This window comes from Magnolia sinica, chromosome 8 (assembly GCF_029962835.1).
Source record: "Magnolia sinica isolate HGM2019 chromosome 8, MsV1, whole genome shotgun sequence".
Taxonomy (NCBI): domain Eukaryota; kingdom Viridiplantae; phylum Streptophyta; class Magnoliopsida; order Magnoliales; family Magnoliaceae; genus Magnolia; species Magnolia sinica.
In genome coordinates this window covers 18,572,657-18,644,745 of record NC_080580.1, presented here as the reverse complement: position 1 = coordinate 18,644,745, position 72,089 = coordinate 18,572,657, and the positions used below count along the sequence as shown (strand labels likewise).

Sequence of the window (72,089 nt, the reverse complement as noted above, 5' to 3'; positions counted from 1 at the left end):
CGTCAGAGAGCTTATATTTAACAGCCACGAAGGAAGCCCATAGACTGGAAAGTTAGTGAAATTTTAACACCCAAGCCATTTTAGTGTGAAAGGCTTACATCACGTCTGCTAGTTTCCTGATACCGAGCCCACCTTCGTCTTTGGGCGTTGAGATTGTTTTCCAACTCTTCTAGTGTAGTTTTCTTTTACCTTCACTCCATCCCCAAAAGAAAGAAGCAATTCTTCTTTCAAGGTCAGCCAAAACTTGCTTTGGAATATAGGAGGCAGCCATCGAGTAAATAGGGATACTATTCAGCACGTGCTTGATGAGAACCATTCTCCCTGCTTGGGACAAAATTCTGGCTATCCAACCCTTAATACAACCCCCAACTTTGTCCAATAGAGGCTGAAAATCAGAAGATTTCAGCCTACCCACTGAAAGAGGAACTCCAAGGTAATGAAAAGTGTCTGTGGACCTGGTAATTCCAAGAAGAGAACTGATATGGTGAATCCTTAATGTTGGGATCTTCTCAGAATAGAAAAAGGAACTCTTCTCTTTGTTAATAAGTTGGCCCGATGCTGATTGGTACTCTTCTAATACAGCCGCAATTTGCCTCATAGAGGCCCTGCCGCCGTTAAGAAAGAGAAGGGTGTCATCTACGTAAAGTAGATGAGAGACACACAGGCAGCCTCTCCCTAATGAGAAAGGAAGGCAACTACCCTTTGCCATTAAGTGGTGGAGGCATGGCTCAAGACATCTGCTCCCAAAATGAAAAGGCTTGGCGAAAGTGGATCGCCCTGCCCCAAACCGCGAGATGATTTAAAAAAAACCTGACGAATCCCCATTAATGAGAACTAAGAACCAGCAAGAAGCCCAACAATTTTCAACTAGCCGCACCCACTTGTCACAGAAACCGAAACAAAGAAGAACTTGTTTAAGATAGCACCAATCGACTCTATTGTACGCTTTTTCCATATCAAGTTTAAGCACCACATTACCGCCTCTATTCTTCCTATTTACTTCCGTGAATAATTCCTGGGCAAGAGCAATATTTTTTGAGATTGCTCTTCCTTTGATGAAGGCACCCTGTTCTGGGGAAATTAGAGTGGGGAGGATACCACTGAGACGAACTGCTATAATCTTTGAGAAGATTTTATAAAGACAGTTGCAAAGGCTTATAGGCCTGAAGTTAATCCATTTGTTCAGTGCATCTCGTTTGGAGATCAAGCAGATGAGCGTGGAATTAACCACCCGAGGAATTCTACCACCTTGGAAGAAATAGACAATGGCATTGTGTACGTCACGGCCAATGATGTCCCAACATGTGGAGTAGAAGATACCTGAGAAACCGTCTAGCCCAGGTGCACTATCAGACGGGATTGATTGGATGGTTGCTTGGACCTCTTGGATAGAAGGCGGAGCTGTGAGAGAGCTGTTCATTTCTTGTGTCACAAGCTGAGGCACCAAGTCCATTAACTCTGCATTAACCTGATTGGATCTACCCTTGAAAAGTTCTTCAAAGTAGAGATTAGCTTCTCTTTTGATGTCTTCGTGATCTGTCACAACCTCCCCTGATTGCAGTTGAATGCTAGCGATCCTGGCTCTTTGATGATGTTCTGTGGCAGCTACATGAAAGTATTTTGTGTTACGGTCTCCCACACTTAGCCAGCTGGATCTGGATTTCTATTTCCAGAAAAATTCGTGTTTAGTCTCCCACTGGTCGAGCTGATTTGAAGCCTCCTGAAATTTGTGATGCAAGGATGCTAATTCACTCTGGGGAAGGTCAAGTTGCTGTAATTGATGGTCAAGGACAGCCACCTCGATTTCAGCCTTCTTCATCTTCTGAAAAATATCCCCGAAATGGTCCTTGTTCCAGATCTTGAGTTGTATTTTCACCTTTTTCAACTTGGCTAGGACATTGAAAACTGGATGATAGGATTCAACACTATTCCAGGCCTCCTTAACCACTTGCAAAAAGGAATTGTCCAATGTCCACATCTTCTAAAATTTAAAAGGCTTAGGCGCCGACGGCGGTGAAGGAGGAAAGGAAAGAAGAAGAGGGTTATGGTCAGAGGTAGATCTTAGAAGATGATCAACCTGGAAAGTCAAAAAAGTGGAAACCCATGTTGAATTGATGATCATTCTATCCAGCCTAGCCCAACTCTCGGAAGTACCAGATTGATTGTTGCACCAAGTGAAGCGCGGCCCATTGAAACCTGCATCTGAAAGGCTAATGTTATCAATTGCCTCACTGAAGTCCCTAGCACTCGCTCTATCGAAAGATCCTCTGCTACGTCTCTTAGAAGCTTCCGTGATTATGTTGAAGTCCCCATAGACTCCCTAAGGGCCTTGCAGCACGACGAAAAGATCGGCTAGATCCTCCCAGAGAAAGTGCCTGGTGAGCCTAGAGCAGCAGGCGTACACACAGGTGAGGTTAATAAAAATCTGCAAGATCAGAAAGACCATATTAACAGATAACAGCTGATTAGTAGCTTTTATGACTGTACAAGAAGCAGAACTATTGAAGAAAAACCAAATCTTCCCTCCCTCTGCAACATTTGAGAAAGAGAGGTGAAAGCCCAAAGTGAGACCAGTTATCACTCGACGAGTATCGCTGATCATCGGTTCGAGGATGACCACAATCCCTGGTCTATGAGTTGAAATCAATTGTTTCACTGATCTGATTGTCCTACAATTTTCGACCCCAAGGGCGTTCCACACAAGAACTTTATCCATCCATGATACATCCTGAATTCACTGCCTGGCGTTTGATGCGTCCTAAACGGGACTCCCAGTTCCCTTTGCTATAAAGAATCCGCTGTCTTCTTCTTAGGGCTTTGATTCGAATGGATGATAGTCTTCCTTGCTAGTTCCCTGACTGTAGAACAAGATTGTCTTGTGAATAATTTTGTTGCTGATATGTTACTGCATTAATACGTTGGTCCCCCTGCATGCACTTTATCTTCCCTGATAAGTCCTGATTGGTATTGCTCCTGTCACTCTCTTAAGGATTCAGATGGATGAAGAAGGGAGATAAATCAACCTCCAAATGCTGATGAAGCAATAAATTCCTACTCTTAGGGGATTTGCTGATGTTAGGAAATGGGGAAACTCCTTTTGGAAGAGGAGGGTGCGAAGGGCCCTGACTTCCAATCAGTCCCTGCTCAGATTCATTTTCAGAGTCTGCAAGTGTGGTGAGATGAAAGTCCTCCTTAAAAGAGGGTTGTTCCCCAAACCTGAGCGGAGAAGTACCCTCCAATCTCGATCGACGGCAATTTGAATGATGAACGTTGACGCTGCTAGTTATTTGACCCCAGTTGTTGCATTGATGATCTCCCAGGGGAGAGGCTTCAGAAGTAGAGGGGTCCAGAGAAAAAGGCTCTCTGGGAATGTCCATTCTGTGGTGTTGTGATGAGGATTGGTGCAGCGGACCAAGAAGCTGACATTGAAGAAGTAAGGGGCTGGGGCAAATGATATCTACGATATCTGTTGATCTGCTCTTAGGACATGGATGCTGTAGAGGGATGGCATTCTTGGGCGAGGAGAGAGCAAAATTAGTAGGAGTTCCCAAAGGAGAGGTTACAGTGGGGTAAGTCTTATGTGCAGGTCTACATTCAGGGAGGAAGGATGGTGGACTGATTCGCGGTTCAGATGGAGAGGATGACCTGACCACCTGAATTTGAGGGATATTGGATCCATGGTCTTGCTGAAGTTCTAGAATAAGACAGACCCATGTCCCTTCTTGGCCATGGGCTGGTTCAATCGAGCTGGCAACCGCATGTCGCTGGGAGGAATGGGAGTTTAGCGCTGTATCCATCACTTGAGCTGATCTGTTAACATCAACCATAGTTACTCCATCCGGGTGTAGATAGGAATTCTCATTATCTGTTGCCTCTTCTACTTGGCATTGATCAGGAGTAGGATGAGCAGCATCCATATGCAATCTGTTAGCTCCTGCCTTGGCCTTGATGTACTCACTCTGATGAATTTTATACATGGTTAGGGAGGGGAGTTGCTAAGGATCTGTAAGAGTTCTGAATTGTCTGGTGCCACTCAAGTTCGGGTCAGTGGCTTCCTACTCTGCGTCAATTACACAAACATTTGGTGGGCACGATTTAGTGGCAATAGCAGCTAAGGTAAACCTCCTTTCCACCCATTGTTTTATGCTGTCCTTGATTATAGGAGCAACCAGAGAGGGATTGGGTCTAACCATGGGTTCCTTCTCTACTGAGATCGGGAAATGTTTCCCCAGGACCAAAAGGGATAAAACCTTCTGCAGATTGGTACCTGGATACATGATCACTTTGATTCGAGCAAAACTCTGGAAAACCCCGTACACGCTTATCGGATCAATGTGGGTGACCCTACCTAGCCGATGACCCAAATCGAGGAGGATTGATTTGAATCACGCGTGTGCCGGAATGCTGTATAATCGCACCCAAACGCCTTCCTCGCCAGGCAACATCTTAGGGGACCATTTCGCTACGTTCGTAATGTTGGAGGAGAGATGGAGCACCCTATCTGACAGGAACTTGTCTTAAGCCAACTTAGATTTCCACACTAAGAGGAACTTGGTTTGGGAGACTCGAGTGAGTTCCCTGACAGAAGGGCCAAAAATAGAGTTGCGGATAGCACTTTGGATTTGTAGAATCGAAATTTCTGGACCTAATATGGTGATAATCACTCCCCACTTCAGAGACTCTAAATGAGTCTCAACTGATCTACGGTCGGCAATGGTAGCTTTTGTATCTTCCTGACAGCGAATGGGAGGGCAAGGGTCTAGATTAACTGCCTTCACGTAGGTAAATGACGGATAAAGGGGTGCATTCTCGAGTCCCTTAGGTGGGTTAGGTTGGGTTCGATAGATCGAAGAGTGGATGGCAGACCTCTTATCCCACCGGATTTCGACAAGCCTGCCATCAATTCTTTTCCCGTTCAGCACATCCATGCATTTTTCACATCTTGCTCGTACTGGAACAGCACAAAAGCAAATCCCCTAGGCTTAAGAGAAGTAGGAAACCTCAGGATGTATGTATCTAAGACCATACTGAATCTGCCGAAGATGCGGAAAAGGTCCTCCATCATTGTGTCGAAGGAGATATTCCTGATGAAGAGGCTGAAACCGTTGTTATTGGATCGGATGAATCTACTGCTTGGGGGTGGGGGGGATGTTGCCGGCGTGCCATGGGCTGTATTTCTATCAGATCTGTGGCCTCGCCTACCTCTGACTAAACGTCATGAAGTAGGAGGCCCGACCCAGAGGACCCAGCCATTAGTGGACAAAAAACATGGGAAGAGGAGGTTACGATGACCAAACAGGATGGGGATGCAGAACTTGAAGGGGACGATTAGCTCTCGCCCACCTGCGAGATGGTCGGTGAGACCGAAGCAGCGGGGAATCCGCCGGTGAGATAGAGGCGGCCGGCCAAGAGGTAGGATTTCAAATTTCAAAAATTTGGGTCCCTCCTTTGACTATCACTTCAATCCATAAACCTATAACCTAAACCTAAACCAATTCTCAAATCCCAAAACCTATACTTATAACCTAAACCTAAACCTTAACCTATAACCTAAACCTATACTTATAACATTAACCTAAACTTATAACCTTAACCTAAACCTATTCTTAAATCCCAAAACCTATACTTATAACCTAAACCTAAACCTTAACCTAAATCTATAACCTATACTTATAACGTTAACCTAAACTTATAACCTTAACCTAAACCTATTCTCAAAATCCCAAAACCTATACTTATAACATAAACCTAAACCTTAACCTATAACCTAAACCTATACTTATAACCTTAACCTAAACTTATAACCTTAACCGAAACCTATTCTAAATTCCCAAAACCTATACTTATAACCTAAACTTAAACCTTAACCTATAGCCCAAACCTTAACCTATAACCTATAACCTAAAACTAAACCCAAACCTAAACCCGAACCCGAACCCGATTTCCTAAACCTAAACCTTAACCTATTCTCAATTCCCTAAACCTAAACCTATAACCTAAACCTAAACCAAAAACCTACATGTATTCTCAAATCCCTAAACCTAAACCATTTCTCAAATCCCAAAACCTATACTTATAACCTAAACCTAAACCTTAACCTAGAACCTAAACCTATACTTATAACCTTAACCTAAACTTATAACCTTAACCTAAATCTATTCTCAAATCCCAAAACCTATACTTATAATCTAAACCTAAACCTACCTGTACTTACAACCTTAACCTCAACTTATAACCTTAACCTAAACTTATTTTCAAATCCCAAAACCTATACTTATAACCTAAACCTAAACCTTAACCCATAACCTAAACCTATACTTATAACCTTAACTTAAACTTATAACCTTAACCTAAACCTATTCTCAAATCCCAAAACCTATACTTATAACCTAAACCTAAACCTTAACCTATAACCTAAACATATACTTATAATATTAACCTAAACTTATAACCTTACCCAAAACCTATTCTCAATTCCCAAAACCTATACTTATAACCTTAACCTAAACCTAAACCTATATTTATAACCTATAACCTATAACTTAAACCTAAACCTAAACCTTAACCTATAACCCAAACCTTAACCTATAACCTAAACTTATAACTTATAACCTAAAACCTAAACCCAATCCCGAACCCAAACCCGATTTCCTAAACCTAAACCTTAACCTATTCTCAATTCCCTAAAGCTATAACCTATAACCTAAACCTATAACCTTAACCAAAACCTAAACCAAAAACCTAAATGTATTCTCAAATCCCTAAACCTTAACCTAAACCTAAATCTATTCTCAAATCCCAAAACTTATACTTATAACCTAAACTTAAACCTTAACTTATAACCTAAACCTATACTTATAACCTTAACCTAAACCTATTCTCAAATCCCAAAACCTATACTTATAACATAAACCTAAACCTTAACATAAACCTATAACCTATACTTACAACTTTAATCTAAACTTATAACCTTAACCTAAACATATTCTCAAATCCCAAAACCTATACTTATAACCTTAACCCATAACCAAAACCTATACTTATAACCTTAACCTAAACTTATAACCTTAACATAAACCTATTCTCAAAACCCAAGACCTATACTTATAACCTAAACCTATACTTATAACCTTAACCTAAACTTATAACCTTAACCTAAGCTTATTCACAGTTTCCAAAACCTATACTTATAACCTAAACCTACACCTTAACCTAAACCTAAACCTATACTTATAACCTATAACCTATAACCTAAACCTAAACCTAAACCTTAACCTATAACCCAAACCTTAACCTATAACGTAAAACCTATAACCTAAACCCAAACCTAAACCCGATCCCGAACCCAAACCCGATTTCCTAAACCTAAACCTAAACCTTAACCTATAACCCAAACCTTAACCTATAACGTAAAACCTATAACCTAAACCCAAACCTAAACCCGATCCCGAACCCAAACCCGATTTTTTAAACCTAAACCTTAACCTATTCTCAATTCCCTAAAGGTATAACCTATAACCTAAACCTAAACCTATAACCTTAACTTAAACCTATAACCTAAAACCTAAATGTATTCTCAAATCTCTAAACCTATAACATAAACCTAAGCCTATTCTCAAATCCCAAAACCTATACTTATAACCTAAACCTATAACCTAAGCCTATACTTATAACCTTAACCGATTATAAATTGCTAATTATGATTTTTATCTCCATTATAATAAATAAATAAAAAATCTGATCAAGGGTCTACTTCCAATGGCTATAATGATTACAGGGCCCTCAAAACAGGCCAAAGTGTGAGACCCGACTCGAGTTTGCTTGTGTGCATGTGTGTAACTATGCATTCCGTCCATCTTGGTCCCGCGGTCCTACCGATCGAATCCCGGTGAACCGTGACCCTTGGATAGTGTTTGCGGTCATCCGTGAGTCTAGTCTTGAAGACTAACTCAGATCGAGTTGAGACCTATGCCATTACAACCGCATCGTCGCCACGGTTCCAACGCCACGTCTTGTGCGTCCATCCAACGTGTAGATTGTAAGTTGGGTGCATTTTATTTTCTAAGCCCTTGATCATGATCATGTGACCCACCTAAGGGTGGTGTGCATGGATTTCTAAGTAGGTCCCATCTCTTCGAACTATTTCCAATGCACACTACATATACACACTACCTAGGCCCTATCCCTACACCACCCATCTTTAAAACACCACCCACTAACCTACAACATTGTTTCTAACTCTGTATTACAATGATTACTCTTCTCTATCCAAGGCAAGAGAGAGATGATTGCTTGCCTTAAAAATCTTTTTCTCTCATTTTCCCTCTCTCTCTCTCTCTCTCTCTCTCTCTCTCTCTCTCTCTCTCTTCTCTTTTTCTTCAGCAACTTTCCTCTATTTTTCCATCTCACTTTCACTCGTATAATCCCCCATCTAACCATTGGAATAAGATCTCAACCTTAAATCCATGTACCTTGGAGCTTGAAGACTATCTTGGAGGTGTTTACATGAAGACCTTGTAGGTGGGTGTGCATGTACTTAGAATCTTATGATCTACATTCCTTCTTCTTATTTAATTTCTTCACCTCATGTTTGAAGCATGTGGGGCTCACCAAGTGATGGTGGAGGCCCCATGTCTTCTTGGATGTGGCCATTTGCCCATCCTTTTGTGCATGCATAACTCATGGGTGGGGCCATTCTCCATAGACCTCACCATGGTATTTTTCCTAGTTATAAGGATTCTTAGGTCATCTAGACCCTTGATCCTTGGTGGAGATGGCATCTCCACCATTGAATTTTGAATTGAAGATGCATGCATGAGTAGATCTTGTAATACCATCAATATAGTGAGATATATGGTTTGTGATGAAGGGAAGGGCCTCAATGAGGTAGAGCCCCTTCCCTTGTGGCTGATTCTCTCTCTTCTCTTTATAATATCTTATTTTTCTGAGGTGTGTGGCCCACCATTCGGCTTAGAAATATCAGACCGTCCAAGGAGAGTGGACGCCCATGGCAGTCCACTCTATGGATGGTGATGATTTGTTTGCCCTTTTAGGTGCATATGCAATGAAATTTTATGTGAGGAATAGGTCTAGATGTTTTTGGGGCCCACTGAGGTGGACCACAACTCAGGTTTCATGGGGTGTTTTTCCCTTAATTTGAATTATATACTCAGTTTATTTCATATGCATGTTACTGTCCAGAAAATTTCTGGACAGTTTCTGGTTGTTTTTTGGTTAAATTTTTGGATGTTTGGGGAACTATTTATACCCCTTTAAATATACTTTTCTTGAAAGTGTGGACCCCACCTAGATGTACCCCAAGTTTCAGCCCCATCTGACCTTCTTTGGGGTCCCAAAGGTGTGGTCCAAGTGAGGTGGACAGTCTGGATTTTCTGCACTGTTCTAGCAACATTCTACCCTGGACAGGTTGAAATTCTGAAATTTATTAAAATAACTTTGGGTGTCTAAAAATTTTAAAAATTTACAGAGAGGTGGATCACTCATGTTAAGACCCACCTTCAAACTTTTAGGTCCAAGGGACGCCTGTACACACCATGGTGGTGGCTGGACCGGCCCACTATAATATGGTGTCCAGATCAGTCCAATTTTCAGGATAGATTGATTTCTTTAAATAAATTAAAATATTTTTAGATGTCAAAAAATTTAAAAATTTTGTGGAGGTGTGGCCCACCTATGAAAGTATCACTCTATAAAATTTCAACTCCAACTGATCCCATTTGGGCATCCAAAAGAATGGACTAAGATGCTTGGACTGCCAGATTTTTCTGTTGTGCAGTCCAGCAATATGCCTTGATAAAAACCATAATTCAAAAATATTTCCTCTGATGGTGGGCCACCTTTTTGGGTTGCTTCTTATTTTATGCATGATGAGGGACCTTGGCCCTCAATTTTTAAAATTTTAGAGGCCCTGGACCCACTCCAATGGGGTGCCCAAATTTAGGACAGCAACATGCATTGCAAAAATTTCCTGTACATTGTTGTCTTCTTTGTTATTTCAGAACTTTTGGGCTCCAGCCCATTGAGCTTTGTGTATGATTATTTGGGGACCCATCCCAGATGTTCTAGGGCCCATTGGGGCCATAATTATGAGGCCCATTAAACTAGACCAGAGGTCCATACAAGACGTCCAGCCTAGGGTTGGCCGTCCCAGCATGCAGGCCCACCATGATGGTGTGTTTCATCCATGCCGTCCTCCATCCTTGGGTGGTCCACGTGGAAGCGCCCACCCTTTGTGGACGTCCGCTGTGAGGCCCACCGTAGTTTATGTGGGGCTCACCATATTAAGAAATTTGGGTATTTATTGCTCCCTTATATTTTAGAATATTCTTGGGCTTAATTAATACTTTTTTTTTGGGTCTCCATTGATGCTCATTTGTGGGACCCAAATATAAACCAGATTTTAAGGACTTCCTCATGGACCTGGATTGGGCTCAAACGTCCCAGCTTGGCCTAGCCATATGTTGGGCTAACTTCCACCATTTTAATGGACTATGGGCTGAGATAAGGGTGATATTCGGCCATTGGTTGCCCACTTAGATTGCTAGTTATTGGGCTGATGTAGTGGGGCCCATTTTACCCAACTTAAACTTATTTTTAAGTCGTGTTTTTGTGCTCATGGGCTGCCCATTAAATTCAACTAAATGTATGAGTCCTATGGCCATTGGGACTTGGGTCTTGGGCCTTAATTCCTCTCCTTAGGCCCATGTTGTTGAAGGTAGTATTGGACCCTTTTTCTCATGCCTTTATGTGGGGCTTATGTATGCGGTTTGGATGTGGGCCTTGGGCCTTATAGCTATATGGATTATGATTGGCTATGCCTTGGGGAAATGGTGGTTGAATGTCCTCATTATAGACCCCTTTAAGTGTGGTTGAATGCCCACCTTAACCTCTTACTAGGCCCATCTCTATATTATTTAGGCCCGTAGCTTATATGCTTGGTCTCGTGGGCTGCCCCAAGTGAATGGCCCCCCAACTAGAGATTGTATTTCTTATGAGGAATTAGTTAAGTACCTAAACCTTTCTTCATTAGGTAGACAGTTCATCTTGACCTCATTAGCACCCCTATTCATCTTCATGACCCACTCCTATACGCATCATGTGCATACTTAGTTGAGGCATGATTGGCCATGGTTGTGCCATTGTGTAAGACATGTTGGTATCTTCCTAAGAGATGGAGTTTTCTCCTCTGGAGCACGATGGATGCTTGGGATTGATGCATGGGTGATTGTGTGATTCATGCATCTGGCATTGCATGGCATGTGGATATCCAACCTTACTTCATCAGGGCCTTGCCTCCACAGGAATATTCGTGGATGGCCGTATGTGTGGACACTAGAAATATTACTTGAGCATACCAGGTGCTAGGATTGCCATGGGTGAAATTCTCAAAACTTCCATGGTACCAAGGATCTGCTCCAACGCCGTGACCGGGTGAAATACATGAGCGTACGAGGGCCTTATACCATTAGGCCACGACTCCCACTGTCGTGTAGTCAATTGGATAGGGGTGTGGCCTTACCTGCCTGGTGTGTAGGAGGCATTGCTAGGCTGAGTCTGACCAGCTAGTAAATGGGTCCGCTACTGTCAGGCCTTGCTGGATTGGATGTCCACAGGCAGGTAGTGAGGTCTCTTATGCTCGTTTGACAGTGCCAAGTCTGTAGAGCGGCAGTCATTCAGCAGTGTAATGGACCCTAGTGATTTCCTTATGATTGGAAATGTACTTGACTTGTGGTTTGGATATGAGCACTAAAATTACCTGCATCGCATTAGCATTGGTTGTACAAGCCCCTTCATGCATTGCCTTGGTATAGCATCCAATACTCATCGCATCGTATTCATGATAAGCCTTGGTAAGGCTAGTGATATTCCCATTGAGCATGTTTCCCTTCTTACATCTCCAAGTATTCTTCTGTGCACCATTGTTACACACTTTCACCACCCTCTAAGCTTCTATAGCTTATGCACAATTGATGCATGAAGGAGACTCTCGGCAGGTGTCGTAGCTGTAGAGCGCAGAGTTGAGTTAAGCTTGAGGACCCCATGTTGCTAATCTTCCTTCTCTTCTCCTATCATCTTATGTATGTCCTTTTGGACCTTCTGAAAGTTGTAAATGTTCAAATTTATAGTGGATTTTGTGATATGTGCCTTTGTTATTCTCAGATGTACTTACTGTGATCTTCAGTATGCTCATATTGGTAATAATTATACTATTATGAAAATCCTCCTTGTAGGATCCCAGGATCGGAACCGGTCTCAGGAGCTAAGAATGGAGTACTATGGAGGTTGTTACGGCCAGAACCGGCCATCGGGTTCCTTAGGATTCCGGTTACCGAGTCTAAGGCATGACAGGAGTTGGTATCAGAGCATAGCAAGTAATTCTGGAATGACTCAGGATAACATCGCATGTCTACTAAGAACATAGGACAAGTAGTGTCCCGAGATTCTTCCTTTCGCTCCGAATTGAGCATATAATTGTCCTAATTCCTTGCGTCATCATTATTTTATAGACGATGATGTGTGGATGTGGCGCCCTTAGTCGTGGCTCCCGTGCTCATGGCGCCCGTGGTCATGGTGCCTATAGACGAGGTGCCCAAGTTACCTATCCTACTCGAGCACATCCTGCTCCCGTTGTTGAGGATCCGATTCCTGAGGTTCCGATTCGGCCTGCTCCCCCAGTTGAGCCCGTAGCACACGTACCTCCAGTTGCTCCAATTCCCCCACCTATTCCCCCTCCTCATTCTGCTGTTCCGATTTCGAAGGCTCTTGCTCAGCCGATAGCACCCGTGCCTCTGCCCGTGGCGAGTGTTGCCCTTGCCTTTCCGACAGTACCTATAGGAGCTGAGCATTTTCAGCAGTTGGTGCAGCTTATTGCCACCACATTTCAGACCCGTCAGCCAGCTACCGCTGAGGTTCCCAGGCAGTTTGACTTATAGTGTGTTGGTGTCATAGCCCGAGAGTTCCGACAGCATGATCCCCCGAGGTTTAGTGGTGACCCTGACCCTTCTGCCGTCGAGGCTTGGCGCATTGAGGTCACGAGGATTTTTGACACTATACAGTGTCCTCCGGGCCAGAGAGTATCCCTTGCAACCTATCTCCTTTAGGGTGAGGCCCGTCACTGGTGGTCATCCGTATCCAGGATGGTCAGGGCTCAGTTCGTTTGGACATGGGAGGAGTTCGTGTTCCGTTTCGACCAGAAATTCTTCCCCAAGCATGTTCAGATCCAGCGAGCGATCGAGTTTGAGACCCTAATGCAGGATGATATGACCGTATCTTAGTATGAGGCCCGTTTCTTGGCTTTATCTAGATTTGCTCCTCATCTTACCAGCGATGAGAAGATGAGGGTCCATCATTTTCTGACTGGTTTACGCCCTGCCCTTCGTAGTCGTGTGGTAGGGCATTGTTTGGAGACATTTGACCAGGTCGTTCATCGAGCACTGGTTTATGAGGACGATAGGGTTATGACCCAGAGGTTGAGAGAGCAGAGTTCCAGTGGAGACCGAAAGAGGAGGGCACCAACCGGCAGTTCCAAGCAGCATCGTCAGTACAGATGGAGGGGCATATCAGGATTTCAGTAGCCTATGGTTCAGATAGTAGCTTCATCATCATCGTCAGCACCATTTTCCGGCCCCTTTTTTGGTGTATGCTTCGGTTGTGGATAAGCTAGGCATCGGAGGCATGAGTGCCCTCTCCCCATTCAGCAGTAGAAGCCACCGCAGTTGCCTCCTCCTCGTCCTCCTCAGCAGCAGCAGAGAGCTCAGCTTCCACCCGCCGCTCCTAGGGCTCCTCCTCAGCAGTAGAGGCAGTCAGGCAGACCTCCTCAATAGAGACAGCAGCAGTAGAGACATCAGCAGCAGAGACAGTAGCAGCCGCAGCACCAGCAGAGGGGATATCTGTATGCTGTCTGATCCTTGGGTCCAGCATGTATAGTAGCCCAGCAGGCTCAGACTCAGGACCCTCAGTCTTCCGGTTTGCTTCCCCTGCCAGCTAAGGGCCATTTTTATTCTGTGCAGCAAGCGCTAGGCCAGGACCCGTAGTCATCGACCGGTGGAGTCCTTGAGGGTATTCTTCTTATTTTCGCCTGCATTGCTCATACTTTGTTTGATTCTGGTGCTTTCCATTCTTTTGTGGCCAAGCAGTTTTGCCGATCGACCGGTATTCCGTCGGAGTCCATGTCTGAGGCCTTGACCGTTTCGACTCCCATAGGAAAGTCTGTGGTATTGACCCGTCGCTGTTCTTCTTACCCGGTGTTAGTGGGCGAGGTGTTCCTTCCTGCTGACCTGTTCGTGATGTCGATGTCTGGCTTTGATGTTATTATGGATATGGACTGGCTTGCAGAGTATCGTTCCGTCTTAGAGTATGCCGCGAGGACGGTTACTTTTCACATTTCAGGCTTGCCAGTATTCCAGTTCGTCGCCGAGCCCAAAGGAGAGCCGTTATCTAGTTTCTTGGCTTCGGTTGTTGAGGATTTTGTGGCAGAGAGTATTGAGCAGCTGCCAATTGTTTGTGAGTACCCGGATATGTTTCAGGAGATACCGGGTTTGTCGCCGCGTCGGTAGGTGGAGTTTTAGATTGATTTGGTGGCTGGTGCCATGCCTATCTCAAAGGCCCCCTACCGGATGGCACTGTTGAAATTGAGGGAACTGCAAGAGCAGTTAAATGAGCTCTGGGAGTTAGGTTTTATTTATCTCAGCAGTTCACCTTGGGGAGCCCTGGTGTTGTTTGTAAAGAAGAAAGATGGTTTATTGCGACTCTGTGTGGACTATCGCGAGCTCAACAGAGTCACCATCAAGAACTGATACCCGCTTCCCCAAATTGATGATTTATTCAATCAGTTGTAGGGTGCATAATATTTTTTCAAGATATACTTGCATTCCGGTTACCATCAGATTCGGGTCCGAGAGGAGGACATTCCGAAGACGGCTTTCCGGACACGTTATGGTCACTTCGAGTTCCTGGTCATGTCGTTTGGACTAACTAATGCGCCCGCTGTATTCATGCAACTGATAAACGAGGTCTTTCGGTCGTTCCTCGATCAGTTCGTAGTGGTATTCATTGATGATATTCTTGTATATTCGAGGACCCGAGAGGACCATACTGATCACCTACAGATTGTGCTTGAGATCCTCCATGCCCACCAGCTGTTTGCAAAGCTGGAGAAGTGTGAGTTTTGGTAAGAGGAGATGAAGTTCCTCGGTCACATGGTGACGAAGGAGGGTGTCGCTGTGGACCCCTCGAAGGTTGATGTAGTGCTTCAGTGGGGCCAGCCCACGAACGCGTCCGAGATCCGTAGTTTCCTTGGTCTAGCGGGATATTACCGACGGTTTATCGAGGGTTTCTCCTATGTTGCTGCACCGCTGACCCGATTGACTCGGAAGGGCGTCAAGTTCGTCTAGAGTGACTCCTACGAGAAGACATTTACGGAGTTGAAGGACCACCTCACGTCTGCTCCTGTTCTCACTCTTCCTGATGGGAGTGAGGGTTTTATTATTTTTACTGATGCCTCTAGAGTTGGCTTGGGTGCTATACTAATGCAGCAAGGGAAGCCAGTGGCGTATGCCTCGCGCCAACTCAAGGTCCATGAGCTGAACTACCCCACTCATGATTTAGAGCTTGCAGCAGTTGTCTTCGCACTGAAGGTGTGGAGGCATTATCTATATGGGGTCAAGTTCGAGCTCTTCTCAGATCATAAGAGCTTGAAGTATCTATTTTCGCAGTCCGAGTTGAACCTGTGACAGAGGCGATGGATGGAGTTGCTGAAAGATTATGATTTCGACCTTAAGTACCATCTGGGTAAGGTAAATGTGGTGGCGGACGCGTTCAGCCGTCAGCCACAAGGCCTTGCGGCACAGATGATGGTGCGAGAGTGGCAGATGCTTAAGGATGTTTTAGAGTATGACTTCCATTGTTCAGCTTTCAAGCGTATCGATTCAACCCTCTTTGGTGGCTAGGGTGATCGAAGCTCAGCAGACGGACGAGTCACTTCAAAAGTACTAATCAGAGGCCGCATCCATGGAGCAGTCAGATTAGCAGATTGGTTCCGATGGTGGATTATGCTTCAGAGGCTGATTGTGTGTTCTGGACGTGTAGAGTGCACACCGATCGAGACTTACTATCCACCCGGGCTCCATGAAGATGTATCGTGATATGAGGAGGCAGTACTTTTGGTAGGGGATGAAGCGCTAGATTGCTAGTTTTGTGGCCGAGTGTGACATATGCCAGCATGTCAAAGCCGATCATCAGAGACCCCTTGGTCCTTTGCAGCCGTTGAGCGTTCTAGAGTGGAAGTGGGAGCACGTATCGATGGACTTCATCGCAGGTTTGCCGAGGACTCAGCACGGTCACGATACCATCTGGGTTATCGTCGATCGTCTGATGAAGTTGGCTCATTTCATTCTAGTACGTGCCTCCTGGTCTATAGACTGGCTTGCAAAGGTGTTCATTGAGGAGATTGTGAGACTGCATGGCGCCCCAGTTTCAATCGTTTCAGACCAAGACTCTAGATTTATGTCTCAGTTTTGAAGAAGTTTCCAGCAGGCGCTGGGGGTCACTTTGCATCTCAGCACTGCTATCATCCACAGACGAATGGACAGACCAAAAGGGTCAACCAAATCCTTGAGGATATGCTCAGGGCTTATGTGATTGACTTTACGGGCAGTTGGGATGATCATATAGGCCTCGCCGAGTTCGCATATAACAACAGCTATCAGGCAACTATCGGCATGGCTCCTTTTAAGGCATTTGATGGCAGACTGTGTAGATCTCCTAGTTGTAGAGAGCATCGTCTCTTAGGTCCCGAGCTTGTGCGACAGACGTCGAAGGCTATTGATGTTATCAGGCAGAGGATGCAAACAGCTCAGAGCCGGCAGAAGAGTTTTGCTGATCGTCGACGTCGACCCCTCAAGTTCATAATTAGGGAAATGGTATATCTCAAGGTCTCCCCTATAAAGGGCGTAGTTCATTTTGGTGTAAAAGGAAAGCTCGCCTCGAGATTTATTGGACCTTTTGAGATTACTGAGCGCATGGGTGCTGTGGCCTATAGGCTTGCCTTACCTCCTGAGTTATCCGCGATCCACGACGTGTTCCATATTTCTATATTACAGAAATGTGAGTCGGACACTATTCCCGTGATTGATTGGCAGCCAGTTGAGGTCCGTGAGGATGCTTCTTACATTGAGCAACAGATTCGTATTCTTGATCGGAAGGAGCAGGTCCTCAGGACTAAGGTCATTCCCTTAGTGAAGGTGCAATGGGGTCATCATTCAGAGGCCGAGGCATCTTGGGAATGCGAGGCCGAGATTAGAGAGCGTTATCCCCATTTGTTCGATGATTGATTGCTTATATTGCCTTCTCTTGTGATTGATAATTGAAATATATATATATGATAATGTTTATGCATTTGTTGTTCCGATTTTGTCAATTTCGAGGATGAAATTTTTTGTTGGTAGGGAGGATTGTGAGACCCGACTCAAGTTCGCTTTTGTGCATGTGTGTGTAAGTATGCATTCCGTCCATCTTAGTCCCACGGTCCTACCTGTCAAATCCCGACGACCCGTGACCCTTGGATAGTATTTGCGGTCATCCGTAAGTCCAGTCATGAAGACCCGACTCGAATCGAGTTGAGACCTATGCCATTGCGACCGCATCGTCGTTGCGTCTTGTGCGTCCATCCGGCGTGTAGATTGTAAGTTGGGTGCATTTTATTTTCTAAGCCCTTGATCATGATCATGTGGCCCACCTAGGAGTGGTGTGCACGGATTTCTAGGTAGGTCCCATCTCTTGGAACTATTTCCAACACACACTACACACACACTACCTAGGCCCTATCCCTATACCACCCATCTTTAAAACACCACCCACTAACCTAAAAAGCCTACTAACCTACAACATTGTTTCTAACTCCGTATTACAATGATTACTCTTCTCTATCCAAGGCAAGAGAGACGATTACTTGCCTTAAAAATCTTTCTCTGTTTCCCTCTCATTTCTCTCTCTCTCTCTCTCTCTCTCTCTCTCTCTCTCTCTCTCTCTCTCTCTCTCTCTCTCTCTCCCTCCCTCCCTCTTCTCTTCTTCTCCAGCAACTTTCCTCCATTTTTCTAGCTCACTTTCACTCATATAATCCCCCATCTAACCATTGGAATAAGATATCAACCTTAGATCCATGTACCTTGGAGCTTGAAGACTATCTTGGAGGTGTTTGCTTGAAGACCTTGTAGGTGGGTGTGCATGTACTTAGAATCTTAGGATCTACATTCCTTCTTCTTATTTCTCTTCTTCGCCTCATGTTTGAATCATGTGGGGCACACCAAGTGATGGTGGAGGCCCCATGTCTTCTTGGATGTGGCCATTGGTCCATCCTTTTGTGCATGCATAACTCATGGGTGGGGCCATTCTCCATAGACCCCACCATATTATTTTTCTTAGTTATAAGGATTCTTAGGTCATCTAGACCCTTGATCCTTGGTGGAGATGGCATCTCCACCATTGGATTTTGATTTGAAGATGCATGCATGAGTAGATCTTATAATACCATCAATATAGTGAGATGTGTGGTTTGTGATGAAGGGAAGGGCCTTAATGAGGCGGAGCCCCTTCCCTTGTAACCGATTCTCTCTCTTCTCTTTATAATTTCTTATTTTTCTGAGGTGTGTGGCCCACCATTTGGCTTGGAAATATCCAGACCGTCCAAGGAGAGTGGATGCCCATGGCAGTCCACTCTATGGATGGGGATGATTTGTTTGCCCTTTTAGGTGCATATGCAATCAAATTTTATGTAAGGAATAGGTCTGGATGTTTTTGAGGCCTACTAAGGTGGACCACAACTCAGGTTTCATGGGGTGTTTTCCCCTTAATTTGAATTATATACTCAATTTATTTCATATGCATGTTGCTGTCCAGAAAATTTCTGAACAGTTTCTGGTTGTTTTTGGGTTAAATTTCTAGATGTTTGGGGAACTAGTTATACCCTCTTAAATATACTTTTCTTGAAGGTGTGGACCCCACCTAGATGTACCACAAGTTTCAGCCCCATCTGACCTTCTTTGGGGTCCCCAAGGTGTGGTCCAAGTGAGGTGGACAGTCTGGATTTTCTGCACTATTCCAGCAACATTCCACCCTGGACAGGTTGGAATTCCGAAATTATTAAAATACCTTTGGGTGTCTAAAAATTTTAAAAATTTACAGGGAGGTGGCCTACTCATGGTAGGACCCACCTACAAAATTTTGGAGCCAATGGACACCTGTACACACCATGGTGGTGGCTGGACCGGCCCACTATAATATGGTGTCCAGATCAGTCCGATTTTCAGGATAGATTGATTTCTTTAAATGAATTAAAATATTTTTAGATGTACAAAATTTTTAAAATTTTATGAGGATGTGGCCCACATATGTATGTATCACTCTGTAAAATTTCAGCCCCAAATGACCCCATTTGAGCATCCAAAAGAATGGGCCAAGATGATTGGACTGTCAGATTTTTCTGTTGTGCAGTCCAGCAATATGCCTTGATGAAAACCATAATTCAAAAATATTTCCTCTGATGGTGGGCCACCTTTTTGGGTTTCAACTTATTGTGTTCATGATTAGGGACCTTGGCCCTCTATTTTTAGCATTTTAGAGGCCCTAAACCCACTCCAATGGAGTGCCCAAATTTAGGACAGCAACATGCATTGCAGAAATTTCCTATACATTGTTGTCCCCTTTGTTATTTCAAAACTTTTGGGCCCCAGCCCATTGGGCTTTGTGTATGATTAGTTGGGGAACCATCCCAGATGTTCTTTGGCCCATTGGGGCCATGATTGTGAGTCCCATTAAGCTGGACCAGTGGTCCATGCAGGACGTCTAGCTAGGGACGTCTAGCCTGGGGCTAGTCGTCCCAGCGTGCAGGCCCACCATGATGGTGTGTTTCATCCATGCCGTCCTCCATCCTTGGGTGGTCCACGTGGAAGGCCCCACCCTTGGTGGATGTCCCTTATGGGGCCCACCGCAATTTATGTGGGGTACACCATATTGAGGAATTTGGGTATTTATTGCTCCCTTATATTTTAGAATATTCTTATGCTTAATTAATGCTTTTCTTTTGGGGTCTCCATTGATGATCATTTGTGGGACCCAAATATAAACCAGATTTTGGGGACTTCCTAGTAGGCCCAGATTGGGCTCGAACGTCCCAGCTTGGCCTAGCCATATGTTGGGCTGACTTCCACCATTTTGATGGACTTATGGGCTGAGATAAGGGTGGTATTGGGCCCTTGGTTGCCCACTTAGATTGCTAGTTATTGGGCTGATGTAGTGGGGCCCATTTCACCCAACTTAAACTTATTTTTAAGTCGTGTTTTTGTACTCATGGGCTGCCCATTAAATTCAACTAAATGTATAAGTCCTATGGCTATTGGGACTTGGGTCTTGGGCCTTGATTCCCCTCCTTAGGCCCATATTGTTGAAGGTAGTATTGGACCCTTTTTCTCATACCTTTATGTGGGGCTTATGTATGGGGTTTGGATGTGGGCCTTGGGCCTTGTAGCTATATGGATTATGGTTCGCTATGCCTTGAGGAAATGGTGGTTGAATGTCCCCATTATGGACCCCTTTAAGTATGGTTGAATGCCCACCTTAACCTCTTGCTAGGCCCATCTCTATATTATTTAGGTCCGTAGCTTGTATGCTTAGTCTCGTGGGCTACCCCAGGTGAATGGGCCCCCACTAGAGGTTGTATTCCTTACGAGGAATTGGTTAAGTACCTAGACCTTCCATGGTTAGGTAGAGAGTTCATCTTCACCTCATTGGCACCCTTATTCGTCTTCATAACCCACTCTCATACGCATCATATGCATGCTTGGTTGAGGTATGATTGGCCATGGTTGTGCCATTGTGTAAGACATGTTGGTATCTCCTCGAGGGATGGAGTTTTCCCCTCTGGAGCATGATGGATGCTTGGGATTGATGCATAGGTGATTGTGTGATTCATGCATCTAGCATTGCATAACATGTGGATATCCGCCCTAACTTCATCAGGGCCTTGCCTCCACAAGGATATTCGTGGATGGTCGTATGTGTGGATACCGAAAATATTAGTTGAGCATACCGGGTGCATAGTGTAAGACCCACATTATAAACTGTACGGTTTCGTAGACTTCCGCGGTCTTTTCGGTAGAATTTTGGCAACCTTCGACCCGTAACCGGTATTTACGCTCGACCCTGCCTTACACGCCGTCAATCTGAATTGACTCAAAACGAGACTTATACCCCTTCGACTGCGCCGTCACCGCGGTTCCGATGTCATATCTCGCGCGCCGATCTGATACTCTGGCTAGGAGATGTGGGCTAGCGTTCGATATAAGGAAAACGCCGCACATGCAAATTCTGAGAGAATGTCTACGAGATGTCACCTTAATCAATTAATCAATCCATCCCATCATGTCAAGTACATGTCAAGTACACCATCACCTCTCACCCATCCCCAAGCAACCCCAAAGTCAAAAGTCTCTTACACCACCCATACCTTTCTTACACCAAGCAACCACAAAAGTTTAAAAAAAGCCTTACACACCCATCCCTCTCTCTCCCATCCATCACTCCATCACACATCACCTCTCCTTACAACTCTCTCTCTCTCTCATTTCTCAACACACTTTCCAAGCAAGGGAAGAGAGTGCACGTCCAAGCCATTTCAAGAGAGAAAAGAGTGAGTTGTGTGGCCCACTTTCCCATCCCAAATTCATCATCCTAACCATTCAAACCTCATCTTCCACCATCAAAGTGAAGCACAAAGAGATAGGCTTTCCAACGGACCGAGAAGATCGAACGGTGGGTGCCTTTATAGGATAGTTTTTACGTTTTTAAGATGGGCCAAGTGAGACCTACCAATCAATGGTATGGATCTCACCTTGGATCCTAAGATGTGGTCGATGGCCCACCTTGATTATCAATATCATTCCATGATGGGGCCATTCTCCATGGACCTCATCATGATGTTTACCTTCCTAGCTTATATATGGGTCATCTAGACCGTTTATTTTTGTAGAGAAGGAATCTCCACCGTTGGATTTCTTTTTTTTGAATTAATGTGCCTACATATAATGGGACCCACTTGATATATGATTGATTGCAACGGAGGGCCCATAATGTCGGGGTCCCTCCATCACGTGTGTCCTACTCTCTCTTTCTTTCTCTCTCCCTCTCTTTTTCATTTTTCTTTCCTTGTGTTAATATGGTCATGTGACCCATCAGGATGGACCCCACCATGAGGCAGGTATTTTATCCAAGCCATTTATAAGAGGGGCCCACTTTAAATGAGTTGTACCCACACCATACATCATTTGGTGGCCCACCTAAGCAGGGCCCACCTCAATGCATGTGCAATACCAAACCGTCCAGCGCCCCTGGACGCTGGACAAAAAGGGAAGACACAAATATTAGCTTGTTTCCAAGCTTATAGGGTGGCTCACTTATATAGGCCCCACCTTGATGTATGTATTCAATCCACGCCGTCCATTCCTTTCCCAACCTCATTTTAGGCGTTGAACCGAAAAACGGAGTCAATCCGAGGTTCTGGCGGGCCATACCATAGCAAATGGTAGTTTTCACCATTGAAATCTTCCCTGATATTTTTATACACCGAAAAATACTCAATATTGGACTCATATAGCTTGTCTTGAGATATGGAATCCAATGGCTGGGTTCGATTTTCTAGATGTGGACCCCACCTGTGAAAAACCACAGGAAAACCAGAAAACAATATATATATATATACACACATCGCAGCAGCAGGCGCTGCTGCTGTTAGAAGGCAGTAGGCGCTGCCTGCGCACTGGCGGGTGGGCGGACGGGCAGCAGCCCATGAGCCCAGCCGTGGGCCCTACCATAATGTATATTGGATATCCACACCGTTCATTGGGTGGGCCACTTCCTGAAGTGGACCCACTCCAAAAATTAGCCTGATCTAGAGCTCAGGTGGTTCACACCGTAGGAAACAGTGGGATTGAGTGACTGCCATTGAAACCCTTTTGGGTCCTCACTCTCAGCAGATTTGGATGGAAAATAAGCATTACGGTGGGCCCCATGTAGGGCTACGCCTGACGTGTGTGCTGTCCAGGCCGTCCAGGGCCTGAACGATCAGGATTTTTATATATTATATTTTATATATTATATTATATGATATATTGTATATATATATCATGTATAGTATATATTATATTATATATATTTTGTATATAATATGTAGCACTGTCCAGGCCGTCCAGGGCCTGGACGTGGATATATTATATTATATAATATATACATGATGGTGGGCCCTACGTGGGACCCACCTCTACCTTTCTAGTGCAGCTACAATACGTGTAACAGCTATATAGTTGCCCCTTTGACGGCAGCAAGCCCACAGGCCCCACATTGATGTATGTATTTTACACCATTCATTGTTTGAATAGTGGGGCCGACCATGATGCACACACTGTATCCATACCATCTAAACATTTTGAGATACCATTTTATGGCATGGGTAAAAGGATGAATCAAATCTAAAGTTCAAGTGGACCCCACCATTTAAATAGTGGACCGTGACATCTACCGTTCAACTTCTAAGGGCAGCAGTAGTTTCCAATTTAGTTGATATTTGTTTTCATTTCAGCTATCTCTATGTTAACTTGTGAATAGGTCGGATTTCAAAAAAATAAAATATATATATATGAGGGTGGGCCTGATTTGACATACCTGAGGCCCATTTGATTCGGCCCATTTGATCGGCCCATAGGATTAGGCCCATCTTGATGTAGTTATGGCCCATCCGTTGAGGCTCACCTTGATATATATGAAGCCCATGTTATAAGGCCCATGGGTCGAGGCCCAATAGGATGTACACAAGTCCATTACAATGTATAACCCTACCATGGTTTGAGTAATGATGTTTATGGCGGTTGTACCTTGGGAGCAATGTTGGTTTGACGTCCACATTGTAAGAATAATGTTGGTTAAATGTCCGCATTATAATTCTCCCTAGGGCCCTTTATTAGGCCCATACTTGTAGGCCGTCTAGGCCCATCTTCGTTATAAACAACAGCCACCACCATATAACATGCTTAGCATAGTTCCATGATTCATGATCATACACTTCATATGTATGCTTGATATGAGAAGTGACTGATCATAGCATATGCCTTCGAGCAGATTTTTTAGGGGCTCCCGAATGAGCAGTGTTACCCTACATGAGCGCACGATATGCGCAGGATTGTTGTATGACTGGATAATGTGATTTATGCATTCGCATTATGTGATATGGTACAGTACGCCCTAGCGACATCAGGGTCATAGCCTCCACAGGCGTATCGTGGTTGGCAGGATTGGATACCGAAAATCTTATTCTACATGGGATGCTATAGATATCCCTGGGTGAAAGTCCCTAAACCCTTATGGTACCAGGAGGTTGCTCCAATGTCTAGACCGAGTGGGTGCATGAGCGCCGAGTGCCGATTACTAGACAGTCGCACTTTCCACTGTGTCGTGGTATGTTGGAAGAGGGTGTGGCCTTACCTGCCCAAGTGGAGGGGGCAAAGCTAGGCTGAGTTTGACCAGCTCGAGGAATGGGTCCGCTATCGATGAGCCGAGCCCGATATTGGCAGGCCGATAGTGAGGTCTTTTTCACTCACCTTATTGCGCGCAATGGAGCGGCAATTGGGCTTAGAGTGTACTAGACCCCGGTGATATTCCAGAGTTGAGCTATATTGATATGTGGAGTTAGATGAGGATCCGTATGCTTGAGTTGCATCTTGCATTGCATGGCCTTGGTATGGCCAACATCATTCATGTCTTGCATCGCATAGCCTTGGTACGGCTAATGGTATTCATGGATTCATCAGCACATTCCGCATTACTCTGATACTGCATAATTATATTACTACCTTTCGCAAACACTTTCACCACCCTCTAAGCTTTCCATAAGCTTATGTACGACCGTTGCGTGCAGGTGACTTTGGAGCGCAGCAGCGCTGAGGCAGGAGCGCTTTGCAAATTATCTTGAAGCTTTTTGTTCATTATTATTGTATTTCTCTTTATGCTCATTGTACTTGTAAATTTATTGATCATAGTAGAAATGTGATAGAGTTTTTAGTTGTTGTTTGTGGGTTATGCCTTTGGTTATGGTTATTACGAATCAAATTGACATTGGAAATCCTCCTCGTAACATCCCAGGATCAGAACCTGGCGAATGGGCGCTGGGAGCCGAGAATGGGGTTCTAAGGAGGCTGTCTGTTTGGACACCGAAAATGTTACTTGAGCATACCGGGTGCATAGGATGCCCATGGGTGAAACTTTCAAAACTTTCATGGTACCAAGGATCTGCTCCAACGCCGTGACCGGGCGAAATACATGAGCGCACGAGGGCCTTATACCGTTAGGCCATGACTCCCACTGTCGTGTAGTCGGTTGGATAGGGGTGTGGGCTTACCTGCCTGGTGTGTAGGGGGCATTGCTAGGCTGAGTCTGACCAGCTCATAAATGGGTCCGCTACCGTCAGGCCTTACTGGATCGGCTGTCCACAGGCGGGTAGTGAGATCTCTTACGCTCGTTTGACTATGCGGGGTCTATAGAGCAGCAGTCATTCAGCAGTGTAATGGACCCTGGTGATTTCCTCATGATTGAAAATGTACTTGACTTATGGTTTGGATATGAGCACTGATATTACTTGCATCACATTAGCATTGGTTGTACAAGCCCCTTCATGCATTGCCTTGATATGGCGTCCAATATTCATCGCATCGTATTCATGATAAGCCTTGGTAAGGCTAGTGATATTCCCATTGAGCATGTTTCCCTTCTTGCATCTCCTACTATTCTTCTGTGCACCACTGTCACACACTTTCACCACCCTCTAAGCTTCTATAAGCTTATGCACGATTGATGCGTGCAGGAGACTCTCGGCAGGCATTGTAGCTGCAGAGTGTGGAGTTGAGTTGAGCTTGAGGACCCGGTGTTGCTGATTTTCCTTTCCTTCTCCTATCATCTTATGTATGTCCTTTTGGACCTTTTGAAAGTTGTAAACGTTCAAATTTATAGTGGATTTTGCGATATGTGCCTTTGTTATTCTCAGATGTATTTGTTATGATCTTGGGTATGCTCATATTGGTAATGATTATACTGTTATTAAAATTCTCCTTGTAGGATCTCAGGATCGGAACCTATCTAAGGAGCTGAGAATGGGGTACTATGGAGGCTGTTACGGCCAGAACCGACCATCGGGTTCCTTGGGATTCCGGTTACCAAGTCTGGGGCGTGACACAAAGAGATTGTGCCTTGTTCCTGTGTCCTGCACCCTCTAAGTCGGGAGCGATAACAGAGCAAATTACTAGGTCACAAACCTCGGCGCGAGCTTCCGATAAGCAAAACTAGTCTATGGCACTTACTAGAGCTTCATGCAATGCTATAATATCATGAGCAATCACTCTTCTAAGATTCAAGGCTGATTGCTCATGATGCTATGCACTTTGGATGGTGGATGTGTCTGTACTAAAACTAGGTTCCAAAATCCATGTTCTGATACTTTGTGATGGACTTGCTCATGATCATCCCTCATTTTGTGGTACAAAAGCTCTAGGGAATTGACATCTACAACCACCTTTTTCAGTAGATCATGCACCCCTTTTTTCTACATTTTGTCATACAACATTAAAATTATAATGTTGATTATCAAATGCAGAAAAGAAATGGGTGTGTGTAGAAAAATGGGTGGGTGCTCATAGTAGCTTTGAAGCTTTAGTGTATATGCAATGCTAGGTAGGACTATGGTACTTTGTAGGGTTTGGATGTTCTATGCTTCTCCGTAGATATAATGTTAAGCTTATATATATTTATGCGTGAATGAATGTGATGTGGATAAGATTGTTTGTGTTTGGATGAATGTAGTTTATGTTTGGATGGATTTACTAGTTTGGGTTTAGATGTGTGAATGTGAATATGATGAAATATATTATATAACAGGTGTATATCAGGATGAATATAATGAAATGTATTGTATTAGGTGTATATCAAGAATTTTGTGCGGAATTTTGTGCTGGAATTTTTTTAAAGAGACTTTTACCTATGAAAATTTTCGTAAGTAAAAGTTTTGTAAATATTTTTACCTACAAAAATTTACGTCGATAAAAGTTTTTTATATATTTTTTAGCAACGAAAATGTTTGTTGCTAAAAGTTTTGTAATTATTTTTAGCGATGAAAACTATCGTCACTAGAAGTTTAACATTTATTTTTTAGCGACGAAAATGTTCGTCGCTAAAAGTTTTGTAATTATTTTTAACGACGAAAACTATCACCGCTAAAAGTTTAACATTTATTTTTTAGCGACGAAAATGTTCATTGCTAAAAGTTTTGTAATTATTTTTAGCGACGAAAACTAGTAACGCCCTGAAATTCGGGGGTCGAGCATAACTCAACTCTCGAGTTCCAAAACATCACTTATGCAACATATTTAAGGATGGATGTATGTTGACTATATTAGTGCATAAAACATGGAATAGATTAAGCCAAAACACGGATATAATTCAGGGATAAGTGAATAAAGCAAGTGGAAGACTTATAGTAAAATATGTGTACAAGTGTAAACCCCTGAATTACATATACAAGCCCGATCGTATGAAAGTGTTATTTATCAAAATTATAAGTATCAATTACATCGTTTCAGTTTAGAAAAATAATCCCGAGATCCCGCACATCGACCGAGGCTCTCTGAACCCATCTAAAATCGCATATAGAGAAGGCACCTCATCATCATCCGGCCTCGCTCGCCTCGAAGTCGCATCCACATCTGCAACATCGGAGCCTACAGAGTCCGGTGGGTGTTTAACACCGCCTAAACGTGGGAGTGAGTGATCAACTCGTGGAACAATAAGGCACCGGTTAACATGTTATCAATTCAATCAAACAAGAATACGCAGCATAACAATTAAATAAATCCTAAGTACTCTTGTTTAATGCGAGGATGTATGCAATATGATGCGTGCCCTCACGCGTACACCCTCAGCCGTCTTCATCTTACGTTACGCATGACATCGCCGCACAGTGCGCCACATCTACAAAGCACATGCAAATGCGGTGCATGGATATGATTACCAAGTTGTTATTAGTCCATTTCACACACCAGGAGTGGGAAGCTAAGATACCTTCCTCATGTCACCATCCAAACAGTGATCCATACTAAGGTCGGCCAGCCTAGACATCTCATACGATCATATATTTGAGGTCGTAGCAAAGGGCTCATCACCAATCAATGCACGCCTTTCATGCCCTTCCTACCACGTCGGCTCGTCACCTCATTGCGGTATCCGGGTATGCTCGAGGTCACTATAAAGGGCTCGTACCAATCAATGTAGGCCGACAAAGACGAATATAGTGTCCCATACCACCATAATCGGCTCATGAGATTAGTTGCTCACTTGTCACTACGGGAGGCTCGTCACCCCAACGTAGGCCTACTTGACCATGGTGTCCCATACCACCATGTCGGCTCATAGTCTAAGCGGATCAAGTACCATAGTTAATAGGATGTCATCGTAAGTTCGGTACCCTAGATTCAAGCAATAGCGTCCATACATGGTAAACGACATCGGACAATCGGGTTACTTGACGAACTTGACTAGCACGAGCGCACGTTGAATTGAACGACATAGAGTGCGCAAACACTCCGTGTGGCCAAACCACCGCCGCCAACTCTAATACGACTCGGGTTTGTCTAATACGTCCCTACGTGGCGAAAGCAATCTCAACCACGAACATAGGGTCAATTACCAATTTCTGGACTAAGGCATAGTCCCAAACATCTTACACTACTACGTATATTCATATGGAATGTAAAACAAGAATGGAACAACAACTTAAATCATGGTACATACGCATCAGAGAATCTCAACTTAACAAAAATGTAAGCATAGGAGATGCTTGAATTTAAATAACATGGAATGTAAATTGCATAAAGGAAATCATGCGCATCAATAGGAGTGTTGAGAATCACTTCTCAACGCCCACAATTAGTGTAATAAGTTACACTTAGATCATTCATGCATTTCTACAAACACTTAGCATACATGGAATAACATACATGACGTATGTTAAAATACATGCATTTAGACAATTCCTTTTACCAAGGAGTTGTCATACATGCATCTAGCATACATACATGACAAATAATCATGGCAAACATAAGTGCATATTTTATACGTATACGGTACTTTATCAATACACATAGAATACACAAATCTCAATATAGCACATGGATATCAGGAAAGCAATGTAAATACAACATTTGGCATGTGAAATCTCATCCATAACAAGAATAAATCATTCACTGGCATTGAAAGCCTTGAAAACCATAACCTATACACTTAAAGTCCGCACCTTAAGCGAAGAAAGAACCACCGAACTGATTTAGACGAGTTGTCTTCATCAACGGCGCTAGAATACCCTAAAACAAGGATAGAAATGAGATACAACAACACCAAAACTAATCTAAGCTCTAACACAGGTTAGGGTTAAGTTAACTTACCCCAAAAAGAACTCAGAACCGTCAGAAGAACGATTCAAAGTGAAGGTTCAAAGATGAAGAAGAACAAAGAAGAATCCAAGATGATTCACCAACTTATCTCTCTCACTTCCTCTCTCTTTTCCACTCTTTTTCCAAGCTAGGGTTAGATAAAATTCGTATGGAAAAGAGGGCTAGGGTTTAAGGACTATAAATAGGCCTATTCTTGATGAAAATAACCCTAGGGATAAGGTATACTTAGGTTATAACCAAAGCATGCCTTACTCGATCTAACGAAGCACTTCTGATGGGCCTATAACCACGAAAGGTCGGACTTAAGCTCCTTGACCATGGATCTAGATCAAGCTGAGTTTTCATACCGACCGGCTCTTCAGATCAGCCGTGGCGGACCACACTCAATTCAACGGTCACCGAATCTCGATCAAGTCCACAAGCACTAGGATATGCCTGGGCCAACTATCCTGATTAGAGGGTGAAATTGGGTCGAAATCAACGGTCGATAGCTTAAAATCGTCGCGCAAGCGACACGACTCAGATTTCATAAAAGCTTATTAAATTCCAACCGTTTTCACACTCTTCACTCCGAACTCAATCAAATCGACCTAGAACATCACATGGACTTGATTTTCGAGGTGATAGTCAAGCCCAACTCGGTGACCTCAACAGCCTAAGATCATCGCCATCGGACTTTCGACGCGCGGTCCAGGTCCGATCCAGATTTTTCAAAAATTTCCCAGAACAACTGGATTTAGCGATGGATCCCAGATTTCAGAGTAACATAGCGCTAACTATCTACAAGTTTAGAGCCATGCAGATACAATTTAAAGTGATTGATGCGAATTTCACAAGCAATCGAGTATAGCGCTAATTACCCCAAAAACAACTACAATTATTTTTAGCGACGAAAACTATCGTCGCTAAAAGTTTAACATTTATTTTTTAGCGATGAAAATATTCGTCGCTAAAAGTTTTGTGATTATTTTTAGCGACGAAAACTATCGTCGCTAAAAGTTTAACATTTATTTTTTAGCGATGAAAATATTCGTCGCTAAAAGTTTTGTAAAAGTTTTTTAGCGACGAAACAATTCGTCAGTAAAAGTTTTTTTAGCGACGAAAAAATTCGTCGCTAAAAAGCTTGCCTTTGCCAACGATTAAAATTTTTCGTCGATAAAAACATTTTGCTTCAGTCTTTTGGCAACGAATTTAGCTAAAACTTTTTAACTACGAAAATTTAGCTTTTAGCGATGAAAATTTTCATCAGTTAAAGTGGGATTTCTTGTAATGAGAGTTTGTACACATTCTTCCGGAAGGAAATGCGCCAGCGGACGGAATAGCCAGAATGGAGAGTGACAGAGAAAGCTCCATGCTGATCCGGCTTGCAGCGGATATCCCCGTCTATGTCGGGTCGGCCCTTCCTGGATAGAGAGGGCTTGGGGACAACCAGGTGCTGCTCCAGCACAGGCGGCCAGTGTTCCGGGGGTTGTCAGCGCATCGCAGTTTTTTCCGTTCATTCGGTCTTTCTTTCTTTTCTTTTTTTATTCTTTTTTTGCTTTTTTGTTTTTTTTTTCCTGATGATAGGATCTGCCCAGGTCAACCTTCTTAGGGGGAATCCGAAACGTAAGTCTTGCACTGTAAAGCATTTGGTTTATGGAATGAAATATAGTTTGTTGAAAGAAAATAAATAAATAAATAAAAATAATGTTGGTATGACGCCTACCTAGACGAATTTGTGGTGTTTACTGGCAAAATCATGAATCATTGAATCTTCTTTTCAAGATAAGTAACAACGAGACCGTACTACTGGAAACGGTAGCCATTAAACATCTACCGGAAAACACTTCATGAGGCCCACCTTAATGTTTATTTGTCATCTATCCCGTTGATAAGATCACATTCACTTGGATGAAGGGGAAACACAAATATTAGCTTGATCCAAAACTTTCATAGCCCTCAGGAAGTTTTTAACGGCGGTAACATTCAATCCCCCACCGTCCAATCCATGGGAGATTCGGATCTACTTCATTTTTTCGACAATACTCTGAAATGAGCTAGAAAAGTTGATGAATGGCGTGGATATACTACATGTGTATTAAAGTGAGCTCTACGGTCAGGGTAGCACCTACTACCTGTATATCACCTATTCCAATCCCTTTCCAAGATAGTCCATTCACTCGACGTCATTACTAGCCCCTGATGTATGTCGTTTTGCCATGCCGCCCATTTATTTTGACCGAGTACATTTTAGCGCATGACTTAAAAAATGAGAAAGATCCAAAGTGGACCCCAGAAGAAGTAATGGGATTTGTGACGCCGCCCGCCGTTGAAAGCTTCCTATGGCGCACTGCTATGTTTATTTGCCCATCCAACCTGTTCATGAAATAATATGAACCTGAAAGAATAGAATTTTTTTTTTTTTTTAAAAAAATAATAATAATAATAAAAATCAACTTGATCCAAAACTTGTGTGGCCCACCAAAAAGTTTTTAACCGTAATAATTTAATCCCACTGCTTCTTATGGTGAGGTCTACTTGAGCTTTGGATATGCCTCATTTTTTGCATGTTGCACTAGAATGAGCTGAAAAATTGGATAGACGGTGTAGATAAAACACAAACATCAACTCAGCTTTGACCAGTACCGAGACAGGTATTGGAGGGGTCACGGCAGAATCCCGAATCCCTTTCAAATTGGATGGCCAGTATTCAACACGGCACCTAACTAACGGGTTGACGTGGCAGAGTTTTATGTGCCCCACCATGATGTATGTGTTATATCCAAGCCGTCAATTAATTTGGTTAGATTATTTTAGTTGATAAGTCCGAAAAGGAGGCAGATACAAAGCTCAGGTGGACCACATCATAGAAAACAGTGGAAACTGAACGCCTACAATCAAAAACTTCTTAAGACTGCATAAGTTTTGGATCAAGCTGATATTTTTGTTTTCCCTTCATCCAGGTCTATATGAACTTATGAACAGCTTGGATGACTAATAAATATCAAAGTGGCCCCTAGCAAGGTTTCGATCGTGGACGTCATTGTCCTCCTTGCATTTTGCGGTGTGGTCCACTTGAGTTTTGTATCTATCTCATTTTTTTAACTTACGCCCTAAAATAATTTCACACAATGGATAGAAGATGTGGATATAACACATTACAGCGAGGCTCACAAAACTTTGCCAAGTGGGATTGCAACTGGAGTATTTCAAACGCTTACGGGAATCACTTACAAAAGTGTAAAGTTGTCATTTATTAAAATATTTAAGGATATTTTGGTAAAAAGAAATTAAATATTTTAAACAAAACCACTTAATTACGGCATTCCATGTTGAGTTTTAAGTTAAGAGGGAAGTTTTAAAACACTAAAATTTCCTGTGAAAATTCAAATTAGGACTTAAGTTTTTGGATTTACCAAACGGTCTAAATGAGGGAAAATCACTAAAGATTGCCTAATCTATTGATAAGTGGTAAAAATAAGATGTCATTTGGTGAACTAAAATTAAGGTCTGGAAATTAAGATACTGAAATTTTAAAGTGTTGAATTTTTGTATTTACAACACTGAAAATTTTCCTTTGATTAATTGGTGTACTATATTATTCTTGATAAAACAATTATAATCATTTCATTGGTGTCCTTGAACTAAATAACTAATAAGAGAAATGCAATGTATTTAAGTTTTTAACTAAGTGAATTTGATTTAAGGGGCACGGTGATTCCACAACGGACTTCATATTAACAATATTATTGATCATGGAACTAATAAACCCACCTATATGAGGTGCACCGTAACTTAGAGCCTTGGGGTAATTCTCTATGATATAATAAAGAGGAGTAAGGATGGTCTAGAATTGGATCTACTATGTTTTTGCAACTATGCCCTAGATTAATCCAGAAATTTTGATGGACGTTCTGAATATACAGCACATAGAATGAGGTGGGCTTCACGTTAAGGGCATGCCCACCGGTGTGTTGCCCAATGACACGTAATTGGCTTCTTGTGCATGCTATTAACATGGCACCTCTAACATGGGAAAGTTGTGTGGGGCCCACCATGATGTATGAGTTATGTTCACACCTTCCATATATTCTTTTAGATCAATTAAAGGCACATGAGCATAAAAATGAGGTAGATCCGAAGCTCAAATGGATCACACCATAGAAAACAATGAGATTCAAATGCATAACATTGAAAAATTCCCAAGGCCACAAAAGTTTTAGATCAAAGCATATATTTATACGATGAAGGTCCATGTCGTGCTATGAAGAGGTTTGATGGCAAATACGCATACGGGGAGTCATTGTACACATTGATTTGAGTGGATCAGCCTCTCTGTTTTTTTTATCACACTGTGGGGCCATTAAACTTTTACACGTCATCACTTAATATATTTTTAAAACTTGAAAGGGTAATATTGTCTTTTTCAAAATATTGTTTGGAATATTCCCAATCAACAATTCCCTTAAAATTTTAAAGCAAAATGACGTAGTGCATTCGGCTATAAATAATAAAAGAATGGTTGAGTTATAAGTTTTGAAATTAAAATTTACCAAACAGGCCTTAAGGTTTTACTAAACAGGCCTCAAGTTAGGTAGAGCATGTCATAATCGGGTCTGGTTTTAAGCCCAAACCTGGTCGGTTGAGTGATCAGGTCTGGATTTCATCCCGGACATGACCCAATTGAATCCTTTCTAGATCGGGTGTAGGTGGAACCATCTAAACTATCCCTATGCCTGCACATACCCATTGTACACAGGGCATATTATGAGACATACGGCTACTGTTTTAGGTCCAAATCAAATACCCGTTTACTGCTCGTTCATTCAGGTCGGGTCCAATCACCCGTTGGATAGACCTGGCTCATTTGCACCTTTGTGGTTAACTGAGATGCCCCACTACCGGAGGAAGCGGATTGCGTACTGAGTTGCTCACTACCCTTTGCATACTGGGTAAACTCTGTGAGGCCCACTATAATTTATGTATTTTATCTGCTCCATCCATCAATTTTAATACATAATTTTAGGGCTTCAGCCCAAAATTGAAGCATATCCAATTTTCAAATGGACCACACCACAGGCAACAGTGTGAATTGAATGTCTACTGTTGAAAAATTCTTGGGGGCCACATGAGTTTTGGAATAAGTGTTTTCCCTTCATTCACATCTGTATGATCTTATTAACAGGTTGGATGACAAATAAATATCATTGTAGGGCCTAGCAAGGTTTCAATGGTGGAAATTATTATCCTCACTCTTTCCTGTAGTATTATCCAATTGATCTTTGGATATGCTTAAATTTGAGCTCAACCCATTAAATTAGATGGAAAAATGTATGAACGGCATGGATTGACCACATACATTCAAGGTGGGCCATCTGCAGGGAACCCACCATCTGATGACACGTGTGATCAATCTGAGCCTTTCAGTAGGTAATGCGAATTGTGCTGGTCAAGTGAGCCAAAAATGTATCTTCACTAAAGTCGGTGAAGCCCTGACGTGGCAATATTTTATTGGTCCAACGTATGATTTGGACCCAATCATTTTCAAACATGCTTTGCGGGCCTCATTTCTGATAATTACACGTGACCTAATCAAAATTTCACCGCCCAATTCAAGATAACTATACTCCACACAATACAACTAGACATACATAAAAGTGCGTGCGCCCACACTCAAGCGTGTGAGTTACTGTTCGTTACGTGTGGGGCCTGGGTTGATTTATCATAGACGATCAATTCCAACCTTCTCCATTAGCCGTTGGAATATAAATGCATGGTGAAGATTAAATGCACCAATGGTCTAAATTCAATTAAGAAAAGACAAAAGATCTGATGGTTAGGATCCTCCAATTTGGGAGATTTTTAAGCATGGTTTATCAATGATGGTGGACTTAAGATCAACGGCTTGGATAAACTAAATATAGCCCCACCTGTACAGATTAGGTAACAAACAACTCGTCCGCGGAAGTTGGAAAATAGTCGTACGAGTTTTTGAGTCGACTCAGCTTTGACTCGAATCATTTTTTTTTATTTTTTTTTCTGTTTTTTTAAACTAACATTTCAAAGTATACACTAACCGACAAATGGCCAGGATCTCTGATACGCTCCCCATCCAACGGTGGGAATAAGGCCCTGCATGGTAGATTTGATATGGGCCACTCATCTTATCAGGGACCCTCTTAAGAAACGCCCTAATCTTTTTCAATCTGCCAAAGGATAAATACAAGCGGATTCCCTGCCGATTCCCTCTATTTAAGTAAAGATTAAGTCAAAACCTTCCCTACTATCTCGCCTTCTTTAACTCCATCCTATCCCTACTTTCTCTCTACGTATCTCCTCTTTTCGATTTTCTCTATCTTCTTCTTTTCTTTCTTCTATATATTCTACCAAAAACAAATAAACCCAAAAGACTATTGTTTTTTTTAATTGAAGTCATCTTTCATGGTAGTGTTTGTTGCTAACACGCTCATATCTAATTCTCTATAGCTTATGTATATGAATTTCTTTTCTCACTTTTTGTTTTTATGGGTTTTGTGTTTTAGGCCCAAGATATTGAAAACATCATATATGAAGAGGTTAGCTTATGAAAATCTGATTTTGATTCATGGGTTTTTTGGTTTTTTTTCCAACGTCTTTATGAGGATTGTGGTTAGTGATTTTGGTTTTTTTTTTTTTTTAGGAATTCATCTTGAATCCTCGGGGATTGAAGCTTTTCACGTGTCGATGGCTGCCGGTGAATCAAGAGCCAAAAGCTCTAATCTTTATATGCCATGGTATATTGTTAGTTCACATAAGAGATTTCATTTTTCTTTTTCCTCATTTATTTTGTAATTGAGGTATTACTTAATTCTCGACTAAAGAGACCCAGTGACTGTATTGGTTATCCTAAACCGTTGATTTGGTGGGCCTCATCCCATGGCTTACTATCTCCCCTATCAGATGATACTAGAAATTCAGTGAAATGAACAATGATGACCAATGTTGAGATTTAAAGGAATCAAATCCAATGGTTACCATCACACGATGGAGGGTTTTCCACATCATGGCCCATTCCAAGATTGATTTTTTATAGAACAAGGTGGGCCATGCCATATATTCTAATTATTTGCTGGTGTTTGATAGGATACGCCATGGAGTGCAGCATCTCAATGAAAGGTAATTGACAGATTGAATATCCTTTGTTTTTTTCCTTTCATTTCTAATGAATTTAGAGTGATGAAGATTAAATTATGTACCATGACATTAAATGGGTATTTGGTATTTGATTCAGATACAGGAATTCGACTTGCGAAAGCAGGATTCGCCGTCTATGGTATTGACTATGTGGGCCATGGCAAATCATCTGGCTTGCAAGGTTACATCCCATGTTTTGATGAGCTTGTTGATGACTGCTCGGATTATTTCACAAGCATATGTGGTAAAGTCCAGTGTTGTTTTTGCATGGTTCTTTGTTTTCTCTTATTTTGGTATACAAAAAATAGTTTATTTTATTTTGGTATTCTTGAATCTTGTAGAAAAGAAGGAGAATAAGAAGAAGCTGAGATTTCTACTGGGAGAATCTATGGGAGGTGCAGTTGTTCTTCTATTACACTGGAAAAAGCCAAGCTATTGGGATGGTGCTGTTTTGGTTGCTCCCATGTGCAAGGTCTCCTACTCTCTTTGTAGTTTCTCTTTTAGTGTTTACTGTTGGTAGCTTCTCGTCTTCTTTCTTTCATTGTTCTCTCTCTCACAGCTTCTCTTGTCTTCTTTCTTTCAATGTTTTCTGTTTTTACTTTTCTTGTTTTCTTTCTCTGGTTTTGGTATACAAAAAATAGTCGATTTGATTTTGGTATTCTTCAATCTTGTAGAAAAGGCCCAACGTTGGGTTTTCATGACATCCACTCCAACCATTATGTACCCATTTCTCGGTTGGTCATGGGCCCAAAAATCAAGTTAATCCATGAATCACGTGGGCCACACAAGAAAAATAGTTGGAAGAGGGAGGGTGTGCATGCCCTTTCAAGGGTTTCATATGGTGTGTCCCACTTGATTCATGGATTACCATGATTTTTATGCACATGGCCAAAATGGGTGGATGTGCATGATGGTTGGAGTGGATGTCGGCCATACATCATGGTGGGGCCATACAGTGGTCGTTTACACCTAAATTTTGTTATGTTGGATCATTGTTGTGCCTTTTCCCTCACCGTTTATTTGTAGGCCACTGATCCATGGGATAGGATCGCCCACTCTGTAGGAATATTTAGGTCCCATCTGTCATGCAATTTGGATCCCTAAATTTAGAAACTGACACATCATATATCTGATGCATCAGGGCTATACTATATAAGGATTATATGGAGAATTGATAATCACATCCACCATTTTGATAGATACACCTACTTTTTTGTAACTAATGGCTATGATGGTGGGAAAAGGAGATTTTTGACATAAAAACGGATTTGGGTGTTTTTAGATTGCTGAAGAAATGAGGCCACATCCGGTTGTTTTGAACATTTTAAGCAAGCTTTGTAAGATCATTCCTACATGGAAGATAATACCAACCCAAGATATCGTTGATATTGCTATAAAGAGCCCTGAGAGGAGGGAGGAGGTAATATATACATTTTCTAAATTAAAAACTCAATTTGAAGAAACAATTATTTTTATTTTAATGAATTACTTAATGACTTTTTGAATTTGGGTTTGTTTATTTTTTGTATTTCATTTGAAATAGGTTCGTTCCAATCCATATTGCTACAAGGGAAAGCCTCGATTGAAAACAGGCAATGAACTTCTCTTGGTCAGCTTAGAAATAGAAAAGAAGCTGGATCAGGTAAATATGACTTTTATTTCTTGTTTATGGGTCCAAACGGTTTTATTAAATTATAGTATAAATAACTTGTGTAAGCCCACGATGATGCGTTCATATCATTCACTCCGACCATCATGCACGTTATTCCTCATTTGATCATGGACCCAACAATTAAGACCAGTACAAGAACCAGGTGGACCACACTATCCTCTCAAGGGTTCCATATGGTGTGGCCCACCTGACTCATGGATAGATATGATTTTTTGACACATGGCCAAACATGAGAAGACATGCATGATAAAGATGTCATCATTACATCATAGTGAGGCTTACGGTGTCTGCACCCTTATTATAGTGAAAATGGCTGTACTTTGTCATTTATTTTGTTTGTTTGCATGCATGTGCTAGTTCATGGATACCAACTCTCAGTCTACTTTTGTTAATAAAATAATATAAGGCAAATGGGTTAGGTGAAATAGCGGGATACATGTGGTGTGCTTTTACCATACATAAAGTTAGGGATCTTGTCTAGAATAAAATAACCTAAGCCAGATAATCAAAGATTTCCACCTCAGTAGGTCCAATTAGATAGTTCTACCTCCCAAGTAGAGGCCCTTTTAATATTGAGTCTATTCTTTTTAGCTGCCAATTTGTATTCCTTAATGATCCTCTAATTCATATTGGTCCCACGGTTTGTATTCCCGTTTTCTTTCAAAAAAAATTATAATTAAAATTTAAAAATAAAAAATAAAAATAATTAAGAAGGGGTGTGGTACACCTTGGATCTTACATGGACCCAACAGTAGTGGGGATAGTTAGGTGTATGTGTTATATATCGATGCCATCCATTATTTTTTGCAGATTATTTTAAGGCATAGTCCGAAAAATGAAGCAGATCTAAATCTCAGGTGGACCACATGATAGGAAATAGTTATTGAATGGATATCATTAAAAATGTCTTATGGCCCATGGTAGTGTTTATTTGCCATCCAACCTGTTGGCACCGTCACAAAGACTTTAACGAAGGAAAACAACAGTATCAATTTGATCTAAAATTTCTGCAGCCGTAAGAAGTTTTTAATGGTGGTCAAGCAATTCTTATTATAGTAGACTAGTAGTCACACAAAATATGTTTGAAAGTAGTTCTTTGAACCTGATTATGATAGACCAGTATATCTCACCACAGGTTCGGGGTTTCTAGAGCCTCACCTAATCCGGTTGACAACCACCGGTTACCAAGCAGTTGTAGCTGTCACGTCAATGGTGCGCAAATGGACAGTCAAAATAAGCATGCAACGGTCCTAGATTCAATGAGCTAATTTACACCATTCACACAATCAGACGGCTCAGTATTGTGACCATGTTCTATTAGCATGAATGCTAATTCCGGATATCAGATGGACCCCTTAGTCGCGATGGGGCACACATCAGGAAGCGACACGTGCAAGCCGATGAACCATTGGTTTTAGGGGCAAATGATCATTCACGTGAGAGCATCTTGCGAATGTCCTGGACACCCTACATGTGCCACGTGCACACGTGTGAGTCGTTTGCGGAGGCATTTGCATGGCTGTTTGGAGCTCGGGACAGGCGGAGGCTCCAAGGGCCTGAGTGACCAACGTTATTTCTAAATATTATTTTAAAATATAAATATAAAAATAGAGAAGATAAAAGGCTCAAATGGACCACAAAATGGTATTAATTTCTTACTGTAGAAAATTTGTAGGGGCCTACATAAGTTTTGGATCAAGATGATATTTGTTTTTTTCACTTCATCCATATGTGTGTGTGTGTGTGTGTGTGTATATATATATATATGAACATATCAATGGGTTGGATGGAAAATAAAAAACACAGTGGACCTAAAAAGGTTTCAATGGTGGAAATCCTTAGCACCAATGCTTCCTATGGTGTGGTCCACGTGAGATTTAGATCTCACTTAATTTTTGTCCACTACTCTAAAATGATATGAAAAAATGGATAGACGGTGTGGATAAAATTCATACGTCACGGTGACCCCTCAGTGTCCCTCGGAGCCTCCGCCTGTCCCGAGCTGCGAACTGGCGGGGCCAGTGCCTAATATATCCAGATATTTACAATAAACAGTCGGTGATTTTTGGACAATCTTGATTGTCCTGCAACTGATCCACCCGCACGATGTGGGACACAACCACTTTTGTAAAGGCCATAAACTACGACCTGAGTATTAATACAAATTCGTTGTCCACATATCACTGATTAGGCCAGCTAGGCTGCTGCACACGTGGCATACAAGGATCCACCTCGACCCACCAAATTGTGGGCCCCACTGTTGATAGAGCGTAGTCCTAAGCCACTCTGATTAGATAATCTGTAGCCTATTGTCGACCTATGGCCCATTTGCAATATGAGTCCTAAGATCGGTCAGTCGACGTTAGTGTCCATGTATTCCATGAACGACTGGGTCGTCCAATCGACCTATCATAAAACTCTGTGGGCCTACCGAGATGTTCTCTTCACATCCACTCCGTACATATGACGTGGTTTCAATAATGAGGCGGATCAAAGACTAATTCCACCTGTCCTTATCTAATTAGGATGTGGTCCAAATAATGAGGCGGACCCAAAACTAATACCGGCTTTTTTTAATAGTATGGCCCACCTTAGTTTTGAATCTTCCTTATTAACATGAGCTGGTGAAACTGATGTGCACTGTTCATGACAAAGGCACGTTGGGGTGGACTCCGATTGGGAAGCAAAGAACACAACACCATGTGGGTACCGTGTTGATGTGGCAAAGTTTGTTTTGTGGGCCCATGTGTGTTATATCATGTTTTCTGTTCATTTTTTCAAATCTTTTTAGATCATGAACCCAAAAATAAGGCAGATCCAAGGTTCAAGTAGACCACACCACATGTAGGTAGACCACACCACATGTAGTAGGGACAGTAATACCCACCCTCAAATCCATCATAGGGTCCACCACCATGTCTACTTGCCATCCAACCTCTTCGTAAGTTACAGAACCTGAATGAAAGGAAAACACAAATAGCAGCTTGATCCAAAACAGCCTCAAGAAGTTTTTAATGATAGCTCTTCATCACCCATCACTTTATATGGTGTGTTTTACTCGAGCATTGGATCTGCTCATTTTTTAGCTAATGCCCTAAGGGTTTGTTTGGATTCGCGTATAGTATTATATTGTAATGTATTTGGATGCTGTTCATGTATACAATAGGCGGTTTTTAGAATACATCTAAATTAATCAGATACTAATCAATGTTTGGATATGAAGTATTGTTTGGCATAGCGTATTATGTCTGCGTATTGTACAATCTTAATTGGGTTGGGTGGCCAGTTTGACTTATGAAACTTTTTAATTTCTACCCTAGATTTTCAGGTTGAAATGTACCAAATGAGCAGTCTCGATCTTACATTGCATAGGTAATAGATATCTTGTAATCGTATAAATTTTAAACTTTCATCCGTTGCTGAATACAACGCAATGAATACGAAGTATTGACAACAACAAAACCCACTAACAATACTCTACCGTCAGTTCGAAAATTTAACTGGAGTTCCCATTCACATATGGGATTCAACTCCTATTCACTCCAATCCAAACACGATAAACGTCAAATCATAACTTGTAATATGATACAGTACATTCCAAAACCCGTATCCAAACAGGCCCTAAAGTGATTTTGGTAAAATAGATGCGCGGGGCATGGCATCATTGACCCGTGGAATGAGCGCAACTCTCACCGTGATGCCGGCTGCTATAACACGTACATCATGGCGAGGTCCACGAAACTTTGCCACGTCATTACAGTATCAACATCAGTATTGTGTTCTACTATTCCCAATCAGTCCCAACAGGGTAGTCCCCTTGGGTTTTATAAGATAAATCACATTGAAATAGACTCGATTCCAAATCATCTATCCGTACACTATCTCACGTGCAATGTCTGATCTATACCACATCATACATTATTACGATGTGATTTATCTTAGACCGTTGATGTGATGTTGATTAAAATTCACACAGGTATCTCTACCGTTCATCATCGTTCATGGAGAGGCCGACATCGTAACAGACCCATCTGTCAGCAAATTGCTTTACGAATCGGCGTCCAGCACCGTTAAAACGCTAAAGTTGTATCCCGGCATGTGGCATGCTCTCACTTCGGGTGAGCCGCTTGAAAGCATCAATCTTGTTTTCTCTGACATTGTAGCTTGGTTGGATGAAAGGACAGCCGCAGGAAATCCGAGATCGGAGAGGGAGAGGAAAGCAGAGCATGATGCTCAGTTAGTGGGTGTACATAACGAGAAGACGATTGCTTAGTAATGTTACATTTTCAACGGTGGAGATGAATGATGAGGACCAGAAAAGTGGGACATATGTGATATAGGTTCTAAATAAGATCCTTGGGCATAGCTTGGTATGGATGGTCCATCTGATGGAAATAGCCACTGTTAATGTTGTAATTCCTCGTAAACTGATGCAAGCTTATTTCATGATAAGTTTGTTTTGTTAAAGTTATTAGGCGGCTGAGATCATTCAAAGGTCACCTATGCAGCCTAGTAGTGAAAATTGCAGGAATTCGATTTTATGTGGATGCCTCTCAAGTATACATTTTTCATTGAATCCTCCTCCAAGCTGATGTTTTTAACTGTGCCATGTTTGAAAATCTGAACCGTTCATCAAATTCGGCATCACTAAAAACACAACCCAAGAAATTTCAGGCCATTGATACCAGTGGGCCACAATTTTAAGTTTATACCGGCTTCGGGTAGGCTTTCAATAGGCGGTTGGGATGAAAGTTATATAAACCCATTTTCAGTGGCACCAGTGTAGTGAATTCCATCGAGGGAATACGATAAGGCCCGGACGTGATGAGAGTTGATTGGGCTCGCTAGTCAGGCCAACAATTTCTGGACCGTTGCTCTTATCCTGTTCCCAGACACATACACTTCTTAGGATCATGAGCCGTGGTGATTCACAATTTTAAAAAAAAAATTGGATCAAGTTCATATTTGTATTTTTTTTTTCTTGTCTAGATCTTGTTAGATGGCAAATAAATATTAAGGTGAATCTTAGGAAGTTGTTAATGGTAAGCATTTAATGATCATTATTTTTTGTTGTGTGGTCCACTTAAGATTTGGATCTACTTCGATTTTTAGTCCATGTACTAAGATAAGCTAGCTAATTGAATGAAGAAAGTGGATATACAACACATAAATCAAGCTGGGTAATCCACACTCCCCAAACATGGAGCGGATTCAATGAGGCTAAGTGGTCTCACCAAACGCAATAACGAGATTTGACTGGTAAAGCCCAATACGATGCCGGTCTAAACCACTTCCATCTCTGACAGCAACAGATAACCTAATCAAATTCCCTTGACCATCAGTTGCCTTCTCTTTTCAACTAAATCACTTTAAAACATGCTTTATGTGGCTGTATTTCTCCCAATGGTATATGATCCATTTAAATCTCGTTAATCAAGGCTGTTGTGTTCAACTAAATCACTTTTAAACATGTTTTGAGTTGCTCCATCTTTAATAAAACAATCTGTCTCAATCAAATCTTATCACTAAAGGCTTTATTGTGTTAGACTAACTACTTGATGCTTTAAATGTCTTTATCTCTACTGGTGACACATGATCCAATCAAACGTCAGCACTCAAGGCCATGTCAAGTTCAACTAAACTACTTTCAAACATATTTTGGATGACGGCACATGAATCAATCAAATATTGGCATTCAAAGTCTTACTCTATTCAATTAAACTATTGCTCGTCATCTTCATATACGTGACTTTTGGAGTACTCGGTGAACCCTCATAATGTGTGGACGGACCTGATTTTTGGAACAATAGATATACAAGGTGGCTTCTCACATTGCCACATGTGCTTCAAATGGCCCTACATTATGGGCATCTTAGAACCAAATTCAAAACTCCACATAGGTATTATGATAATCACTTAAGCCAAAGCAATAAAATCCAACCCAATTAGTATAATCAAACAAATGGAAAAGTGTTAAGCTACGAACATTGGGTGCTACAACTATATATGATTGAATCTGAACCCTCCAATGGGCCATCTCATAAAAGTAATCCATCATAATCAGAATAATCAACAGTCTCTTTTGGTTATTAGCATCATTAAACCATGCCCTAAAGAAATTCTCATCAATGGCAACGTCTCAGCTTATGAGTAATAAATAGTTGAAAAGAGTAATACAACCATCAACATTCAAAGTAAAGAAAGAGCTGAAGATTGGAGCTAGGATTCCAATTAAGTGGGAACATGGCCCATCTACTTTGTAATGCAACAGATCAACGGTCTAGATTACTGAACCATGGGCCCAACTCATCAGAACTAAAAACCCATGTATACTTAGAAAAGCCTCGTCCACTACCAGACAAGAGTTTCCTGTAATAGGAAGTTCCGGACACCTAAAGCTCTGTGGGACATACCTCGGATCGATGTCCATCCCCCTCCATCGTTCATGAGATGACAGTCTAAAAATTAGACAAATCCAACATTTAAGTGGGTCACACCATAGTAAACAGTTGCTGATAAATCTTAGATATATTTTATTTTAAATTGATGGACAGAGTGAATTTCATACCGGCCTCACAAAACTTCGATGGTTGGTTACAGGGACATCACGCCCATTTTTTCAGAGCAATTTAGGGTATGAGTCAAAAAATGGGACAGATTACCACACCACGGGAAGCAGCAGTCACAATGATACCGGCTATTGAAACTTTCTTACGGCTACTTGATGTATGTTTTCCGTCCAACCGGTTCATAAGGTCAAACGTAACTGCGTGAGGAAAATATGCAAACATCAGCTAGATCTAAAATTTCTACCGCTCTCGAAAAAAAATTTAATGATAGTGCGGATAAAACACATACGGTAGGCGGCCGCTGCATGGCCCTGCCTGGATAGATGCAATCCACCTACGCATAAGACAACCATCAAGCTAACGTACAAGAGGTTGGTGGAACGTCTCAAAAAAGGTTATCATCCACCACACATCCCCATCGTCCTTTCTCGTCCCTATCATAGAAGATATGAGTATCACAACTATCTAAGGTCATGTTTGGTGATCCAAACCGTTGAAGTGAGGAAATACGCAGCTGATCATTGCTGGCTCAAAAATTTCAAGATTGGTAAATCCTAACTTCGGGAGAGAAAAAAAAAACAAAAAAGATATGGAGACGATCCATGCCTAAAGGGAAAAAGTTAAACGATCGAAGGGTTGAAAATGTTCAATTTTTAGAGGCTTTTTTTTTTTTTGGTCCTGTATTTCTTATGCATAGGTGAGTCCTATCGTATGAACGGCTTGGATTATTAAACATGATCCAGATCCAACGGATATTTTTTGGAGGTATACTTCGAGTGGGAAGCGGATAGCTTCCCGTGTAAGCTTTGTGTGCCCACCGTAATGCATGTCTTTTTCATGCCATCAGTCCGTTTTTTCAGCTAGGGCATGAGCCGGTAATTTAACATATCCAAAGCTCAAGTGGACTACCACAGAAAATAGTGGGTGTTGAATGCGAATGCCTACCGTTGAAATCTTCTTGAATCAGGCTGATATTTGGCTTTTCCGTCAACACTGGCTGTGTGAGCTCAAGAGCAGGTTGATGACAAATAAATATCACTGTGGGCCACGGGAAGGTTTCAACTGTGGAAATCATTGTGACCACTGTTTTCCAATGGTGTGGTCCACTTGAGCTTTGTATATGCTTTAATTTTGAGCCCTAAAATAAGTTGATGGACCCCATGGATAAGGCTCTAAAATGAGTTTTGAGCCCTAAGATAAGCTTTGAATATCACCATTGTTTCCGAAGCTACGGTCCACCTGATCATTGGAACTATTTCATTTTTTGGATAATGCTTTAAAATGATATGAAAAAACGGATGAACAGCGTGGATAGAGAATAATATACACTGGTGGACCCATGGTAAGGGCCACACCGTCTTGGGTGAGTTCAGGGTCTCACCTGATCTACTTCCACAATACCATGGCTGAAAGCCGAGCACGTTCAACCCGACCGACCCGACATTGGGTTGGGTTCAGGCATAATGTATCGGGTTTAGTCTCTGGCTTGAGCTATACAAACACTTACCTGATAAAATTTGGGTTGGGCTCACGTTGAGGTCTTCGGTTGCCCGACCCAACCCCAACCCGAACCCGAACCCGATTAATATATAAGTTACTTATAAATTATAATTGAGTGTGGATCGCCTGTGTTGAAGGCACGGGAAATTATAGTGTTGCCAGGTTTCATTGGTCCACGTCGTGTCCAAAAACCCGAGCTAACAATATACACCTAATTTCTCTCATGTGCTACACAACACGACTTTTTAAAAAGTAGTTGTCCTATATTTTAGCTTGTTTGTTAAAAAAATAAAGTTCTTTGTGATAAATAACTATATATATATATATATATAATCATAGGTACAAATAAATAAGACGTGTATTAAAATTATAACAAATTAATATAATAATGAAAATATTAGCATGTATCTAGCTGACCAACCTAATTAACCTAACAGACCCCACTTGGGTTGGGCTTGGGTTGAGAAATCCCAACTTGAAGTTGGGTTGGGTTAGGTTAGGTTGGGTTGGGTTGGGTTGGGTTGATGCATAGGATCTATGAGTTGGACTAAGGTTGAACACCAACACTTTTAGCTTTCCTCCCTACGAGGAGGAAACCTGCCACCTTACAGAGCAACTACCATATCAAATACTCACCATTCCAAAAGGCTTATTGCACGGCAAATCAATCATCATTCACGTGATGTACATCCCAGTCATAGACAGCACATCCTGTGAATCATGATAAGCCTACTGAGTAAACGGTGTGGTCCACCATTTATCTATGTATTTTATCAACTCCATCCATCCAATTTACCAGATAATTTTATTAGATGGGATTAACATCATTATTGCACAATGATTGTATGTTAGGAAATACTATCATAGCCACATGAGTACAATCTCATGTTTGGGATAAAAATTTTGCTACAGGAAAACACCATATTAAGTAAAATCATGTTTGGTGGACCATAGAATTGTAATCAGACCAAATTCACAACAAACGTCGTCCACTTGTACACATATATAACCAGAATGTCACTTGCAAATGGTGTATATGGATGGATGGCATGGATAAATGAATGCATCAATGTGGGGCCTACATGTGTAGTGGATTTCAAAATCCACGGAAATCCTGCATGGGACCAAATGCAATTTCATGGGACTAAATGAAATTCCATCCCGCCTATTCCCAACTTTTCTCATCCTCTCCAAATGTTGAATTACATGAGACCAAATGCAATTCTATCCCACCTATCCCATCTAATACCCTGCGCCAAACGCCCATTTAGGTCATAGCCCAAAAATGAAGAATATCCAAAGCTTAACTGGACCACACTACAAGAAACGGTGTGAATTGAACATCGATCTATTGTTAAAAAGTTCTTGGGGGATCAGAAGTTTTGGATTAAGCTAATATTTGCTTTTTCCGTCCATACATTCCTGTATCATGTTATGAACAATTTAGATGCAAATAAACATCGCTGTGGACCTTAGGAAGGTTTTAGTAGTATCAATCATTATACCCTCTCTTTTATGTGGTACAATCCATTTGAGCTTTGGATATGCTTCAATTCACCAGGTTAACTCTAAAATGAGCTAGAAAAATGGATAGACAGCGTGGACAAACTACATACATTCACTGTGGGCCCAATAAAGATTACTCAGTACCATAAAAGCTTCACATCTTTAATCATCCATCCACTCCCAGCTGTAGATACCCTACCCAAGCTAGCAACTTGATAAGGCATGGATGACCCTTAGGGACTGAACCTAAACCTCACATCCTACCTAAAACTACAGCCATTTCCCAAACCTGATCCAAACCTTAACCGAACCTGAGCCATTACGTTACCATAAACCCTAACTCAACTCGAGCCATCATCCAAGCTAGAGCATGCCCAAAAATCAATCCATTTCTCAAACCATTCCCAAGCTATTTCCAAGCCATTTTGAGCCAAATATCCAAAAAGGAGCTTCAGGCCGCTCTCAGGGCCCGAAATAGGCCCACCGGCCAAACCACGGGAGCAACCGTACCCGAGCATGAGTCTGACTACCGCCGGCGGTAATCGAATTACCGCCCTCCCTCGACAAACATGCCCTCTGAGCATACAACTATTCCCGCTCCAAAAGTCAACTCTTTTATAAATTTAACCCCAACATTCACTCTATTTACCATCCTACCAAACCCAAGATCCTATAAAAGCATGTCATGTGGCATTACCCTTCCTTCAACTAATCACAAGCTGCCACATCAGCATTTACCCTCCATAAACCCTAAAATTACCAAAATGTCATCCCAAAAGGCTATAAATAACATTCTCTTCTCTTCATTTCAAGGGACCAAAATCAAGAATATCATTCAACTATAAAGAGGTGAGTGAGAGTGAGAGAAAGCAAGTGAGTGAGAGTGAGAGGGAGTGCTTGAGTTCTCAAGCTCCCATCTTTTCAGCCCCCCTCTAGCCTCCTCTAGCCATCCTTAGATTTTATAATCTTACTTAGGTCAATCATTTCTAACCATAATGCATCCAAACATCCAAGCTATTTCAAGTACAATCCAAAGATCACACTATCATCATTAGCATTTATCGCATCATTACTTCCCTTCTCAACCCCCCTGCTTCCCTAAGTTATCATTGAATGTATGCTCTGTGACCTACCGAAAAACCAGATCCTGTCACATCAGAAACTCATGGTAGCCTAGTCTTCTTAATGATAGTTTAGTATCATCACATCTGTTCAAAAACTCTTCTAGATATTCTTTAGAAGTATGCTCTGCGGTTTGCCGAAATTCTAGACCTTGCCACATCAGAAATCCAAGTCTGTCTAGTCTCATTTCAACCTCATCATTTTATCCCTTAAAGCTATTTTATCACACAAATTAGAGACCGTACATTTGTGCGGGCAAAGAGGATGCTTAATACCTTCCCTCTTTGTAACTAGGGTCCCTTACTCAGAATCTCGAATTGTAGATCAGGAATCAACTTAAAGCAAGACAGTCCTCGGATTCTCTGGCTTTACACATTCTGTAGGTTCTAGCCAACTGCAGGATTTTGAATTGAGTGGCTAGTGGTGACTCCAAGACTATCGCATCAACAATACAAATCAGCCCAATCACCTGCCTTAAATGCCAAACCAGCGTGGGCGCCAATTTCCCACCGTTCATAGAATAGCGACTCCATTGGGGAATTGCTAAAGCACACTAGCTGAGACCCGACTTGAAAACATGTGGTACTTCAATCTTAAGGGATATTCTTCAAACATTTGTATCCATAAAACACAAAAAAAAAAAATAATAATCTTTGGCTTATACTTGCTTAAGCATCAATCACAACTATGACTACCCAATCTCACGCAGCAATGGCTAGCCAAGAAGAAGAGCCAGCAGCCTTGCCAGCTCCCAAAGCACCGGCACTGACACCAGCACCGACACCTCCAACGAATCTCACAGACTCACCAACAACTACAACCGTGAACAAAATGGCTCAAAATCTCAAGGTAATGCAGGAACTAATACTTTGCCTGGTACCAGGAATCATACCAAGCATGCAAGCACCATAGCCTAGTGCTTAAAACAATTCAATCCCACAATTCCTCTCGCCTTCTCCTTTCCTCCACCAGCAAATCCCATTTTATATTTTCCTATTGAACTAGCATAAGATCACCAACATCCCCCTACAAACGAGAACAACCTTCCCACACATACTCCAGCACATCTTCTAATACATTTTTCAACACATCTCCCCAAAAACGGGAATCCCAATCAAATCACAGCACAAGCTCCCCCTAACGGGAGTCACAGATAAGAATTAGCAGATGCCCATGAAAGGGGCCAATTTCGATTCCAACATACTCCCCCTAACGGGAGTCACAATCAGGATCTAGTAGATGCCTCAGGCAGGAGCCACTCCCAGACATCACATCCTCCCCCAAAAGGGAGCGGAGTTCAATTCCAATAACCTCCCGCAACCAGGAGTCCATCTTCTTTTCAACAACCCCTCACCCATGGAAATCATAAGTTCGATGAAATTGACCCTTACGATGAAGAAGCATCCCAAGCTATGCAGTAAGGGGCAAGATACCCTCAAGTAAACCAATCAAAAATCGAGGAGCTATGAGAATAGCTCCAGTTGATGCAAAATCAACTGTAAAGGTAGCAAAGAGTGGATCATCCATCCACCAAGTTTAGGGATTTATGTCCCTTTCCGGATGCTAGGGTACCATACAACTTTGAGGTACTAAAGTTCAAAAGATATGATGGTAGTGGGTGCCCCACAACACATTTAAAAGCCTTTTGTGGGGAGCTTAACACAATTGCAGGGAATGATGGAGCACTGATACGGCTCTTCCAAAAATTCCTTAAGGATGACGCTTTGGATTGGTATACGTCACTCGATAGCCATCAGATTTGGACCTGGGAAAGACTTTCTCAGGCCTTCATTGATCGATTCCCTTACAATCTGAATATGGCTTCAAGAAGAGCAGACTTGTCTGCCTTGAGACAAAAAGCTGACGAATCATTGTCCACATATGTGGGATATTGGCGGGTCATGGCCGCAAGGATGAGAAACCCCATCGATGATGAGGAACAGGTAGAGAACAGGTAGAGGCCGGGATAAGAGCCGGAACCATCTCCCCATGGCCACATTAGGCCTCCTCAATCAAGAGAAACAAAATCAAGAGGAAACCCATTATGCATGGGAATGGAAACGGCACTGCTCCCATGTAACGAACCACAAAAGTGAACAATATCGTGGCAGCCACTCAAGGCAATCAATATGCTCCACAAAAAGAGCAACATTAAACTGACAGTACCATCCATAGCAAACTCAACAGGGATACCAGGCACAGCTGCCTTAACAGCAATGACGCAGGGGAAATGTACAGTACTCATTCCAGAACAAGCAAGCAATGTTAGCTAGGAAATTCACCCTATTAGCACAAACATACAGCCAAATTATAACAATGTTAGTGCAAAAACATCTTCTCACACCACTCTAACCTCGGCCTCCACAAAATCCCTTACCACCCAGTTACAATGAAAATGAGTACTGTGCATATCACCAATCTCAAGGCCATCCAACAGACCACTGCTTCGCTTTGAAACACGCAGTCCAAGGCTTGATTGAGAGCCAGAAGATTAGGATCACCCCTCAGGCTAATGCCACAGCTTAGGCCAAGATTCTCCAAAATCCTTTATCATCACATCAAGCAGGGGCCAGCTCATCGGGCACCTCTACCATCAAAACATCGAGGAAGGACGTCCTTCGTACTCCTTTCCTCATCAATCCATATATGCAATCATGCCCGACTAAGCAAATTGGCCATGGGGGCATCAACAGATACCCCCACTCGAACCATAGGTATTTTTGGAAGCAGCACCAAGAGCAAATCCTCTCATCCTCCAAGGGGCGCCCCCAGCACCAAATCCCACATATCAAAGCTCAAACAGGTCAAACTTTGAACTTCTCATTTTGTAGGGAAGTCCCTCAAACCTTGCTCTGCTGGTTTTGCAAGGGGCATCCCCTACCCAGGAACAATCTTTGAGTTTTTTCCTCTTACCCCATTAATTGGCACATGCCAAAAGGACCCCTCCCTGACAAAACACATCCCAAGGAGGGGAGGAGAGCCCTATCCCGGAATAGCCAAAACCCCAAGAAAATTCGGTTGTGTTCCAAGGAAAAACACCGTGTCCACCACAGATCATATCAAAATCGAAAACACCATCCCCGTCTCAAGATCAGGTATTTCTAAAAGGAAAATCAATTCCTCCTTATGACACAAAAGCAGTCCCATAGCGTTGCCTCGAGTGAGCTGAGGTCGGCAACATGAATCCCAATGGGAAGTGTTTCTGGAGAAACAATCAAAATCGGAAAGAAACGTGAGGAACTTTGTCAAGAGTGACCAATAAGACTAAAGCTGCCTACGACGTAGCAGCCCAACTTAAAACCAGTCCTGCACAAATCTCCATTTGGGAATTGTTGTGCACATCAAGTTCACACCGATAAATATTTGCAAAGACCTTGAACGACGTAGTTCCTCGCACCACAAGCAATCACATTTACTAACAATGAGGTACCACTAAAAGGCTGCAAACATGGGCATTCACTCAACATACTTGTCCGTTATAGGGATCTCAAGGTCCCCGTAGTCCTCATTGATAACGGGTCAATCTTGAATGTCTGCCCCATGAAGATTGCTGACCGTCTTGGGATCGAACCATCCTCCTTCAGACCCAATAACATGAGCATTAGAGCCTTTGATAATTCCCAAAGACAAGGCAAAAACAAACATAGAGATATAAATCAGACTAGACGTATCCATTGTCACTTTTTCGGTCCTTGATATCTCTACCTCATTGAATCTCTTACTGGGGCGACCCTGGCTCCATGTCGTCGGGGCCATCCCATCAACTCTTCATCAAAGGGTTAAATTTACTTCCGAAAATAAAATCATTTCTGTACTAGCCGAACCTGAGATCATACTACCGACAACGATTGCTGCCCCAGAACCTGATATCCTGGTAATCGATATTCAGCACGAGGAGGGTGACATATCGTATCATAGTTTCGAGTTTGAAATTGTGAATTCCATCACCAATCTCTACCCACTCGCTTCAGAATATGTCATCCCTCCTGCTAAACATCAAATCCTTAACTACCATACCAAATTCCATGGAAAAGGTATGATAGTAAGGCAAGCCGTGGCAAATGAACGAAGATAGGGACTAGGGTACTGACCCTTGCCGGAGGAGCTAGACGCAAGGTCCAAGAAGAGACAACCATTCAAGTGCACACCCATCCGATTTGTCAGATTCGGGATGGTTTGAGGGGACACGGTGTCCACCCTCGAAGAATAATTCCAAAGGTTGAAGCTATCTGAAAATCACAGCCAGGAATCCGTCTGGCCACTAATATGATGGGATAAGATCATCAAGACCCCAAAAGAACATCCAATGCAATGGGCAAAACCACCCGACCCATCAGATAAAGTTAGGGGCATGAGAGCGGGTCACCCACTAAAGACCGAGGGCAAGAGGCGCCCTCTACATGACCAACAGACAAGGACGGAGAGTCACCCATCCCCATCATCAGCCGTTCACTCCCCAAGTGCAGGGTTGTGATGTAGTAATAAACTCGGTAAGACCGAGGTCGAATCCCAAGGGACTGAAACCTATACATTATCTGAAACTAGGTAGAAATAGAACTAGCCTAAGATGAAATCTAAATCAAATATAAATTGATGAATAATGGTGAGAGATTAATGTAAAACTTAAGAGAAATCAGAGATAAGAAACTAGGGATTCAGAGGATCCACTTGTAGAGATCAGGGAGATCTTATGCCTGCTTCAAAAATCATGAAAATTAAACTGAACTTCCTCTGATATAATTTTAAAGAGATGAAAGGTATATGAATTAGAATGGATTCCATCACCAAACCATGCCCAGGAGACAAAGCAAACAACAGAATTAAACTAATTACCAACCAATCAACATGCTATGAAGGTTATGAAGGGTACCGTCATCCGACCATGCCCAGGAGACGATGGTGAACAACAGGGCTTCCTGACATCATAAACATAAAAGGTAAAGGAACATGCTCAAAGCTATCACAGACCCATTGTAATTTTAGTCACAACAGACCATTAAAAACTAAAAACATTCCCTTAATTAAACCAAAATCAACATCAGTTCAATCTAAACAAATGGTACAACCAAAGAGTCTCCCATCACACTACAAGCTTCACCTCTTAGCCCTAGCTAAGAGGTTTAGCCTGTCATAGACATGCTAAAATCTCATAAAAAAAGAAAAGGAAAGAAGAACCAAAGGAAGAAGAAGTAAGAAGGAAGATGTGCTCCACTCCACGTCCAAGCCGCTCCACTTTTCTCTCTCTCCCACGTCCCCCTCTTCGTTCTCTCTCTCTTCTTTCTTATAAGCAAAGGACCCCCCTGGAGAAGGAGTTCCTCACTCCTCTTCACGCAGCAGAACAGACTTCGGTTTCTGTGTAAGAAAAATGCACAAAACAGCTGCGTATAGCCTAAGTTTGGGGAAAATATCCATCCGTTTCGTTCATGCTGACTCCATAGGAAGGGTTGTGGTCCCCTTCTCCAACGTTTGGACGGTTTGGATCGAAGATTTGGCCCATCGTGATGGCCCACAGCGGTACGTTGCGTCCGGTTTTTTCGGACTGCGAAACAGAGCCAGCGCTTCTTACGCTGGCTGTCGGTGAGGCCCACTCCTTTTGGTGTATACGAAATCCACTCCGTCCATTGAAATCAAGTCGAAAATCCAGTAAGAAATGGCTGTTTTAAGATTGGATTCAGTGTGGCCCACAGAATAGTTTGCTCCGCCGTCCGTCCTACGTTTCGACGGTCGAAATCCAATAAACGCTGCATCTTAGAAAATTTCCACCTAAGTCATGGTTAATGGACCTGTAGAACTCTGATGGACGGTCTGAATCTGACCTTTGAATTACGATGGTGGCCCACAAGAATGGACCGCAGGTCCCTGTTTCAAACAGAGAACGGCATTGCCCTTTTTGAATTGTAGTCGGCCAACACCATGTTGACCGACTTCACTTTCTTGGTGCACAGCGAGTCCTCACATACATGGTGTACACGCACTGCAGCATAGGGTCCACTTTGATATATTCATGAAATCCGCTCCGTCCATCCATTCTGTCATGTCATTTAAATTGTCCAGACCAATTTTGAAGCATATCCAGATAACAGGTGGGCCCCAAATCAAGATTTTATGGTTGATCTGTCAGTTTAGCCACTTCCACAGGGATTCAGGAGCTGAAATTCGACGTGTACGGTTCATTTATGGTCCTCAGGCCATGTGTAAACTTTCAAGCCGAGAAGATGGTTGGAACCATGTGACCTTGCTTTCTGGCTGATTTTTGGGCTACTTGAGCTTCAGTTTCTCAGTTTTCTTGGATCTCTGGCATGTAAATCCATTGATCTTGGTCCCTTGGGGTCCATCCCTTGCCTTGGTGCATTCTGAGCGTTAATTTCATGCTTTTAGCATCCTTTTTCAGCCCAACCTCCTAAAGTCACCTTGCAGCATAAACATGATTAAATCGAGCTATTAAACAATATCATGTTCATAAATCCAAGCAATAAATGGGGTTTGATATGCAATATTTGACCCTCAACACATCCCCCAACCAGCATTTTACTAGTCCCGAACAAAACATGCGAAAAATAAGTTGAGAATTATAGGAGAATTTCTCTAGTGATTTTTGAAAAACTATCCAAATTCCAGAATTCTAATGTTCATGAATGTTAGGCATAACTTTCTCTTAGATTCAAGCACACGGTAAACGTCAATATCAAGTTCAAAGTATTAATCCATCAATTAGAATAATTCTAAACATTGAGTTTCATGGGTGTATAGTGTAATCTCGACTTATCATCATTAAAAGATCCAGTCGTCAAATTCCTAATAACATTGATAATCAAAAAGGGTATTCAAGGCAACCAAACTTTCCTTACAGTTTTTCTTTTCATTCTTCCAACTTTTGATTTTCCATCGATGGGGAGGGGAATCAAGTCCTTACTTATAGGGAGCAAACCTATGGTAAAAACCAGTCGCCCAAAAAAATTTTTTTTTTTTTTAAAATGTCAACCTTGAGGAATCAAACCTTCACCTGTAGGGAGCAAACCTATAGTGAAGACTATTTGCTCAATCCTTTCAAGCTTAGTAATTACCAAGTTACACATTCCATATTGAACTGAAATCTTAATGTGCAAGCGAGATGTGTCTTGTGAAATTATGACTCAATCAATGTTTAAAATTTCTAATCATGGATTAACAATTTAAACTTAAATGTGAAATCTAACAGATAGCTGAATCCAAGAGTCATAAATTACTAACATCACGTATCTTGAAATTCTAAGTCACAGATGGATGTCAAATTCGCATCAAATTCACAAGAATTTCTAAACAAATTTCACAATTTTTTGCTCAATACCATGAAAACACTGATCAGATAACATAATCTCCCACCCCCAACCTAAAATCAACATTATCCTCAATGTAAAAGAAATGAGTATGCAATGCACATGGGACAACGAAAGTAAAGTGATGGGAAGATAGTACCTGGAGAATGAATCAAGAGAGATACTTTCCAAAGATATCTATGTAAGAGCAGGTCAACATAAGAGAAAAACCAATAAGAATAAAATCCTACCTATACCACTTTTGCAGGTGCTCTCGATTGCATTTAATATATACAATAAGCCTTTAAACCCCTAGGTTGCCCCTAGTGGACGACTTGTAGTCTCGTGAGGGTTTGCAGCAATGTTACCCACAAACATTTGAATTAACTAACTAAAATAAAATAAAAGGCTGGGTTACCTCCCAGGAGTGCTAAGTTTACCGTCTTCAGCCAGACAAATAAAGCAAACTACCTAGTCCTATGCAAGCGATAAACCTACCTATACCTCCATCAGACTAGGAGATCAATCCTGGTAAACAGGAGCAGTCAGAGGCATGGACATGTCCTCTGAATCAAATTTCTCGGCAAATGGTTTTAATCGATGTCCATTTACTTTAAACTCTTTGCCATTGTTGGGATCTCTTATTTCAACGGCCCCATGTGGATAAGCAGTAACAACAATGTAAGGGCTAGTCTAACGAGATCGAAGCTTACTCGGAAAGAGATGAAGTCGAAAGTCATACAAAAGGACTTTCTGACCTGGCATGAATGATTTCTGTAGAATATGTTGATCATGAAATGACTTCATCCTGTCCTTGTAAATTCTCGAGTTCTCGTACGCATCGTTCCAGATTTCTTCAAGTTCATTTAATTGAAGTTTACGTAGCGAGCCTGCATTATCCAGATTGAAATTCAGATTTTTGATCGCCTAGTATGCTTTATGTTCTAACTCCACAGGCAAGTGACAAGCTTTTCCATAGACAAGTCTAAAGGGAGACGTTCCAATAGGAGTTTTAGAAGCAGTACGGTATGCCCATAAGGCATCAGTCAATCGGATTGACCAATCCTTACGATCAGGGTTAACCATTTTCTCTAGGATATGTTTGATCTCCCTATTGGAAATCTCAGCTTGTCCACTTGTCTGTGGATGGTATGGGGTGCTCACCTTATGAGAGATACTGTATTTCTTCGTTAAGCTCTCGAATGGTCTATTACAAAAGTGTGAGCCCCCATCACTAATGATGGCTCGAGGCGTCCCGAACCACGAAAGGATGTTCTCTTTTAAGAATTTAATGACTGTGCAATGGTCATTATTTCAGCACGGAATTGCTTCAACCCATTTAGTGACATAATCTACAGCGAGCAAAATATACAAATTTCCAAATGATTGGGGGAATGGTCTCATGAAATCGATGCCCCAGCAGTCAAATGCTTCTATGATAAAGATGAGATTCAAAGGCCTCATATTTCAATAGGACAATGCTCTCAATTTTTGACAATGCTCACAAGCCTTGCCAAACTGATGAGTGTCCCTGAACATAGTGGGCCAATAAAAGCCACATTGTAAAATCTTGACCGTGGTCTTTTTAGCAGAAAAGTGACCACCATAGGCCTGTGAATGACAAAAGGAGATGACACTCTGATACTTGTCATCTGGCACACATCTCCTTAGAATTTGGTCTTGGCAATATTTAAATAAATATGGATCGTCTGAGAAAAAGTTGCGCACCTTGGTAAAGAATTTCTTCTTATCTTGTGCAGTCTAATGCGTCGGTATGGAACTTGTGGCAAGATAATTGGCAATATCAGTGAACTAAGGCGAATGGGAGACTCTGAACAGTTGTTCATCAGGGAACATGTCATTGATATGGGTCGCCTCAAGGGAATCAAAGGTATTAAGGCGAGACAGATGATCGGCCACTACGTTCTCTACTCCCTTTTTATCTTTAATTTTCAAATCAAATTCTTGGAGTAGAAGGATCCATCGTATCAAATAGGGCTTAGAATCATTCTTAGAAAGAAGATACTTAAGTATCGCATGATCTATGCAGATAATGATCTTGGATCCGATCAGGTAGGACTTAAATTTATCCAAAGCAAACACTGCAGCTAGGAGTTCCTTTTCCGTAGTCGAGTAGTTCACTTGGGCAGAATTTAAAGTTCTACTTGTGTAATGAATGATGTACGGCCTCTTATCTTTTCTCTGGCCTAGAACCGCTCCAAGAGCATAATCAGAAGCATCACACATAAGCTCAAAAGGAAGGCTTCAATCGGGTAGCTGCATGATAGGTGCAATGGTTAACATGCCCTTAAGCTTGGTAAAAGCTTCCTAGCATTGCTCAATCCACTCGTATGGTGCATCCTTTTGCAGAAGATTACATAAGGGACGAGAGAGGAGACTAAAGTCCTTTATGAATCGTCTGTAAAACCCTGCATGTCCTAAGAAGGATCGCACATCTCTGATGTTCTTGGGTGGAGGTAGGTTAGAGATAAGATCGATTTTTGCCTTATCTACCTCGATTCCCTTGAACGAGATGATATGCCCAAGGACAATTCCCTTTTGAACCATGAAATGACACTTCCCCCAATTAAGTATCAAATTCTTTTTTTCACATCTTCTCAACACACATTTAAGCCTCTCTAAGCATTTGCTGAAAGATGAACTGAAAACAGAGAAATCATCCATGAAGACCTCTAGATATTTCCCCACCATATTAGAAAAGATACTCATCATACATCGCTGAAAGGTGGTAGGGGCATTACATAACCCGAATGGCATCCTTCTGTAGGCAAAGGTTCCATAGAGACATGTAAATGTAGTTTTTCCCAGTCCTCAAGGGTGATTTCAATCTGATTGTATCCCGAATACCCGTAAAGGAAGCAATAGTAGGAATGAACAACTAGCCTTTCCAAGATTTGATCGATGAAGGGCAAAGGAAAGTGGTCCTTCCTTGTGACAGTATTCAACTTCCTGTAGTCAATGCACATTCTCCACCCAGTAGTAACTCTGGTCGGCATGAGTTCATTATTGGCATTGGGTACGATGGTGATCCCAGACTTCTTAGGAACCACCTGAGTTGGACTCACCCATTGACTATCGGATATGGGGTAAATGATACCCACATCCAATAGTTTAAGAACCTCGGCCTTAACCACTTCCTTCATGTTTGGATTTAGTCTACGTTGTGATTGTCGAGCGATTTTCGCATTATCCTCAAGATATATGCGGTGAGTACAAATCGATGGGTCGATTCCCTTAAGGTCCGCTATCGTCCATCCAAGGGCTCCCTTATGCTCAAGGAGAGTACCTATGAGCATACTCTCCTGCTCTTTCTCCAGGTGGGCAGAGATCACCACCGGGTATGTCTCATCTTGACCTAAATAGACATATTTCAAATCAGAAGGCAAAGGTTTTAAGTCAAACTTCGGTGGCTTGAGGTTAGACAATAGAGGCACTACATGGGTTTAGGGCAACTCTTCAAATTATGGCCTCCACCGGTTAACTTTAAGTACCGGTGCAGTATCAAGCATGGCACACGTCTCCCTAATCATGTCATCATCAAAATCATGGGAGTGGGCCAGGCACGTCTCTAGAGGATCAGAGGATAAGGCAAGAGGCGTTCTATCTTCCATGAAAGAATCAATCATGTTAATGTCGTGGAAATCGTCATCATCCTCTGAATTGATGCTGTTATTAAAAAAGATGTTTGACTCCAATGTCAAATTTCTGAAAGATATAGTCATGACACCATTCCTGCAATTGATAATCATGTTTGAAGTGGCCAGGAATGGGCGACCAAGAATGACGGGAATCTGAGTGCTCATGTTATTGATGGGTTCGGTATCTAAGATGATAAAATCTAAAGGGTAGGATTATCCCTCTTGGTACACGAATAGTGCGATCAGCAAGTTATAGTGTAGTTAGGGTGGGTTTTAATTCACCCAATCCTAACTATTTGTATACCGAGAAAGGAATCAAATTAAGGCTTGCTCCTAAGTCAAGAAGTGCGTGATCAATTCGATAGTTCCCGATTACACATGATATGGTTGGGCTACCGAGATCTTTGAATTTCTACGGCACGTCTTACTTCAGGATGACAATTACTTTCTCAGTCAATAAAATTTTCTTTTGAATACTCTGTCGTCTTTTGGTTGTGCATAGGTTTTTCAGGAATTTGGCATATGAAGGTATCTGTTTTACGACATCAAGTAGAGGAATGTTGACTTTTACTTGTTTCAACACTTCTAGAATATCTTGTGAGTTAGAGAGAGGTTTTGGTGTGGCCAACTGTTGGGGAAATGGAGCAACTGGCTTTTCTAGAAGTTTCGGTTCTAATTTTTGTAGGGCATCATTAGATCCATCATTGTTGTCCTCTTTTAGTTCTTAAAGCTTTTCGGGCCTAACCGGAAGGGTTTTATCAATGATTTTTCCACTCCTAAGAGTGGTGATGGATTTAGCGTGCTCCATTTGATTTGAAGAGGTAGGGTCACTTATTTCATATTGCGGTTTGGGATTGGGGAGTGGTTGAGCAGGAAGCATCCCCTTTCCTCCACTTGTTAATTGTGACTCTATCCTTTGAATAGACGACGCAAGCGTTCCTAATGCCGTGTGGATATCATGAAGCGCTTATGCCGAATTCCGATTAAGTAGCTCTTGTTCTCGAATATGTTTTTGAACCAGATTCTCTTTAGGTCTCTCTTGTTGTTGTTGTGAAGTTTGATTAAAGAAACCTTGAGGGGTAGTAGTTTGTCCATTCCTCCAACTAAAATTTGGATGATTTCTCCAACCAGGATTATACGTATTAGAGGTCGGTCCATTGAAAGGTCTTTGATAGTTATTTACGGCATTGGATTGTTCATTCACCACCTCTCGAAAAGCAGGTATTGTAGGACAATTTTCAGTTGTATGAATATTGCAATCACAAATACCACAAACACTTCCATGGCCTCAAATTTTCTTATGAGCGTAGTCACTTTATACTTGAGATCATCCAGGATCTTTGAATTTCTGCGGCACATCTTGCTTTAAGATGGCACTCACTTTCTCAGTCAATAAAATTTTCTTTTGAATAGTCTGCCGTCTTTTGGTTGTGCATAGGTCTTTCAGGAATTTGGCATATGAAGGTATCTGTTTCACGACATCAAGTAGAGGAATGTTGACTTTTACTTGTTTCAACACTTCTAAAATATCCTGAGAGTTAGGCAAACGTTTTGGTGCAACCAACCATTGGGGGAACGGAGCAACTGGCTTCTCTAGAAGTTCCAGTTCTAATTTTTATGGGGCATCACTAGATCCATCATTGTTGTCCACTTCCGGGTCCTCGGGCTTTTCAGGCCTAACTGGGATGATCTTGTCAATGATCTTACCACTCCTAAGAGTGGTGATGGATTTAGCTTGTTCCATCTGATTTGAAGAGCTAGGGTCACTTATTTCATATTGCGGTTTGGGATTGGGGAGAGGTTGAGCAGGAAGCATCCCCTTTCCTCCACTTGTTAATTGTGACTCTATCCTTTGAATAGACGACGCAAGCGTTCCTAATGCCGTGTGGATATCATGAAGCGCTTGTGCTGAATTCTGATTAAGTAGCTCTTGTTCTCAAATATGTTTTTGAACCGGATCCTCTTTAGGTCTTTCTTGTTGTTGTTGTGAAGTTTGATTAAAGAAACCTTGAGGGGTAGCAGTTTGTCCATTCCTCCAACTAAAATTTGGATGATTTCTCCAACCAAGATTATACGTATTAGAGGTCGGTCCATTGAAAGGTCTTTGATAGTTATTTACGGCATTGGATTGTTCATTCAACACCTCTCGAAAAGCAGGTATTGTAGGACAATTTTCAGCCGTATGAATGTTGCAATCACAGATGCCACAAACACTTTCATTAACCTTATCCTTCTTTCCTTCCATTGCCTCAAATTTTCTTATGAGTATAGTCACTTTATACTTGAGATCATCCTCTTCTTTCAAAAGATATAATCCACCTTTCTCCTTAGATTGAGTCGGCTTAGACGTGGTGTTTGACTTTGGGAATAGTCCCATGATTGTGTTTTTTTAGCAAGACTATCGAGGTAATTCCATACCTCGTCAAAATTTTTATTAATGAATTCTCCATTACACATTGTCTCGACCATTTGGCACATGGAAGAAGTCAGTCCATCGTAGAAAAAATTTGTAATGCGCCACGTTTCAAAGCCGTGTTGTGGGCACGAACTGACCAAACCCTTGAACCTTTCCCAACATTGAAAGAATGTTTCATCTTCCTTTTGGAGAAAGTTTATGATTGCTTTTCTGAGGATAATCATTTTATGATGTGGGAAAATTTTCTTTATGAATTCCCTCTGCATGTCATTCCATGTGCCAATGGATCTAGGATGCAGTGAATGTAACCACGTCTTGGCTTTCTCTTTCAAGGAAAATGGGAAGAGTTTCAACCTAATTGTATCTTCAGATATATTAGGAAAGTATAAGGTGGCTATAATCTTGTCGAACTCTTTCAGATGTAGATATGGTTCTTCAGATTCAAGCCCATGGAACTTAGGAAGGAGTTGGATAACCCCTGGCTTGATGTCCATATGTCCTGTATTCTTAGGAAAAATCATGCATGAGGGTGTACTCACTCCCGCCGGTTGTAAATAATCTTGTAAAGTACGAGGCGGGGGTGCTTAATGCACCTCATTCTCATCATATGCTTCCTCAACCCTAGGTTGGGGTAGTGCGTGAGGTTGATTTGCAGACATAACCTCAATTAACTCAAGGGAATTTGAGCGGTGTTTAAACCAGCGATGGACAGTCAGTCCCTCAACTAATCCTCCTTCAGTTAAGAGACGTCGAGTGTTATCACGGGCCCACTTGGGCATGAAACACTCGTAACCCTTGATTTAAATTCTCAACCTAGTCCTAAGAAAGGAATTAAGAATCCAAAAAGAAAGAGAGGGTTGGAAAGAAGCTACCAAATTGGAGTCCCTAAGTTAAAAACCAATTTAGAAACTATCTCAGAAACCTACAAAATATGAAAACAGGTTAGTTTTTAGAAATCAACAGAAAATAATCTAACCTAAAATTAGAGAAATCCTAATCTTAAACTAATCCTAAAACTAGTTAATTTCAGAAAACGTAACCGTTAGTCCCTGGCAACGGTGCCAAAAACTTGTTCACTCCCCAAGTGCAGGGTTGTGATGTAGTAATAAACTCGGTAAGACCGAGGTCGAATCCCAAGGGACTGAAACCTATACATTATCTGAAACTAGGTAGAAATAGAACTAGCCTAAGATGAAATCTAAATCAAATATAAATTGATGAATAATGGTGAGAGATTAATGTAAAACTTAAGAGAAATCAGAGATAAGAAACTAGGGATTCAGAGGATCCACTTGTAGAGATCAGGGAGATCTTATGCCTGCTTCAAAAATCATGGAAATTAAACTGAACTTCCTCTGATATAATTTTAAAGAGATGAAAGGTATATGAATTAGAATGGATTCCATCACCAAACCATGCCCAGGAGACAAAGCAAACAACAGAATTAAACTAATTACCAACCAATCAACATACTATGAAGGTTATGAAGGGTACCGTCATCCGACCATGCCCAGGAGACGATGGTGAATAACAAGGCTTCCTGACATCGTAAACATAAAAAGTAAAGGAACATGCTTAAAGCTATCGCAGACCCATTGTAATTTTAGTCACAACAGACCATTAAAAACTAAAAACATTCCCTTAATTAAACCAAAATCAACATCAGTTCAATCTAAACAAATGGTACAACCAAAGAGTCTCCCATCACACTACAAGCTTCACCTCTTAGCCCTAGCTAAGAGGTTTAGCCTGTCATAGACATGCTAAAATCTAATTAAAAAAAGAAAACGAAAGAGGAACCAAAGGAAGAAGAAGGAAGAAGGAAGATGTGCTCCACTCCACGTCCAAGCCGCTCCACTTTTCTCTCTCTCCCACGTCCCCCTCTTCGTTCTCTCTCTCTTCTTTCTTATAAGCAAAGACCCCCTGGAGAAGGAGTTCCGCACTCCTCTTTACGCTATGAAGGTTATGAAGGGTACCGTCATCCGACCATGCCCAGGAGACGATGGTGAACAACAGGGCTTCCTGACATCATAAATATAAAAAGTAAAGGAACATGCTCAAAGCTATCGCAGACCCATTGTAATTTTAATCACAACAAACCATTAAAAACTAAAAACATTCCCTTAATTAAACCAAAATCAACATCAGTTCAATCTAAACAAAAGGTACAACCAAAGAGTCTCCCATCACACTACAAGCTTCACCTCTTAGCCCTAGCTAAGAGGTTTAGCCTGTCATAGACATGCTAAAATCTAATTAAAAAAAGAAAACGAAAGAGGAACCAAAGGAAGAAGAAGGAAGAAGGAAGATGTGCTCCACTCCACGTCCAAGCCGCTCCACTTTTCTATCTCTCCCACGTCCCCCTCTCCGTTCTCTCTCTCTTCTTTCTTATAAGCAAAGGACCCCCTGGAGAAGGAGTTCCGCACTCCTCTTTACGCAGCGGAACAGACTTCTGTTTCTGCGTAAGAAAAATGCACAAAACAGCTGCATATGGCTTGAGTTTGGGGAAAATATCCATCCGCTTCGTTCATTCAGACTCCATAGGAAGGGTTATGGTCCCCTTCTCCAACGTTTGGACAGTTTAGATCGAAGATCTGGCCCATCGTGATGACCCACAGTGGTACGTTGCATCCAATTTTTTCGGACTATAAAACAGAGCCAGCGCTTCTTGCGCTGGCTGTCGGTGAGGCCCACTCCTTTCGGTGTATACGAAATCCACTCCGTCCATTGAAATCAAGTCGAAAGTCCAGTAAGAAATGGTTGTTTTAAGATTGGATTCGGTGTGGCCCACAGAATAGTTTGCTCCGTCGTCCGTCCTACGTTTCGACGATCGAAATCCGATAAACGCTGCTTCTTAGAAAATTTCCACCTAGGTCATGGTTAGTGGACCTGTAGAACTCTGAAGGACGGTCCAGATCTGACCTTTGAATTACGATGGTGGCCCACAAGAATGGACCACAAGTCCCTATTTCAAACAGAGAATGGCATTGCTATTTTTGAATTGTAGTCGGCCAACACCCTGTTGACCGACTTCACTTTCTTGGTGCACAGCGAGTCCTCATGTATATGGTGTACACGCACTACAGCATAGGGTCCAATTTGATATATTCATGATATCTGCTCCGTCCATCCATTCTGTCATATCATTTAAACCGTCCAGACCAATTTTGAAGCATATTCAGATAACAGGTGGGCCCCAAATCAAGATTTTATCGTTGATCTGTCAGTTTAGCCACTTCCACAGGGATTCGGGAGCTGAAATTCGACGTGTACGGTTCATTTATGGTCCTCAGGCCATGTATAAACTTTCAAGCCGAGAAGATGGTTGGAACCCTGTGACCTTGCATTCTAGCTGATTTTTGGGCTACTTGAGCTCAGTTTCTCAGTTTTCTTTGATCTCTAGCATGTAAATCCATTGATCTTGGTCCCCTGGGGTCCATCCCTTGCCTTGGTGCATTCTGAGCGTTAATTTTATGCTTTTAGCATCCTTTTTCAGCCCAAGCTCCTAAAGTCACCTTGCAGCATAAACACGATTAAATCGAGCTATTAAACAATATCATGTTCATAAATCCAAGCAATAAATGGGGTCTGATATGCAATATTTGACCCTCAACAATCAACCAGGGAGAGAACCTCCCACCAGCCACTCATAACCGCAACAGGCAAAAGCAGCCCATTCATTGGACCGAAAAAGGGAAGTAGCCTTCCCTTGACTTGACAGACATCAAGATCCCACGGGAATGTGGATCAGAGGAGCAGGAAGAGCTCCAACTCTTGAGTGAAGAAATTAGGTCAAACACAAACTCTAAACCCAATCTAGTAGATATCATGGTCATTGGGTCAGATGACCGGTCAACACAACTCGACCAAGCCAACAAGATCAAGAGGGGGAAGGAACCAAACTGGTCAGCTATTTCCCTGACAGTCGAATTGACCAGTAAGCCATCCAAGGGTATCGGTCTAAAAAAATAAAAAATAAAAATGCCAATATAAATAGCAATTGGCATCCCAAACCAGGTCAGGATCAATCATGGTTTACAACACCATCCTGTTTAGGATCCCTTAAAACAAAAAAATCAACAAAACTCTAAAATTCAAAAACAATAGATATTTCAAAAATACCAAAAAAATCAAATATTTGCCAAAATACCAAAAAACCAGAAACTCTGCAAAAATAAAAACAGTAGAAAACCCTTCAAAACTCGCAAACAATAATGTGCCAAACACACCACTCGCAGCATCAGAGTTCAAGGTCGACATATACAATTTCGATATAGAATTAGATTTTGAACTTTGGGTTTGGATGAAGCCCAAGATGAGGGAAGTGATGACTCGGCTCTCAAACTAGAGGATTCCCTCAAAAAGTTCGATACAAATGCCAATGTCGTTATGGAGGATTTCGAAATTATAAACTTGGGATTATTAGAACTCCCTAAAGAAGTGCACATCGGTAGATCCTTGCCTCAGGAATACAAGCAAAGGATGATGAAATTCTTGAGGCCAAGATTATCCAACTTTACTTTCGCCTACGAAGATATGCTTGGACTTGACAAAGAACTGGTAGTACATCACCTACCAACAAGGCCTAAAATGAAACCGAGCAAACAAAAGCTTCGAATAATGAAGCCAAAATGGGCCCTGAAAGTTCGTGATGAAGTTATCAAGCAATACAACGCGGGATTCTTGGTAGTCTCCAACTACCTGGAGTGGCTTACAAATATCGTACCAATTTCAAAGAAAGACGGCAAAGTCAGGATGTATATCGACTTCCGGGATCTAAACAAAGCAAGTCCTAAAGACGATTTCTCACTGCCTCACATCGACACACCGGTAGACAATACAGCAGGACACAAGATCTTCTCATTCATAGATGGTTTCTCCGGATACAATCAAATTAAGATGGCCTTTGAAGACCACTATCGGGTTATGTCATTCGGGTTGAAGAATGCAAGTGCTACATACCAGTGAGCCATAACTGCCTTATTCCATGACATGATAAACAAGGAGATGGTAGTCTATGTGGACGACATGATCGTCAAATCTCGCACAATTGAATGACACTTTGAAGACCCCAAGAAGCTCTTCGATAAGTTAGAAAAGTTTAAGCTCCACCTCAATCCACAAAAATGTATCTTCAATACAACCAGGGGCAAACTGCTCGGCTTCATCGTCAGCGAAGATGGCATCAGGGTGGACGAAACTAAGATAAAAGTTATCATTGAAATGCCTACTCTAAGGATTAAGAAAGAAATTCGGGGTTTCCTCGGGCGAATACAGTGCATCAGTCGATTCATCGCTCAGCTCACACCCAATTGTGAGCCCATATTCAAGCTCCTAAGGAAAAACTTTCCAAAAGAATGGAACGACGATTGCCAAGCGGCCTTCAACAAGATTAAGAGGTACCTGCTGAAATCCCCGGTGCTTATGCCACCTACACCAGGTAGGCCATTGTTACTCTACATCTCTGTCGCAGCAGAAGCAATCGGATGCGTCCTTAGCCAACATGACATCTCAAGAAGAAAGGAACAAGCAATCTACTAATTAAGCTGAAGGTTCACTAGCTACAAATCCAAGTATTCCATCTTAGAGAAAACATGCCTCACTTTGGTCTGGGCAACACAATGGTTTCGACAATATGATCGCCTATCCAATCTTTCTGCTACCCATTAAAATACCTATTCAAAAAGCCAACATTAACAGGTAGGATCGCAAAATGGAAACTACTACTTTCGAAGTTCGACATCACCTATGTCACCAGAAAGTAATCAAGGGGCAAGCACTAGCTAACCACCTAACAACACACTCTCTTCCTGATTATCAATCATTGAAGACCTTCTTTCTGCTGAATATGAAGCATGTATCACTGATCTAAGAGAAACCATCATCCTCATTGTGAAAAGATTGCGAGTCTTCAGAGACTCACAACTCATCATCAACCAGACAAACGGTGAATGGAGGACCAAAGATGAAAAGCTAATTCCTTATCACGTCTATCTGGAAAATCTAACTAAAGAATTCAATGAAGTCACATTCTCGTACATGCCCCAAGCCAAAAATCAATTTGCAGACGCCCTTGCCACCCCTGCCTCAATGTTAAAGATTCCTAAGGGAATTTCTAAGTGGGAACTTACCGTAGAGCTTCAAGAAGAGCCCACCTTCTGCACGCAAATTGATGAAGCAAAGGCCTCCCCAAGTAGTCATCCATGATACGAAGACATCAGAGAATATCTCGAGCACCAAAAATGCCCTGAAGGAGCCGCTTCAACCACTCATCGCACTATCCAACAATTGACAGCTCAATTCATGATCACTGGGGGTATCCTCTACAAGCGATCATTCAATCAAGTCCTCCTCCACTGTGTGGATAAAACAGAAGCAGCCAAAATTATGTCAGAAATCCACGAAGGACTGTGCGGCCCACACATGAATGGTCATATGATGGTGAAAAAGATCCTATGGTTCGGCTATTATTGGCTAATGATAGAGATAGACTGCTGCAAACATATCAAGAAATGCTTCAAATGTCAGGAGCACATGAATTAAATCCATGCCCCTGCTTCCGAACTGTACAATCTGTCAACACCATGGCCTTTCTTTATATGGGGCCTTGACATCATCGACAAAGTCAACTCAAAAGCTTCAAACGGGCACGAATACATCTTGGTAGCAATAGATTACTTCATAAAATGGATAGAGGCAGCATCCTACACCACCATCGCAGCATCTCATGTGATAAAGTTTATGAAAAACAACATCATTAGGCGATACGGGATTCCTCATGCCATCATTATAAACAACGGGTCACCATTCGTCAATAAAAGGATGGGCGAGTTCCTCACAAAATTCAAAATCTAGAGTCATCGATCGAGTCCCTACCGCCCTCAGATAAATGGTGGGGTCGAAGCCACAAACAAAACAATCATTCGAATACTGGAGAAAATGGTCAAAACGTATCATGACTGGTCGTAAATGCTCCCATACGCACTTTGTGCTCATCAAATGTTTGTACAGTCTACGACAAGTGCAACTCCTTTCGAAGTCACATATGGAATAGAGGTAGTACTACCAGTCGAAGTCGAAATCCCATTCTCTGAGTATTACTGGAAAGCGAAATCGAGGAAGGCGAGTAGCAACAAGCAAGATACGATTAACTGTACCTGACAGATGAAAAGTGCATGCGTGCTAAGCCACTCACAATGCTACCAAAGGAGGATCGCACGGGCTTACAATAAGAGGGTCCGAAAGAGGAGCTTCAAAGTCAGTAACATGGTCATGAAGCACATTCTACCACCACATTTGCTAGACCCCAAAGGAAAGTTTAAACTTCCATAGGATGGACCGCTAATCATTCAAGAAGTACTTCCAAGAGGTGCCTTTCAGCTTACTAACCTGAGAGGAGAAAATCTTCTAGAACCCATCAACGCCAACAACGTGAAAATCTTTCACGGATAATCATACCTAACTTTGTCAATAATTACAATCATAAAGCTAGAAAAAAAACGCTTACCATTCCTCCCCCATACAAGCCAAAACAAAAAAAGAAAAAAAAAAAATATATATATATATAGAGGGAGAGAGAAAGCATACAGCTCACAAGGGGAAAAAAACCGAAATGGAAATAGATATTTAAAAAAATCCTACAAAGTCATCCCACTTTCCCTAACAAAATAGTCTGACCTAAATAAACAGCTTATGATTGTAATCAGAGACAAAGATAGGAAGGTATCCAATCAGCCGGCAATGAAGGAAATCCCCTCATCTCTATGGGTACAGTTCAAAAAAAAAGATAACATGCCTAAGAAAGAAGGGCGAGTTGAAAACCGAAAAGGGCAGCTCGAGTAAAAACAGCAGGAATGTAGCGGACTTGGTGAAAACCTGAAGAGGCGCTAAAGGTAAAAAGAGCACAACTACCAAGGGGCAAACAAGAGCAAAAGTCCAGGACATGGTGAAAATCAGAAAGCAAAAATGACGGTAAGCAGGTCGTAGTGAAAACCTGAAAAGGCATTACGGGCAAAAATGGCCAAAAAAAACAACAACACAAAATTGCAGGTACAGAAAGGGTTAAGGCAACGATCAAAGTAAAGAAACACAAGGAAAAGATAAATCCTGGATCAAGAATTCTATCAGAATCTACTCAAATTCAAGGAGCATGATCCTAGTACACACTATTCTCAGGGAACCAGGATCCCTAGTAAACAATTCAGAATGCCAAATTTGACATGGGCTAAGTCTAATGTTCTGATCTCATCACCTAAAGCATAAATCCAAACACAAACATACACTGACATGCTATAGCACAAACAAAAATATTCCTTTTCCTTTCAAAGCTTTTGTATACAAAAATGCATTGTTTTTCTACAAAACAAAAAATATACATAAAAGACGATAGCCAGCAAAGTCAAAGACCGCCCAGTAAGCCTCCTTCTCCTCCCTCATACATCGATAATCGCTGCCTAAGTCTATCATCCTCCATGCGCAGGTAGAAGACCTCACTCTCTCCAATCGGTGGGACGCTATCATGCTCTGATCATATCACCGCCCCACCACCAGACGACGAGCCATATCCTCGAAGGCATGCCAAAGCACAGAAAGCTCAGATAAGAAGTGGTCGTGTGTAGCTGACAGAAATGAAGGATCAATTAAGGGCCTTTCTTCGAACGCTTCAAAGGAGTCGTCGCTCTAAAGAGGGTGAAGCAAAATCTTCAAGGATGTCCCTGTCAACCTCATCATCAGCCAAGTGCCAACAAGGAACCTGACGATAGAGCGACTGCTCCGCTACCCACCGCTGATATGGCATTGTCGTCAAAGGAGCCTAAGACTCAAACTCCAATACAGTCGCATCCAGGCAATCCTGCCACGAGGTCTGAATCAGCTGATAAAGAGTTGACATACACATAGGGAGAGGAGTATGCACAAATCCCGTAAAAGAAAAAGCAAGGATGTCCTACCAAAAGCCAAGTTGTCGAAGGAATTGAATTGAGTGATAAGAGCAATAGCCTCGGAAGCCCAGTAGGAGCAAAGGAGTACGAGCAGCACTACAAATCAAAGGCACCCGACAAAGCCACGAAGCCTCCCAGCTAACCTCCCATCCTCGAAGCTCAGAGAACATGTGGCGGTAAAGGGACTCAGTGGCCTCGGCCCCAAGAGGGATTCTGTCCAAAAGCAAAGACAAGACATCAGTACGATGGGAATCAGGCCAAGAAAGGAGAGGAGTCATAAACAGGTGTTCCCATAGCCACACCTAAAAAGAAAAAGGACCATGCATGAGAAATAAGAAAACACAAAAAAAAGGAGAAAAGGAGGTGGAACGAGAAGTACCTGGAGGAAAGAGAAGCACCCCCTGAGGATGTGGGCTGCCCAAGAGAACACTCAGACAAGCTTAGGAAAAGTTCCGCCAACACCACCGGAACAATACTCTGACGAGAGAGAACGCGGCGAAAAGCATAAAAAAGAATTGTCAAAGATGATCACCGCCATCTTGAGAAGAGTAGCTCTGTCAAAACACAAAATATCAGTGCATTCAAGCACTGAAGCTGATGAGCAGATCCTCGAGTAGAAGAACAACGATCATATAGAAGCTCAAGGGGGAACTCGCCAATACTACCATCAATTGTGGGGAGAGCTGTCGAAAATCCAAACCAGG

The 72,089-nt window shown here is 42.0% G+C and overlaps 1 protein-coding gene and 1 non-coding gene across 2 annotated transcripts; both read left to right on the top strand.

Annotated features, from left to right (window-relative positions):
- Positions 1–35,782: 35,782 nt before the first annotated feature.
- Positions 35,783–42,920, top strand: LOC131253029 (caffeoylshikimate esterase-like). The gene is made up of 9 exons (XM_058253859.1): positions 35,783–35,978; positions 36,077–36,109; positions 36,214–36,307; positions 36,657–36,689; positions 36,805–36,951; positions 37,049–37,179; positions 37,990–38,127; positions 38,251–38,349; positions 42,356–42,920. Exons 1-9 carry the CDS (start codon positions 35,976–35,978, stop codon positions 42,650–42,652), a joined length of 975 nt encoding a protein of 324 aa, XP_058109842.1. The 5' UTR covers positions 35,783–35,975; the 3' UTR covers positions 42,653–42,920.
- Positions 42,921–62,557: 19,637 nt separating this feature from the next.
- Positions 62,558–62,664, top strand: LOC131254547 (small nucleolar RNA R71). The gene has a single exon (XR_009175665.1). It is a non-coding gene; the product is annotated as a small nucleolar RNA R71 (small nucleolar RNA).
- The last annotated feature ends 9,425 nt before the right edge of the window (positions 62,665–72,089 follow it).

What these genes read in the sequence shown, in the direction of transcription:
- LOC131253029 (XM_058253859.1), top strand. An exon ending in TGGTTGCTCCCATGTGCAAG is followed by an intron (nt 37,180 to 37,989) that starts GTCTCCTACTCT and finishes GGGTGTTTTTAG; the next exon opens with ATTGCTGAAGAAATGAGGCC. An exon ending in GCCCTGAGAGGAGGGAGGAG is followed by an intron (nt 38,128 to 38,250) that starts GTAATATATACA and finishes CATTTGAAATAG; the next exon opens with GTTCGTTCCAATCCATATTG.